This window comes from Myripristis murdjan, chromosome 5 (genome assembly GCF_902150065.1).
Source record: "Myripristis murdjan chromosome 5, fMyrMur1.1, whole genome shotgun sequence".
NCBI classification, from domain to species: domain Eukaryota; kingdom Metazoa; phylum Chordata; class Actinopteri; order Holocentriformes; family Holocentridae; genus Myripristis; species Myripristis murdjan.
Window position 1 is genome coordinate 909,839 of NC_043984.1, and position 61,911 is coordinate 971,749.

The following is a 61,911-nucleotide window of genomic DNA, read 5'->3' on the forward strand; positions in this document are numbered from 1 at the left end:
CCCAGTTTCCTGTCTTGCAGCAGCAGCAGCCCCAGTCTCCTATGTTGCAGCAGTCCCCTGCTGCTTATGCTGCTGACCCAGTCCTAGTTCCACAAGCCCATGATCCAACTCTGACCCCAGATCCCAGTGCTCAAGCCCCAGTCCCAGTTCCTCATGCGCGTGCTGCTGTCCTGGCCCCAATTCCTTGTGCCTCTGCAGCTGTCCCAGTCCCAGTTCCCAGAACCCAATCTACAGTCCCTGCCTCAGTTCTCCAAGGTGCAGCTCCACTGTGCCCTGCACCACTGTTATGGCTTCAGTCCCATTTCCAAGAGCCCGAGCAGCTGACCCAGTCCCTGTTCTGAGAGCCAGGACGGTACTGTCATGGTTCTGTTTTTGGACTCTTATATTTTGTTTCATGGACTTTTGTTTTGACATGGAGTTTTGTTGCTCCCACTGTTTTCCTTCACTTTAACCTTTAACTAACTTCAGTCAGGCTGAGTCCTGATCCCAGTGTCCTTGGTTCAAAACCGACCTCAGGCCATTTGCTGCATGTCATCCCCTCTCTCTCCCCTGCCTTTTCTGTCTGTCTCTTCTTTGACTGTCAAATAAAGCAGAAATGCCAAAAAACAATTTTGAATTAACTTCAGTTCTTACTGATTGTGCTTTTATGTGAAGATTTTTTAAAAAAAATGCATTTCAAACATTAAACAGATAAGTGTTTCTGGTTGATTTAGGGAGTATCCCTGTTGCTGAGGTTATGCACCATTTTGGGATGCCCATGCCCACCACCACACCCGCTTTGGCCAATTGTCATGAAAAGTTAATCTGCTCTTCCATGGCTCATGGCCAACCTTTCTGCAAAATGTTATGTGAATCCACTTGGAAGTTATGCACCTTATTATGATAGTCCATGCTTATGGTTTTGTCCCATTTCAGCTAATCAACATAATTAGCTCTTTCTTGTCCCCTTTCTTGACCAAACCTTCCACAAAATTTTGCCATGTTACATAAATCTATCCAGAAGTCATGTACCTTTCTGTGATCAGTGGCTCCCACTGCCATGCTCCCTTTTGACCAATCAGTATGAAAAGTTCATCAGGTTTCTCTTGGCTTGTGACTAAACTTTTCCACAAAGTTTTGTGCAAATCCATTCATAACTTAATGAGATATCCTGCTAACAAACAGCCAAACAGACAGATTAGAGCGGAAAAAAGGCCCCTTGATACTAATGAGTGTTCAATCTTTTATTTATTTTTTTTTTTTTTTCAGATAAGAACAAACAACTCAGCATGATGTCCAGTTACAACTGCACCTCTGAACTGAAGGGTGGCTGGAATTGTGCAGGGGCGAAATGTGGTAATGTGACCTCTAGCATGAATGGCAGCCACATCGGGCTGGATGATGCATGTTTGACTGAAGAAGAATATCTGGAGAAATATCTGGGACCTCGTCGCTCATCAGTGTTCCTCCCTGTCTGCCTCACCTACCTGCTCATCTTCATGGTGGGCGCAGTTGGTAATGTGCTGACATGCACTGTCATTGCACGCAACAAAGTGATGTGGACACCAACCAACTACTATTTGTTCAGCCTGGCTGTGTCAGACCTGCTGGTGCTGCTGCTTGGCATGCCACTAGAGCTCTATGAGATGTGGCAGAACTACCCTTTCCTACTGGGAAAAGGTGGCTGCTACTTTAAAACTTTTCTATTTGAGACAGTCTGCTTGGCTTCCATCCTCAATGTAACAGCACTGAGTGTGGAGCGCTACATTGCTGTGGTACACCCACTGCGTGCCAAGTATGTGGTGACACGCACTCATGCCAAGCGGATCATCCTTACAGTGTGGGGCTTATCAGTGTTGTGTGCAATGCCCAACACAAGTCTGCATGGGATCTCTATCTTGCCCAGTCGCTTCTCTGGTCCTGGTGGAAATGGCAACCCAGATGTTGGGATCCCTGACTCAGCCATCTGTATGTTAGTGAAACCACGTTGGATATACAACCTAACCATTCAGGTGACCACATTGCTATTTTTTGTTCTGCCCATGCTCACCATCAGTGTTCTCTACATGCTCATTGGCCTGCAGCTGAAGCAGGAGATGATGATTCAGGCGCTGGAGGAAAAGTCAGGCTTGGGACAACACAGCTTCTGTAACATCCGTACAAAGCAGCAGAAGGTCCGTCGTCAGCAGGTCACCAAAATGTTGTGTGAGTATCCAACTTCTACTATTTCTCTAAGCCATCAAGTCAAAAGTATCAGGTTTTGAATCACCTACATTCTTTGGCATGCAGTTAAAATATTTTTTGTCAGGATAGTGTCTCTCTCTCTCTCTCTCTCTCTCTCTCCCCTCTCTCTCTCTCTCTCTCTCTCTATGTTTAGATGGATTCATTAACAAATGTGATTGAAAATTATTAGCCGGTGTGTGTGTCAAATGCTGACAACTCATTATGTTCAGGGTCTGGATGAGACACACCAGGCCCAGTGTCATGCACTGCAGAAACTCAAAATCTTACCAAGATTATTTGTCTTATTTCAAGTCAAAAATGTCTTATTCCTAGTCAAAATATCTCATTACACTTAAAATAAGACATGATCACCTCAGAAGGAACTTGTTTTTAGACAATTGTCTCTCGTTTCAAGTGAAAATTTGCTTGAAACAAGTGAAAATTTGCTTGTTTCATTGGCAAAATTTGTTTCTTGTTTCTAGCTAATTTTCACTTATTTCAAGTGAATTTTCACTTTTTCCACTGGCAAATTTTGCCAATGAAACAAGCAAATTTTCACTTGAAACAAGTGAAAATTGTCTAGAAACAATTTACTTCTGAGGTGATCATGTCTTATTTTAAGTGTAATGAGATATTTTGACTTGAAATAAGACAAATAATCTTGGTAAGATTTTGCGTTTTTGCAGTGTGTGGTTGCGTTTAAATATTAGGTTATAAGGGGGGTTACGTTTAAACATACAAACAACTTGGTTATGGAAAGCTTAGGTTTATGCATAAAAAACACTTGGTCAGGGTTAGGGAAAGTTTAGGTTTAGGCACCTAAAAGTAAACTGAAATGTGTCATGTCAGTAGCTGCTGCTGCTTAGTTGTAACCAATCACATTTTGTAATAATAATAGCTCTTCTGTGGCTACTATCTACATATATCCAAAACTTAGATATTAAAAACTTTTGAAATCTGGATATTTCTGCAATAATTGCATTTTTTGGTGAGCACTTCTGTCTTGAAATTGCTCAGAAACTCCCCCATTCAAGGTATTATTGTCTCTATAACTGAAAAACCAGACATCCTCTTAGTCTAGTTTGTGGTTGTAGAGTTTCATGAGGCTGTGACCATCTATGAGCTCACAATAGGTCATTTTATATAGTAAAGTTAAAAACAACAACAACAACAACAAAAACGGTCTTACTACAATGAAATGGCTGTTACAGGAGCTATCATCATCACACATGAATACAGTTGGCTCACTGAATACACAAAAATCTAAGCTTTCTAGTCATACCAAATTTAGGCAACTCCAAGACTGTTATCCCATGCCACTGCTTACCTGTTACCCATAGAACATAGAATCCATTTTCATTCAGATATCTTGGAGCCAAAATCAAAATGCCTTTAGGACATCACATTTTCCAAAAGTAAACGCTGAGATTTTACACTTAACTTCATATTCATTGTATTAAGTAGATCTTAGGCTGTTAGAAATGCAGGCTGGTCAAGCTCCAGCTATTTTTATAAATTTACTTTAAGCAGACAATGTTTGAGCATACCACAAAATACAGTACAGGCCAAAAGTTTGGACACACCTTCTCATTCAATGCGTTTTCTTTATTTTCATGACTATTTACATTGTAGATTCTCACCAAAGGAATCAAAACTATGAATGAACACATGTGGAGTTATGTACTTAACAAAAAAAGGTGAAATAACTGAAAACATGTTTTATATTCTAGTTTCTTCAAAATAGCCAGAGGTATTTTTTAAGAGGTAGTCACCTGACTTCTGCACAACACAACTGATGGTCCCAACCCCATTGATAAAGCAAGAAATTCCACTAATTAACCCTGATAAGGCACACCTGTGAAGTGAAAACCATTTCAGGTGACTACCTCTTGAAGCTCATGGAGAGAATGCCAAGAGTGTGCAAAGCAGTAATCAGAGCAAAGGGTGGCTATTTTGAAGAAACTAGAATATATAACATGTTTTCAGTTATTTCACCTTTTTTTGTTAAGTACATAACTCCACATGTGTTCATGCATAGTTTTGATTCCTTCAGTTAGAATCTACAATGTAAATAGTCATGAAAATAAAGAAAACGCATTGAATGAGAAGGTGTGTCCAAACTTTTGGCCTGTACTGTATGTACTTCCGCCATAAAACTCAACAGAAGAAGAAGAAAAATACTTCCCGGAAGAAGAAGAAGAAGAAGAAGAAGAAAAAAACAAAACAAAACAAAACAACTATAACCTGCCTCCCACTCCCACTTGTTCACGCCACATTTTAGATTTCGAAGGAGATGTGTGCCACAGATGGGATAAAAGACGAAGAACAGAGAGGTTTTATGTTTATGGCATGAACATGCATGAATAAGGTGAGTGTTGTCAACTACATTTACTTTTGTAACAGCTAACGTTACAGCTTCTCTGTAGTTTCCTGTCGGTTAAAATCGAAGACGTGCTACATGACGTATTCAGTGAATCAGAAACTATCCATTTGTTTGCTAGCTCTGTATGTCGGAGCGCAACGGTCCACAGAACTGCCACCAGCCAGCTAGCTGCAGGGGGCGACTTCCCCGGGCTTTGACCTTAGTCTCTGGGGAAAACCGGTGTAAACTGATGACCCATACACCGGGTCGCAGTGGCCACACTGCCTACGTGTGTCGCACGGCTCTGGTGCGGCTCTCCTCTCCCCTCTAGCTTTCACGCGTGCCGCAGGCAGGAAAAACAGGGAGTAAGTTATTTTGATGTAGTTTTCCCCCAAACCGACTTATCGATCACTGGCTAACAGCAGCACACTGGCTTAGCTTGTCTATTCAGAGAAGAGGTATCACTTCGGCTTATTTTTCAATCTGTGTTATCACAGGCATACTACTGCTCATTCATTGGTAGCTGAATTGTTAGGTCTGTTTGATTACTAAATTGCAAGTTAACTCTGATGGATAACTAGACATTAACAGAAACAATAATATTGTCAGCAGGTATAATCTGCCAGCCATAAAATTGATAGTGTTATCAATTATTATATAATATACATAAAAAAAGATAAGACAAACAGAAAAATCTGTGATTGAATGAATATTGATCACAATACATTCTATGTATTTCAATTTGTCATGTACCCTTTTTTGAGTACAGTTTTAACTATTTTGTTGTTTTGATCTATTTTTAGGAGTTGAATGCAGGGTAAGGAGTGCAAGTTTTCACGCCCTGATCGAGAGGTCCTCTTCAAGCATTACAGACTTCGACATTGCCAAGGGGCGATTCTGGCCACTGCCGTGCCTCTACACAGACTGCGTCTGCACTTTCAAGACAGCTGGTGCACTGAAGTCCCATCTCACTAGAGCACACAAACAGGCCTCTAAACCTAAAGAGCATATCACTTTTTTCTGTGAACTGTGTGATTTCAAAGACCTTTGCACATCTGCTAAATATAGTAAATCTCTGTGACTGTAATGTTTAACCTTTAAAAGGAAATGTTGTTACATGAATGAAGTTGTTATAATTTGTGAGTTTTGGTGCTGGTTTGTCATGTTTTTTTTCCCCCTAAAGAGATAGAATATTTTAAATCATTGTGCAAAAAAGAAAGAGGTACTTGTACAATTATTGACAAAGCACTTTAAAAAAAAAAAAAAAAAAAAAGTAAAATTATTGAGTCAGTCACAGCAAATGTTTTTCATTGTTATTAAAAAACGAGTTATGTGTTCTTGAGTGTTCTTGTCTGTTACTGAGAAGGGTCCAGCAGCAGCTTTCAGACTTAAGGTGGAATGCTCATATACAGAAGTCAGTTCTGTTGTAGTTATCCCAACTTAAAAGCATGCTTTTTTGTGTAAACCTGTTTATGTAAGTAAATTAAGCTAACTTAAAAATGCAAGGCAACCAGCTGCACATCCTTTTTGAGTTTACTGAACTTCTGGGCACCCAAGTTGCATTAACTGCAAATCTTGAGTTTAAATAAAAGTTAGCTCAACAAGACATATACAGTCCAGTGTACCTGTAATTATAATTTTACTGAACAAACAACTTCAAGTTGGCTAAACTTAAGAAGTTAACTAAAGTTAACCTATGTATTTAGTACATCACAATAGTAATTTGGAGTTTTTTCAGCTTGACATAACAGTTTGAGTAAACAAGCAGTCTAACTCACAAATTTAAGTTGTTTAAACTTTACAACCCCAGAAGTTGAAGAAACTCTAAAAGGCTGTGCAGCTGGTTGCCTTACATTTTTAAGTTTTCTCAACTTCAGAATTTTTACAGTGTAGAAGAGAATACATCATTTATTCATTAAAGAAAATGAAACCCTTAAGCATTATAAGGAATGATTTCAGATAACTGAACAAATGTGAACAAATGTGTTAATACTGCATTAATGGCCCGTTGCTTAAAAAAAGTGTTCTCTCTCTCTCTCTCTCTCTCTCTCTCTCTCTCTCTCTCTCTCTCTCTCTCTCTCGTTATTTCCCTTTTTCCTGTGATTATTCCCATTTTCTCATCCTTCATGATATTTGCTGTCATCCACTGAGCCACTGAGATAAACAAATGTTCTTTTCCCCCCTGGTTTTCAGCATTAGATGACAAAGTGTGGTGGCATTCTCTGCAGTCACCATAAGCACACTCCCTGGCTTTGTGTTCACACATGGTGGCTTCAGACATTTCCTCAATATTTCAAAGGACAGAAACCCATGGTTCTGCATGGCACTGGCCATAAATTGCAAGTTTTCATGTTCTTTCAAAACATAATGTCCCAATTTTTTACTCTTGCCCATTTAAGTAAGGGGCAAGGCTTTGAATGAATTAAAATAGCAACACCTCTACTCCTCAATGTAAAGGAAGAATAAAAAAGTCTCTTTTTAGTTTTAGGTGTTGCACATTACTTAGGTGTGACTCCTGTAAGCTATTTGAACCTTTTCCTTCAAAAGATTAAGAATTTTCTTCCGTTTGATAAGATTCTGGATCCTGTACACATTCCATGAGCAAAGTTTAGCTGTAAAATGTAGTTAATCAAGTCAAGCCATCGTCAAGTGGTCATAGAATAGACAGACATATGCCTGAGACAACCGAAAGAATATACATATATCTACTATGTAGATATATGTATTAAAAAACTACAAACATTCAATGAAATAAATATATAACATGTAAAGATGCGATGGGGTTTGAGATAATATCCAGACTATGTTGTTGCAATTATGTTGTTGCAGCTGTTACAGTATTGTACTAACACTGAACTTGATGCCTCAGTCCCGCAACAAACCATGTAAGTCACGTTGCTTGTTCAGCTTGCTGTCTGTGTTGTTGAAATATGACTCAACACTGTGAAACTTCATGACTTTTTTTTTTTTAGTTTCAACTTGGAAGATATTTGTAAGAAGTGACCATTAGATACAGTAAAAGTTGACATTAGTTAACGTTTTAGGTAACATTTGCTCAGTACAGTCCCAAAGCAGTGAGTAGCAGAAACAGAAAGGTTTTGGAGAGTTAGCAGTGCTCTCTCCAGCATGGATTTCAAGAAAAACACCAATCTGTGCTGGGCATAAACACACTGCAACCTGTGAAAAGACATAAGTAGCCTATCTGTTGTGTTATCAGTCCAGATCAAAGTTGATCGGCAACTGCAGTCAATCTGTCCTGCACACAGCAATGAAAATTGGCTGTGTGACATCATGGAACATAATTAGACATTGCTGTAAATACTCTAAGTGTAAAACCAGAAGGCCCGCAAAAGGCCTTTTAAAAACTATAAAAACTAAAACAAATAAAACTACAGATTTTAAAATGGTAAAAAAAAAAAAAAAGGGTAACACTTTATTTTAACGTACACCTATTCGCCATTAATTAGTTGCTTATTAGCATGCAAATTAGTAACATATTGGCTCTTAATTAGTCATTATTAAGTACTTATTAATGCTTTATTCTGCAAGGCCTTATTATACAACCAGTAAGCCATTAACCAGTGGTAGCCATTAAGAGTTTTCCCCCAATAACCTCAGAATTATTGCTTATTGGTAGTAAGGAAGGAAGTTGTTGAATATGAATTACGATCTCATCATGCTTTGCTTAGTATGGACTTTATAAGGTGGTAGTACCATGAGAATAGTTATTCTCCCTTAATACCACTTAATGAATATGGTCTGTTCTTACATAAGGTCTGAATATGGTCTGTTCTTACTATGGCTCTGTGGCGGTGCCCCGCTGCAGCGCCGTGGGTCCTCTGCCTACCTGTGGCTTGGTGGGCCCCTGAGCTGTGGCATTCCGGCCTGGGCCATGGGCAGCCCCCAGCGCAGATGGCAGCGCTTCCTGACCTGGTTCCTCTGTACTCAGCCAAACAAACATTATGTGTGCGCGTGTGTGTGTGTGTGTGAGAGAGAATCGTGGGGTGGGGGTCTAGGGGTTGGGGTGGGGGTGGGGGGACAGGGGGTGTTTTTAACATGTAAAGCACTTTGTGCTACATCTCATGTATGAAAAGTGCTCTACAAATAAAGTTTTGATTTGATTTGATTAATAAAACACAAAACTACAAATGTTAACAGTGTCCAAATAACTCTAAATTAAGTCTTTGTTACTTAGGATATGTTCCCCATACTAAAGTGACATCTTTATCATTACTAATTCACTAATAGTTAAACACTTATTAACCAACACATGTTCCCTTATCTAAAGTTGCCTCCTTTTCACAACTAGTTAATATATTACAGCACATAACTACTACAATAAACAAGTGATGGGTTACACCTTTGAAAAAAAAATCTATCTATAGGTTCCCTCTCATTCAATGGTAGAATAACGAAGACAGGACATGTACAAATACCTCATTTATTAAATCACGGCTCGAACTTGCAGTGTCGTTTAACTTACAGATAATGGGGTATTCCTGAAATTTCAACACTTTATGTAAATATGTCATACAATATACTATTAAATATATAAGCAGGTCATACTGTTTCGTAATACTGTACAGGTCCTAGAAAAATACAAAACAAAACAAACAAAAAAAAATGCACAATATCAAAAAATATAAAACCTGCACAGCTCAACATGAACTTGCTCAAATTACACTCAAAGGTCAAAGGTTATAGCAAATGTACTGAACTGTACAAACATTGCACTTTTGATTTCACTTTTCTAATACAATGAAACAATTTTAACTGAACAAAGCAGCTCACTTAAAGGCCATTTCCAGTCAGTGTTTGTCATCAGTGTTTAATCAGTGTTTGTCTCATAAATCAGGTCACCTATGATCAGTTCATCTCATACTATCCATACAGCTAACTGCAGCGTGTGGACGTTTATTTTCAATTCAGTTCAAGAATACAGTGCTGAGTAAAAGTGCACGTATTAGCACTGGGACATATTTTAAAATCAAGTGACCTGATTTATGAGACAAATATTGATTATGACTGGAAATGGCCTTTATGTCTTAATATTTCATCTACAAGTGGAGGCGTTGACATTTGGCCTTCATGCTCTTCTTCTCAGAGGTAACAGTACATTTAATGTCTCAAAAACTCAAAATCTTACCGATAATATTTGTCTTATTTCTAGTCAAAACAGATGCCATTACACTTAAGATAAGACACATCATCTAAAAATCATCTTTTTAGATGATTTTCACTTGTTTCAAGCAAATTCTCACTTAAAATAAGTACAAATATCTGTCCATGGAGCTAGATATTTTTGCTTGTAATGAGGCAAAATACACTATATTACCAAAAGTATTCGCTCACCCATTCAAATGATCAGAATCAGGTGTCCTAATCACTTGGCCTGGCCACAGGTGTATAAAATCAAGCACTCAGGCATGCAGACTGTGAAACAAGACATTTGTGAAAGAATGGGCCGCTCTCAGGAGCTCAGTGAATTCCAGCGTGGAACTGTCATAGGATGCCACCTGTGCAACAAATCCAGTCGTGAAATTTCCTCGCTCCTAAATATTCCACAGTCAACTGTCAGCTCTATTATAACAAAATGGAAGCGTTTGGGAACAACAGCAACTCAGACACGAAGTGGTAGGCCACGTAAAGTGACGGAGAGGGGTCAGCGGATGCTGAAGCGCATAGTGCAAAGAGGTCGCCGACTTTCTGCACAGTCAATTGCTACAGAGCTACAAACTTCATGTGACCTTCAGATTAGCCCAAGTACAGTACGCAGAGAGCTTCATGGAATGGGTTTCCATGGCCGAGCAGCTGCAGCCAAGCCACACATCACCACGTGCAATGCAAAGCGTCGGATGCAATGGTGTAAAGCACGCCGCCACTGGCCTCTAGAGCAGTGGAGACGCGTTCTCTGGAGTGATGAATCACGCTTTTCCATCTGGCAATCTGATGGACGAGTCTGGGTTTGGAGGTTGCCAGGAGAACGGTACATTTCAGACTGCATTGTGCCGACTGTGAAATTTGGTGGAGGAGGAATTATGGTGTGGGGTTGTTTTTCAGGAGCTGGGCTTGGCCCCTTAGTTCCAGTGAAAGGAACTTTGAATGCTTCAGGATACCAAAACATTTTGGACAATTCCATGCTCCCAACCTTGTGGGAACAGTTTGGAGCGGGCCCCTTCCTCTTCCAACATGACTGTGCACCAGTGCACAAAGCAAGGTCCATAAAGACATGGATGACAGAGTCTGGTGTGGATGAACTTGACTGGCCTGCACAGAGTCCTGACCTGAACCCGATAGAACACCTTTGGGATGAATTAGAGCGGAGACTGAGAGCCAGGCCTTCTCGACCAACATCAGTGTGTGACCTCACCAATGCGCTTTTGGAAGAATGGTCAAAAATTCCTATAAACACTCTCCTCAACCTTGTGGACAGTCTTCCCAGAAGAGTTGAAGCTGTAATAGCTGCAAAAGGTGGACCGACATCATATTGAACTCTATGGGTTAGGAATTGGATGGCACTTCAGTTCATAGTATGAGTAAAGGCAGGTGAGCAAATACTTTTGGTAATATAGTGTATCTTGCTCCACAGACAGATATTTCTACTTATCTCAAGTGAGAATTTGCTTGAAACAAGTGAAAATTTGTCTAAAAACAAGTTAATTTTAGGCGATGTGTCTTATTTTAATTGTAATGATATTGGTTTAGACTAGAAAAGAGACAAATATTCTGTGTAAGATTTTGAGTTTTTGAGTGTATAAATATCAACTTGACATTTCAGACAGGTTTCATGCTGGATATTTTTTCCTAATGTCATGCAAAAGCATTCCAAGTGTCCCGTTACTGTGATGGTTTCCATGCCAATAAGTCCACTCAATTACATCTAAGTGATCCCTCAACAGTTTTTGTGTGCGGTTCCCTCTTTGTCTCCAGATAGTTGACTTGCAAATACCCCCAAATCTCTCAAGGTTTTGTGTATGTGCACCAGTAACAGGGTCAACAAAAACATCTTGATGGTTGACAGTCAGGTGATTGTAACCTTCATCCTGAAGACAACGGTAAAACCTCCACCCATCTGAAATGACGCAGCTTCCACGACTAACATGCTTCTTTATTAGAGGCAGGAGATGCCTGGTTGAACGGTGACGCACAATCTTAAGAATGGGTCTCCTCTTGTCATCCTTAATCCCTAGCATTCCGACCACCCAGGAACTCCTGTTGCTTGCCCGTCCTCTGTTGTACTGAAATTCACAGGAGCAAATATTTTAAAATGAGGACAATGATTCTGCAATAATGGTGGGAAATGGCAGAGAATAAATCATAAGTCAAAAATTAAAGTTATCTTTAGCTTTGGAGTGTTGGTGCATGTTTACAAATATTGAACTGTTCCGAGGTGTAGGAATAATGTAGTTCCTTAAAACCGACATTCCCCTTGATTGCACCAATGAACTACAATGTATCTTATTCCACAATGCAGTAGTTACTTCTCAAGATGCAGGAGATACACCTCCAGCGACCTCAGGCAAAAAGTTTTAAATGTATGTATATTGGCTCTACTGACAGTAGTTTATCACAGACTTAATCAAATACACATTTTAGTCACAAAATCATGTATCTGGCATCAAAGTAATACTCAAGTGTAATTTTCATACTTTCCTTTTATGGCCAAATTTACTTTCATCTATCATAACAATCTCTGCTTTTTGTCCAACAGTCTGCTTGCCTCTTCTTCTCATTCTTTTCATTCCTGATTTGCAAACTCTCCGCAGCTTGTCTGCAAGTTTACTCAGAGTTGCAGAACTCTGAGTAATTCCTTCCTGCAGCATGTCCACTTGCCTCAGTCGAAGGCCTTGGGCAAATCTGTAATAGATCAACCAGAATAATATTTCAATGACACAATTAGAAGTGGGTGGTTAAAACCAATTTCTTAAGTTGTCATTGGTCTTTTTATAACCATAATTTCTCATTTGCAGTCCTATTTGCAGACACAGCAGATACCCATAGCCTGAATATAAGAGTGTATTTAACCTGAAACAACAAATCTCAAAAGCAAAGTAGGGTATAGAACATTCCCTGTATGAGGGGAGGAATTGAATAAAACCCCAAAACAAATGAAATCTGCTGTATTTTTTAAGAGTTTTAAGAAAAAACAAAAAATGGATAATGTTGAAATTAGCACAGTAAAGTGTCTGTTTAGAAAAGTTAAGTTGTTTTGAGACAACCACCTAAAACCACCTAAAACCTAAAACTCTACAAGACCTTTGTACTACATTGGACTTATACAATTACACATACTTGATAAATTTGACCGATATTCAGAATTCTTCCCATATACTCTATATACTCATGCCTTGTAAGTGTTGGCTCTTATAGGACCCATCCCAACCAACAGTATAGTGAGCATATTGAAAGAAAACATTATGGTCCAAATTAGAGTTTGTCTTTGATCGCTTTTGTTATTATACAACGTTAAACCACGCACCTGTAGATGTAACGCATCCACGTTTGCAGTTGAATGTGCGATTTTTCAAATATGGAGCCACTTCGGATGGACCTTGAAACCGTTTTCCCTTTGTGACAGGAATCTTGGCAAATCCTGATTAAATCCAAAGATTAATTTATAAAAATAAAAACCTGATTTCACTCAATAAAAATGTAACGTAAATGAAGATGAAGAGGGGGACATAGATATTTACGCATAGGTGTTGAAACAGCTAAGATTGGGATTGGACAAGGTGCAGTTGTACTCATTTGAGTAAATTTAGCTGTGTCTACTCTACTCTACTTGTCACCACTTGTGCTTTTGTGCCACAGCATGAAAAAGGTGATAGCAATCAATTAATCCCTGATTATGTACAAGTTTAAAGCCAAGCTGATTGAGTGGCAGGAGTTGAGTGAACAATATGACCCAGAATGTGATCTAAAATTGTTTTTAAAAAAATGAAAGAAAATTTCAGATGTTATAATATAATGTTGTACACATGTCGAACTTCATGGAAACATGAGCACCAAATAAACAGTTGCTTACTTAAAAAAATAAATTTGCAGCTGTGTGTGATTTGTATTGTGACTGTAGATGTGACTTATATACACTACTCACAAAAAGTTAGGGATATTTGGCTTTTGGGTGAAATTTATGGAAAATATAAAAAGTTCACACTACAGTGATATTATATCATGAAAGTAGGGCATTTAAGTAGAAGCATACACTGGTGATTTCCTCATCTCAAACAATTTCTTGAAACAAAAGCCAACAACAGTGGTGGATATACCACAACAAAAAATGTCAGTGTCAATAACTTGTCATGTGCCCTTGAGCATCAATTACAGCTTGACTACGACGTCTCATGCTGTTCACAAGTCGACTTATTGTCTGCTGAGGCATGGCATCCCACTCTTCTTGAAGGGCGGCCCTCAGGACATTGAGGTTCTGGGGTACAGAGCTCCGAGCCTCTACACGGCGACTCAGCTGATCCCATAGGTTTTCTATGGGATTCAGGTCTGGAGAAAGTGCAGGCCACTCCATTTGAGGTAATGATAGGTAATGATATGACCTCGATGAGCTGGAGCATCAAACACCTGATGTGAATTTTGCCGTTAAACTCCTTGTTAGAGAACAGCAACTTGTGCAAAAAGTACTGAAACACTGAACAGTTGGACATGTGCATTCAAAAGTTTACAGAAGGTCACATTAAGTTCACCTGTAAAGGTTATAATGCATTTTAGGTTCATCCTGAAATTTCACCCGAAAGCCCAATATCCCTAACTTTTTGTGAGTAGTGTATATTGTGTATAATGTTACAGCACTCATAGCTTCTGTATTAAAAACATTGTCGTAAAATACAGGATTTGGCACTGAATTCTAGCAGATACAATTGGATGGCTGCATGCTGCACGCTTCCCTATGCTTACACACAGATAATTAATAAATAAGGCACATGTCTAGTTGTTCTACTCACCATGCTGCCTCCTTTTTGTCGTAGGTCCGTTTCAACTTCATAGCATGAGAGCAAGAGGGGCATTTCATCCATTTTCGAAGTAGGCCTTCTCTCATTAACCATCTGGTGAACTTGTAGTTTTCTTTTAGGGTACTGTCTAAAGTGTATTCAACTCAAAAACTTGTAAGCCAACATCTTCTCGTAATTTAAATTTTTTTCATCTCATAAGTAGTTGTAGAAGTTTTATTTTTTTTAAACTATGGAATGAGTTTATATTGTACAATAGTAGACAACCTGGCAGTCCTGCATCAAAAAAGGCGCAAATTGACCCACTTTGTAGAGTAATGACTGACATAACAATCTACCAATCCGGAGCCGTGCTCCTCCGATGTGTTACTCTCATCCAATCAATGACTGTTACTATGCCGTCATTTGACATCCTCATCTAATCATCCAAAGGGAGCCATTAGTCAAGACCTGGACGGAGAAGGCGGCTATTTGGTGTTTTGTCCACTGCTTGGAGAGTGAAGAGAGAAATTCATCTAACAAAAATGGTAAGTTTAGCGCTAGCCTGTTAATTGAAAGTCCCCCTGAGTTTTGAGTGCACATATAACACCCGTCCCCGGGCCGTTTACATAGTTAAACAGTAATAAACCCTCCAGTTTATCTAACCCTAACCCAGGGTTAATCCAGGGCTAACCCAATAAAATACTCGAGCCATGGGGCGCTATCCCAACAAGTCTTCTCTACTGTGGGCTTTCTGCGGACCTAGTGCCACGGCGTTGGCGTTGGCAAGATGCCCTGAGGAGAAAGGAGAATACAGGACGAGTATTTGTCCTTAGGACAACAGAGTGCGTGCAACTAGCTTTCAGGACTTCGTGCCGCCAACAAATACTCACGTATTTCCTGGGTCACAGTCATAAACTTACGACCCAGGCTGAAGTGAACTGGCGTTGGCGGATGCTACTGCAGCTCAGTCGCTGTCTTCCACTCGCTGCTCCTGGTCCAGGGAAACCCCTCGCGACTCTCGAGTTCCGCAACAGCTCTTGCCGCTCCTATCATTTGCTGCTCGCTACTGCATCTCTCGCTGTTCTGGCCGCTCCGGCCGCCACTCCCGCCTCTCCCTTGTCTCGTCACTCGGGCTCCCTTCATTCTCTCCTTCTGGTGCCTTTTCTCCTTGCTGCCCTGCAGGTGAGGCCCACCTCCCTGACACTGGTTGGTTGCGGGAGTCCTGTTCCCCTTCCCCAGTGGCTGTCTCAACTGTCCAACCAACCACATGTTCAGGTACTCTCCAATTATGTCCCAATTAAGGCCAGAAGTGTGCGTCAAACTCAATCTAGCTTGCAAATAAATTAATCAAAAGGTAAAAACTCAACAACAAGGGCATATAAAACCAAATTAAAATAAAATCATGCATCATTACCAAATTTACCCCCTGGGGACAAATAAAGTATGATTGATTGATTGATATAAAAACATAACAGCATGCATAGACACAACAAGATAAAACCATAAAACACACTTCTGCCTTATGACATAAGTACTAAATGTATTATGATTTCTAACTGCTAACTGCTACTGTTAATTAACTTGTGTCTGTCTCTCCTTATGTCACCACCACTTATGTCTCTGCACCAGGAGCGAGCGGTCATAATAAGCTATAAATGCAGTGCATGCCCAAGCCCTTCAATTAAAATCTTTAAAATGTTGGTCTCCTAGTGTGTCCTTTTATAATATACCTTATTTCTATCATTTTGGTTGCAAACCGCTGCCTATATACACGTATCTATCTCAATTTGCTAGCGAAATGCTGGCAGCTTGTTGACAGCTTGTCGCGTGCATGTGCTCTGTGATACCGAGTATTTACAGTAGTTTAGTAGCCGCTGTTTCTGTACGTGGGCGTTTTGAATGGAAAATAAGCTGTCTGCCAATCAGCTTTTCAGAAGACGCATGCGCAACACAAGTAGCTATGTAGCAGCTTGCTTGAAATGTTCAGCAGCAACTGCAAGTCATTCACTTGACAGCTAGCTACCGTTAACGTCGTTAGCTGGCTAGCTAGTACGGGAACGTTAACATTAGTTTGTTCTCTCATCTGCATCGTGCCAATCAAAATGGGTGAAAATACAACTTCAATTGAGTAACCTGGCATGTTTCATCGATTTAGGCTATTGCAGGTGTTCTGAAAAAGAGGTGTTCTCTGACGTTTATCACTTTGGTGTGTAGCCTGCCTGATGGGCAGTTGGAATCCGTGTATCATTCGTTCTTTCTATTTTCAATTGCCAATCAAAAATTAAAAAATGAAAAAGTGACTGGTTATTTTGTTATTTGTTTTTTAATCTAACACCAAAATCCAAAATATGCCTGGTTTTTCATAGTTCAATTTTAGGCTCGGATCAAAAATACGAAATGGAAAAACGGGAATCAGGACTGAATTTGATTTTATTATTTAACTGGTCCGGTTTATGTAACCTGAAGTTTGGTAATGAGCGGTAGCTCACAGCAGATCACAGCAGCCAGGAGCATTCAGTCCCGCCACCCTGAACACCGCCACCATGGATAGTTATTACGTGTTGTTTTGAGGACCAAAGCGTGTGACTCTAAAAGAAGAGGACATGACAACCGAAAAAATTTATTCACCCAACAGTGAATAAATGAATAAATCCCCAACAGTGTCACCAGCAAAGCACCCCCACACCATCACACCTCCTCCTCCATGCTTCACAGTGGGAACCAGGCATGTAGAGACCATCCATTCACCTTTAGGGATTTATTCAATTTTGAATAAATCCCTACCCCTGCCAAATCACCTGTTTACTTATTAGCATTCCCAAACATGTATACCTTCGCTCTGCAGTCCATCTCATCCCAAACTATCTCGATTGCGTTTAGGTCAGGTGACTGTGGAGGCCAGGTCATCTGCCGCAGCACTCCATCACTCTCCTTCTTGGTCAAATAGCCCTTACACAGCCTGGAGGTGTGTTTGGGCTCATTGTCCTGTTGAAAAATAAATGATGGTCCAACTAAACGCAAACCGGATGGGATGGCATGTCGCTGCAGGATGCTGTGGTAGCCATGCTGGTTCAGTGTGCCTTCAATTTTGAATAAATCCCCAACAGTGTCACCAGCAAAACACCCCCACACCATCACACCTCCTCCTCCATGCTTCACAGTGGGAACCAGGCATGTGGAATCCATCCGTTCACCTTTTCTGCGTCTCACAAAGACACGGCAGTTGGAACCAAAGATCTCAAATTTGGACTCATCAGACCAAAGCACAGATTTCCACTGGTCTAATGTCCATTCCTTGTGTTTCTTGGCCCAAACAAATCTCTTCTGCTTGTTGCCTCTCCTTAGCAGTGGTTTCCTAGCAGCTATTTGACCATGAAGGCCTGAATCACGTAGTCTCCTCTTAACAGTTGTTCTAGAGATGGGTCTGCTGCTAGAACTCTGTGTGGCATTTATCTGGTCTCTGATCTGAGCTGCTGTTAACTTGCCATTTCTGAGGCTGGTGACTCGGATGAACTTGTCCTCAGAAGCAGAGGTGACTCTTGGTCTTCCTTTCCTGGGTCGGTCCTCATGTGTGCCAGTTTTGTTGTAGCGCTTGATGGTTTTTGTGACTCCACTTGGGGACACATTTAAAGTTTTTGTAATTTTCCGGACTGACTGACCTTCATTTCTTAAAGTAATGATGGCCACTCGTTTTTCTTTAGTTAGCTGATTGGTTCTTGCCATAATATGAATTTTAACAGTTGTCCAATAGGGCTGTCGGCTGTGTAGTAACACAAAGGAAAAAGTACTTGTGCTGTGATTATGTCATGTTAAACGCTGTGAATGAAGACTCTGCTAACACCAACCCCATTGATAAAGCAAGAAATTCCACTAATTAACCCTGATAAGGCACACCTGTGAAGTGAAAACCATTTCAGGTGACTACCTCTTGAATCTCATGGAGAGAATGCCAAGAGTGTGCAAAGCAGTAATCAGAGCAAAGGGTGGCTATTTTGAAGAAACTAGAATATAAAACATGTTTTCAGGTATTTCACCTTTTTTTGTTAAGTACATAACTCCACATGTGTACATTCATAGTTTTGATGCCTTCAGTGAGAATCTACAATGTAAATAGTCATGAAAATAAAGAAAATGCATTGAATGAGAAGGTGTGTCCAAACTTTTAGCTACTGTATATATATATATATATATATATATATATATATATATATATATATATATATATATACAACAACTGTTTTATATATATATATATATATATATATATATATATATATATATGTGTGTGTGTGTATGTGTGTGTGTGTGTGTGTGTGTGTGTGTGTATACCAATCGTTTCAGACTTAAACAAGGATTTGTGTGCTATACTTTGTATACATATGTATATGTATTTGTATATATAATGTAGTTCAAATTCAGCTATCACTGAAATAGACTGTTTGGTCAGTAGTTTGGGACTCTCACCCCCCTGGAACAGAGGAGAAAATTTCTGGTGCATGCAGACTGAGTTACTGCTCTCAATACAATCAGAGAAATGTTTACATTTTCTGGAAATCAAAAGATTAAATTGCAATGACCATATAGCCTCATATACACTACTCACAAAAAGTTAGGGATATTGGGCTTTCGGGTGAAATTTCAGGATGAACCTAAAATGCATTATAACCTTTACAGGTGAACTTAATGTGACCTTCTGTAAACTTTTGAATGCACATGTCCAACTGTTCAGTGTTTCAGTACTTTTTGCACAAGTTGCTGTTCTCTAACAAGGAGTTTAACGGCAAAATTCACATCAGGTGTTTGATGCTCCAGCTCATCGAGGTCGTATCATTAGGGAACGGCTGCTGGAGACTGGGGTACCTCAAATGGAGTGGCCTGCACTTTCTCCCATAGAAAACCTATGGGATCAGCTGAGTTGCCGTGTAGAGGCTCGGAGCTCTGTACCTCAGAACCTCAATGTCCTGAGGGCCGCCCTTCAAGAAGAGTGGGATGCCATGCCTCAGCAGACAATAAGTCGACTTGTGAACAGCATGAGACGTCGTTGTCAAGCTGTAATTGATGCTCAAGGGCACATGACAAGTTATTGACACTGACATTTTTTGTTGTGGTATATCCACCACTGTTGTTGGCTTTTGTTTCAAGAAATTGTTTGAGATGAGGAAATCACCAGTGTATGCTTCTACTTAATTGCCCTACTTTCATGATATAATATCACTGTAGCGTGAACATTTTCCATTTTCCATAAATTTCACCCAAAAGCCAAATATCCCTAACTTTTTGTGAGTAGTGTATGTATTTTTTCACCCCAAATCCAATGCCACCACCTGTGAGTCTACAGTTTTGGAGATAAATTAGACCTGCATGCGGGACCACAAGGGAGACAGTGAGCAGTAACCAAGTAACTGTCATGTTGTTCTTTTCACAAATATGGGAATGATTGAAATGATTGAAATGATTTCACAAATATGGGATTGATGAAAATTTTCGCCGGCCTATTGGTCGGCTATACAAGGGCCCAATAAGATTTCTTTTCATGGGGCCCAAAATCCTTGGCGGAGCCCCTGCTAACAGGACAGGCCAGTGATGCCTCAAATTTAATAAGAAAATGATCTGACACAGCAGAGGTGGCTGACAAGACAGTCAGATCAGAAACAGCTATCCTTTTAGACAAGACCAGATCAAGGATATTACCATTGCAATGAGCTGCCTCTTGAACAGACTGAGTAAATCCAAATGTATCAATAAGATTTGAAAATGCTTTACTCAGTGGATCATCAGCCTTATTTATACGGATATTAAAATCTCCAAGAATCAAGATCTGTTCAGAATGGGTAACTAAGCCTGACAAAAATTCACCAAACTCATCTAAAAACTGAGAATAAGGACCAGGCGGTTGATAGATCACCACCATGTAAAATGGAGAAAGACTATTCATGGCTGAGGAAGATGAACTTAAGACAAGAGCCTCAAAAGATTTGAATTTATTTTCCAGATTAGGGGCCCTATCTTGCGTCAGAGTCCCTAAACCCATTATTTGGGGATTTAGCATTGCGCAAGAGCCGTTCCCCCGCAAAAGTTGCTATCTTGCGCACCTGCCGTTATCCGTATACACCTGCGCTACCCGCTATATTATGCATAGGTGTGGTTTGGGCGTTACACCAGTTAAACCAATCAGTGTGCCAGGTGCCACTGCCTTTAAGAGCAGGATGCGCTATCCCAAATCCGCAAACCAAAACCCGCGATGGAGAGAGGAAAGTTGCCATGCTTCACTGAACAGGAGGTTGAAGTGCTCGTACATGAGGTCAAAGCCAGACAGAGGAGGATCTACGGGTCCTCCTCGAGGCCTCCCAGGAGAGATGACGCAAGGCAGGCATGGGTCGAGGTAGCAGCGGCCGTTTCCGCGTTCTCTGGTATCAACCGTACAGTTGAAAAATGCAAATAACGATTTGATACAACGAAGAGAACGGGGAAACAAAAGGTAGGCTGGTCTATCTATCTATCTATCTATCTATCTATCTACCTACCTACCTATCTATCTATCTATCTATCTATCTATCTATCTATCTACCTACCTACCTATCTATCTATCTATCTATCTATCTATCTATCTATCTATCTATCTATCTATCTATATATCGGAAATAGGCTAAAGCCTTAATTTGTACTGGTGATTAATCCATTGGGATTTTCCCTTTATTTTATCATACTGCTGTACCTTGAAATTGTCAATAAAATATTTCTTCAATCAATCACTCCCAAGGCCGCCGCTAACAGACACGAACGGCTGGCCACAGGAGGTGGACAAGCTAAGGTGCAGGTTCTCACTCCATGCGAGGACCTCACCGCCTCCACTCTCTTCCCAGAGAGTATCCATGGCATCGGGGGACCAGTGGAGGTTGGCGGGGGAGAAGGAGGTAATTAAATAATTTTGCAAATTGCACCTGGTTTTGTTTAGGTCTATTTCTTGGACAGTACTATGTGCAATCTCTGTCATTTCTCATAATACATTAATCAGAGATAGGCCTAATTATTACCGCTATGTGTAGGTGTGGAGGTATTCTAAACATTAACACCGTGAGGGCCAGGTGTGTACACACACAATTCCAACGAAAAGCAAAATAACTAAGGCAGCACACTTGTAATCCAAATGAAAACATATCAAAGAATTGTTCAAGATAATAATCACATGCTAAAACTCCACAAATGAATGTTCATTAATTAAAAATGGTCAAAATAGGCACCCAATCAAGTCAGTCACAAGCTACAATTCTGAAAATAATGTGTAATCCAAGTTAATTAATTAATGTCAACGCAGAAAAAATCACCATATGAAATCCCATCAGATCAAAATCATTACATTAAACAATGAGGCATAGGCCTCTTTCAAAATTATATTTCAAACATGTGAAAGCGAGTGGCAAGTATGCTATAGTATCAATTACGAAGGGGAAAAAAATTAAGCACATGTACAAACTGAATTATAATTTATTCAAAATAAACAGATGAATAGACTTATTAATGATTAAGAATGATTTTCCATCATTCCCGCAGATGAACTACTCCACCATAGGCGGAGTTTGCGGGGGGGCAGGTGGGGCATTGCCCCCCCCAGCGTCTGAAATGTGTCACTACATTGAGTCAAAAATAGGTCCAATTTTTTTTTTTTCCTGTATACATATCTATAAACATTTAAGCAATGCAATAAAATAAGATTATTTTCAGAAATAAATCTGAATTACATTATGTTTGGTATTGTAATAAATAAAATAATAATAAAAAAAAATGTTTGCCCCCCCCCAGCGCAAATTTCAAACTCCGCCTATGCACTCCACCTAGCCACCGTAGCTTGTCCTGGCGACGAGGAGGAGACTGTGGACCAGGAAGGAACGGGGGGAGAGCGAGGCGAGGAGGATCCTGGCGGAGGGCCGTCGGGTGCTGCAGCAGCTACACAGAGACCCCGCCGATTCAGGAACGTGGTCCAACCTGAGGACCACCCAATTCTTGACATCCAGCAGGCGGGGTTCCGCATGCTGGAGCGGGAATTGGGTGGCCTACGGCGGGGTCTCTGCTGCATCAATCATGCCATGAGGCGACATGAGCAACTCCTGGGGCAAGGCGTCGCGGCACTCCAGAGAAGTGCTGCGGCACTTGCCGTCGGGAACCGCTGCACCTCAGGCTGCACCATCTCGCTCTCCTCCCAACACCAGAGCGAGCCACCAGCCTCCCAGCCTCTCCTCGTCATCCCTCCTGTGGACGGCCATCTCGTCGTGGCCCACGCCTGCGAGTGAGGAGAGGAAGAAGCATACCTGCCCAAAATAGTTTAAGGCCTGTTTCTGTTTAAGTTGATAATGAATTGTATTATCATCAGGGTACTATTATTTGATATTTACACATTGTTCAATGTTTGGTAGGCTATGTAATAAAATCAAAAAAATCAAGCCTATCCCTTGTGTGATGGAAACTTTTTTTTTTAAAAAAAGAAAAAATGCGTTTCACCATGCAGTTCCAAGTCCCTCTCCCGTCTGAAATGAAGCATACAACAAAATCCCATTTTAGAAAATACCCACAGCCAAATAAATGCATACATTGCCTGCAACCATTTACTCTTTTTTCTTTATAAAGCGACTTTGAGTATTTAATGAAACGCTATATGAATTACATGTGTTACATTGTTAGTAGCCTATATTGATTGCACAAATTACTTACCAGGCAGGCTGCATATGACATGACTAGCGGTGTCCCAGCTCCGCTGCCAGCTGGTCCCTCATTGCCCGTGCTACTGCTGGCACTATATCAGCATTTGGAGTCAGCACCTGCACTTCAGCTTGCCACCTTCTATAGTCCGGTAATAAGCTATCCTCAAACTCCAGCATCATTCCATGGCGAAGGGCAATGTTGTGCAGCACACAACATGCCACAAAGAAAGATGCTACTTTCTGAGGACTATACTGTGAGACCCCACCTGACCTGTCCAAGCAGTGGAACTGCATTTTGAGCAGGCCAAATGTTCGCTCAATGACAACTCGTGCACGTTAGTGTTTTCTATTGAAAGTGAAGTCACGCAGACTTGTTGGCGTCATGTATGGCACCATGCACCACGTCTTTAATGGATAGCCATTGTCACCCAACAGCCATCCATCCAGAGGGGGGTCCCTCTGGAAGACTGCAGGAATGACAGACTGTTCCATTATAAAAGCATCATGGCTACCTCCAGGATGATTTGTGTATACATTCAAGATGCATCGCAAATCACCTGGACGTTGATGGAATGGGTTCCCTTACGATTCACATAGGCGCCACTGTTCAGAGCCGGAGCCCGAATCAGAATATGTGTGCAGTCAACGGCACCCAGAACACTAGGGAACCCATATCTTGCCAAAAAATCCTGCTTTACCCTGCGTTGTGCCATGCCAGTGATACACCCACTGGCATGTCGGACTATGCTGGCAGTGACTGCAGTTATAGCCGAGCTTACGGCAGATTGGGTCATGCCTCCAATTGAGCTGAGTGGGTGTTGGAATGACCCACTAGCATAGAAAAATAGTGCCACAGTAACCCTAACAGCAACGGGCAAGGCATAGGGACAGCTGCCAGTGGTGTCTACATCATCTGCAACCAGGTGACATAATTCCGTCACTGCCTGACGGGAGAGGCGCAGTTTTGTGACGCATTCTCGTTCTGTGGGAAATAATACTTGTATTGTATTATTATAATTTCAGATTATTACAGTACAGGCCAAAAGTTTGGACACACCTTCTCATTCAATGCGTTTTCTTTATTTTCATGACTATTTACATTGTAGATTCTCACTGAAGGAATCAAAACTATGAATGAACACGCGGAGTTATGTACTTAACAAAAAAAGGTGAAATAACTGAAAACATGTTTTATATTCTAGTTTCTTCAAAATAGCCACCCTTTGCTCTGATTACTGCTTTGCACACTCTTGGCATTCTCTCCATGAGCTTCAAGAGGTAGTCACCTGAAATGGTTTTCCAACAGTCTTGAAGGAGTTCCCAGAGGTGTTTAGCACTTGTTGGCCCCTTTGCCTTCACTCTGCGCTCCAGCTCACCCCAAACCATCTGGATTGGGTTCAGGTCCGGTGACTGTGGAGGCCAGGTCATCTGCCGCAGCACTCCATCACTCTCCTTCTTGGTCAAATAGCCCTTACACAGCCTGGAGGTGTGTTTGGGGTCATTGTCCTGTTGAAAAATAAGTGATGGTCCAACTAAACGCAAACCGGATGGGATGGCATGTCGCTGCAGGATGCTGTGGTAGCCATGCTGGTTCAGTGTGCCTTCAATTTTGAATAAATCCCCAACAGTGTCACCAGCAAAACACCCCCACACCATCTCACCTCCTCCTCCATGCTTCACAGTGGGAACCAGGCATGTGGAATCCATCCGTTCACCTTTTCTGCATCTCACAAAGACACGGCGGTTGGAACCAAAGATCTCAAATTTGGACTCATCAGACCAAAGCACAGATTTCCACTGGTCTAATGTCCATTCCTTGTGTTTCTTGGACCGAACAAATCTCTTCTGCTTGTTGCCTCTCCTTAGCAGTGGTTTCCTAGCAGCTATTTGACCATGAAGGCCTGATTCGCGCAGTCTCCTTTTAACAGTTGTTCTAGAGATGGGTCTGCTGCTAGAACTCTGTGTGGTATTTATCTGGTCTCTGATCTGAGCTGCTGTTAACTTGCCATTTCTGAGGCTGGTGACTCGGATGAACTTGTCCTCAGAAGCAGAGGTGACTCTTGGTCTTCCTTTCCTGGGTCGGTCCTCATGTGTGCCAGTTTCGTTGTAGCGCTTGATGGTTTTTGCGACTCCACTTGGGGACACATTTAAAGTTTTTGCAATTTTCCGGACTGAATGACCTTCATTTCTTAAAGTAATGATGGCCACTGGTTTTTTTTTAGTTAGCTGATTGGTTCTTGCCATAATATGAATTTTAACAGTTGTCCAATAGGGCTGTCGGCTGTGTAGTAACCTGACTTCTGCACAACACAACTGATGGTCCCAACCCCATTGATAAAGCAAGAAATTCCACTAATTAACCCTGATAAGGCACACCTGTGAAGTGAAAACCATTTCAGGTGACTACCCCTTGAAGCTCATGGAGAGAATGCCAAGAGTGTTCAAAGCAGTAATCAGAGCAAAGGGTGGCTATTTTGAAGAAACTAGAATATAAAACACGTTTTCAGTTATTTCACCTTTTTTTGTTAAGTACATAACTCCACGTGTTCATTCATAGTTTTGATTCCTTCAGTGAGAATCTACAACGTAAATAGTCATGAAAATAAAGAAAACGCATTGAATGAGAAGGTGTGTCCAAACTTTTGGCCTGTACTGTATATCTATTGTATATCATTGATATCTATTATATATAATAATTATATCTTATTATAAAAGCAGAAAAATGATTGATACAAAATACAAACAATATAGACTTACCTGACAGGCCCAGGTAGCTGGTGCGCTGGCAGTACATGTGTTCTGGGCGTCTTCTGTCATTTACCTGACGATCAAGGTGATTTAGGATAATCTCTGCCATTTTCTCAGAGGTCCCCATGTGTCCAAGTGGACGCGCATTGAAACCGCCTTGGCGTGCTCTTGTAACAGCCCAAAGTTCCCTAAAGTGTGTGCGCAACATAGCAATTGTAGGGAAAGCGCATGAAACACGCCCACGGACACACCTCCAGGCGCAAATAACGGAGTCGGCATAATGTATAGTGGGTAGCCTGGGCACAAGATACGGTTTACGGATAGCGGAAGCTCCTAAATGCGCAATTCACGGGTAGTGGGTAGTGGCAGCGGGTAGCGGGTGGCACAAGATAGGGCCCCATATGTAAGATTAAAGATATCTTTGTGAATTAAGGCAACACCACCGCCTTGTTTATGAGCCCGGTCTACATGGGCATAGGAGTAATTAGGTGGAGTAGCCTCATTTAGGGGCAGGAAAACATTTGGTTTCAGACATGTCTCACACAGACCAATCATGTCCAATCCATGATCAAGAATTTCTGAGTAAAGCTTTTGTAGCCAGTGATCTAAAATTTATAAAACCAAATTTTAGGTTCTTGCTGCCGTGACCAGCAGTAAGCAGATCTGAAGACCCACCGCTAGATGAGGTATTAATAGGAACTATACATCTTGTGTGATTAGCTGACCGTCCTAAAACTTTATGCTTAGGACGATAAGTAACCACAGGCTTAATAACTTTAGGAGTGTGGTTTTGTAATTTATAAGGTGCTTTGTTACAGGATTCTACCACAGCAGTAGAAGGGGTGGTTTGTAGATACATATAATCCCCAGAGATTTGGGGACCAGGAGATTGTGAGCGGGCCGGTGGGGTAGGGAGACTGTCTCAATGTCATAAGCCAAGCAAGCAGTCTGATTATCTATGCTGCTAGAAATATCCTGACCAGTCACCATGGGCGTTTCTTGGATCTCAGGACATTGGGGGCTGAGCCCACTGCCTTGTAGAAGGGTTCGGGGGTATTGTCCCCCGGAAAAATTTTGATAAACAAGCTCTATTTTTATGCTTTCTCGTGCATTTTGGCACAGCCATTTATTTTCAGAATTAATGAACAATATACAAATGTCTCTCTAAACTTCTTCTCTCTCTTTTGCTCTCAATCTCACTCTCCATCTCCTCCTCTCCATCTTCTATGCACTCTCTCTCTCTCTCTCCATCTGCTGCTCACTCTCCCCGTCTTCTGCCAGAAAAACAAATATATACCAGGTGATAAATTGAGAGAATATCTAATAAATAAGTTATATTTTTTCTTTTTTCTTTCACTCATTCATAAAATTTTAAAATAAGGTTCATTCAATGTAGTGCTGTACCTTTCACCTTTCCATACTCAGCTGCTGTCACTCTCCATCACCTGCTCTCTCTCCTTCATGTGCTGCCAAAAAAAATTAAACATGTACTTATTACTTAGTGAACTGGAACAACATGTTTTACATTAAAAGAGGAAAAAAGAGTGAAATCCAGGCACTCAAGTGAATTAATACGTTTAAAAGGCCTTTAATTAATAGGGCTTAAACATTAAAACCACCGACATGTTTCAGCCATGCGGCCTTTCTCAAGGTGTTTGGCATCAAGAATGGGGAAGACAAAAGGAGGAAGTTATAGACATATGTCCACGCCCATAGGTGGGAGGGCTGAGTGGTGCAATGGCGCAGGTGTCCTCCGGGGGTGTAGAAACATAGAAGTGGAAGCAAATGAATGAAAAACAAATTCTAACATCTGTCCTACATAATATTCAGAAAATAATGGAAGCAAGTGAGTGAAAAAAACAAATGATATACTCTGACTAACATAAACAAAACATTCATTAGAGATAAGAAGAGAGATCAAAATCCTCATTAAGGCCTGGGTAACTGGTTGCCTTAAGGGCATGAATCCAGTAAGCCTCTCTTTGTTTGAGTCGCTTAATTTTGTCGCCTCCCCTGGCATCAAGAAGTATAACCTCTATACCAGTCACCTTAAGGGTAGCATCGCTGACATGGTTAGCTTCTTTGAAATGTTTGGCCATGGGGTAGTTGAGGTTCCCAGTACGAATGGCATAGCGATGTTCTGCAATCCTGTCACGGAGCCTCCTCTTGGTGAGGCCTACATAAAAGCAGCCACAGATACACTCAAGACGGTACACTACATGGGTTACATTACAATTGATGAAGCCATTGATCTGATACTTCTTATTAGTGAACACATCATAAAAATGATCAGTCTTCACCATGTTCTCACAATAATTGCAGTGACCACAGCGGAAGTTCTCCCTGGGTTGGCGTAGCCAAGTGTCATGTTTGGGACCTGGAAGGTAGCTCCTGACAAGTTTGTACCTGACTCTAGGAGCCCTTTTGAAACAGATGCCAGGAGGCTCTGTGAATATCTCCCGTAGTGAAGCATCACTCTCAATGATGGCCCAATTTTGTTGGATGATCCGTTTCACCTGGACAGCTTCTCTACTATAGCGTGTGACAAAGTATGGTTTTTGGGCCTGCTCCTGTTTGGGTTTGGGGCGGAGCAATTCAGATCGTTCAACGGACACTGCCCTGTTGTGGGCCTGAGTGAGGACCTTGGGATGGTAACCTCTCTGCTTGAAGCGCTGTTGCATGTCCTCAGACTGAGAGAGAAAGTCCTCATCATCGTCACAAATGCGTCTCAATCTCTGAATCTGTCCATAGGGGATATTGTCAATCAGCCATGGAGGGTGGAAACTGTCTGCATGGAGTAAGGTGTTTCTGTCTGTGGCTTTCCTGAAAATGGAAGTGTGCAGGTAACCCTGGTCATCCTTGGAGATACAGAGGTCTAAGAAGTTAATGGCATGTTTATCATATTCCAGGCTCAGTTTTAGACTGTCATTGGTTGTGTTGATATATGTATGAAAATCTAACAGCTCTTTCTCTGTGCCTGAAAAGAAGATGATAACATCATCCAAGTAACGGCCCCACCACACTATTTTGTCCTGAAAAAGGTTAACATTAGAAAAGATGAATTTTTCTTCCCACAAGATCAAAAACAAATGGGCATAGTTAGGAGCAAAACAGGCCACCATTGCCGTTCCAATTTCCTGTCTGTAAAGTTTGTCCTGAAACAGGAAGACATTGTTTCTGAGAGTCCACTCAGTTAGTTGCACAATAAAATCACTAGGGGGCATCTGATCCACAGGTCTAGACCTGAAAAAGTGTCTCAAAGCTTCCAGACCATCTTCATGTTTTATATTAGAACATGTTTTACATTGTTTGACTCAATTTTTTTCTGGTTAAGCTCAGACTGTGCTGTTTACCTCTCCATCTGCTCATCTCTTCTCTCTTTCCCTTTCACTTGCTGCTTTCCCTCTTTCACTTGCCACTTTCTTTCTTTCTTTCACTTGCTGCTTTCCCTCTTTCACTTGCCACTTTCCTTCTTTCTTTCACTTGCTGCTTTCCATCTTCCACTTACCGCTTTCCTTCTTTCACTTGCTGCTTTCCTTCTTTCACTTGCTGCTTTCCTTCTTTCATTTGCTGCTTTCCCTCTTTCACTTGCCGCTTTTCCTCTTTCACTTGCCACTTTCCTTCTTTCACTTGCTGCTTTCCCTCTTTCACTTGCTGCTTTCCCTCTTTCACTTGCTGCTTTCCCTTTCACTTGCCGCTTTCCTTCTTTCACTTGCCGCTTTCCATCTTTCACTTGACGCTTTCTGTAGCTGCGGTTAGAAGCAGTTATTAAAATAATGATTTAAGTTGGTAATATGTCAAATTAATTTTGTTTTGATTAAAATAAAACAATAAATAATGTTGACGATATTAAGATAAGATAAGATATTCCTTTATTAGTCCCACGGTGGGGAAATTTCACGCATCACAGCAGCAAAGTGGATAGCGAGATACGAAGCACAATTTACACAATAAACAGTATATACAGATAACAGTACCAAAGAGCAATGTAAACACTGTAAACAAGGAATGTAGAAAAATACTATGTGAACAATTTAAACCACAGAAGAAAAAAACCCAAAACCTGGGGGACAACACACTCCGGAGGTTCAGGGTTAGTGTGAACCCATGAGACCAAGTGGCAGAACCTGACTCCCGGACCTGGGTCTCAGGAACTGTCAGACTTGATCCAGCCTTATGGGATCACCCCTTCCCTTCCGTCTTTATGTGTGTGCAGTAGTGCAGTGTGTGTGTGTGTGTGTGTGTGTGTGTGGGGGGGGGGGGGGGGGGGGGGGGGGGGGGGGGGGTAGTTACATTTCTGTTAAAAGTATTACAGTTTTTCTCAGTTACTAAAACACTAAACCCTATTGTCTGAACCAAATGCTCCATTGCCTGAACCCACTGACTGAATCAGTCACTCTTTTGGCAAAACCATAAGCCCTTTTCACCTGTTTAGACACAACTTACCAACACATTTTCATTGGCATGCACCTGTGCTGCATAATGGTGAGCACTGGTGGCAAAAGTCAAACACAAGTAAAGCACTGGTGTCACTGGTTGAACACAACAACTCAAAATTGATCACACTTTTGGCTAATGATGTGAGGGAACATATACAGTTTTTTTTTCAATCGCTTTACCTCCTCTGTCAACTCAGAAACCCTGGTATCAAAACAGTTAATCCATAGGCCTAATGAGAGGCGCTCTTCCAAAATAACACATTTTGTTTGCAAAAGGCTCTTACCATGACAAAACATTTCAGACATGCAGCAAAAGCACATTTTGTCAACATCCAATACAACTTGCAGTCAAGCGACATAATCCAGCCACTCACTCACTTCATCCTCAACCTCAACACCAAAATGCAACACACCCTTTTCAGTCTGAGCAGGTTCAACCTTACTTTTTTCCTGTGTGTATTGCAGTCATATTTTTGACAATTTACATTGTTACATATTGTAAAGCAAGTAGCAAAATCCAATATTTCCCTCAAACAACTCAACTTCTGCCCAAATGAGTAGATTCCTTCAGTCAGCTCTACTATACACAGCTGACAGCAGAACACAAAATACAGCTGTCAGTTTGAACAAGGTTCTCCTGTGAGCTGCACATTCAAATGTGAACTTACAGTAAAGAACTGCATCCAAACTCAAAGACTTTGAGGTGAAATTTTACTGTATTGATGGCAAAAACTGAAATACGGTAAGTCACATACAGTATTACACAGAAAAACTCAAAGGAGCTGAGAAAAAAAAATACAGAATACAATTTATAGGCCCTTTTTTGTAGGTGCATACTGATTGATTGGTGAATGGTGATTTGTGGAAAGGGCAGTGATGCAGGTGCAGGTCATTTCTATCAGCTGTGAGCAGATGTTTTGCTTTTGACTACCACAGTGAAGTCAATGGAGTCAGGGCCATGGAAATGACACATGTGAGAAGTGTTGTGCAAAAGAGTGAGAAAAATGTGTGAATCCAATGAAAAGGTATGAACACATTTGCAAAAGAAAACTTCTGCTGTGGTTTGGAGGTGAAGATGACGACAAAGTGGACCCCAGTTCCTTTATACTGGAAAAAGCGACTGAAAAAAACTGTAAGCCAGTTCAGAGAGCACTGCTTTGGGAGGCCCTACAATGGATAGAAATCTGAGAGGAGGAGTTTGTGTGAGAGGAGGTCGAGGTGGTAGAGGTGGTTGAGGAGGTCAAACCCAGTACGGAGAAATGATGCTGTGGCTGAGTAATGCCCTTCTCATTTGTATATTTATGTACTTTATTTTTACGTAGGCTTACTGTATACAAGTGCTAAATGCACAAGATTTCTGTTTGTTTTTGTACTGTGCAAGTGCTACTTGTAAATACACAAGATTTCTGTTTTTTGTACTTTTTTTTTTTTACTATGTACAAGTGCTAAATGCACAGGTTTTTTGTTTTGCAACATGCATTTAGCCTACAGTGAACAATAAACATTTATTTCTACAGCTTCATGTCCTGAGCATTGTGTTTTCTATTTTTCTATGTAGTGTTTAGTGACTGCTCAGTAGTGTTTTTAATTTTGATTGACTCGGGGCACAATTTGACAACACAGTTCAGTTTTGAGCACAGATTGAACTGTTTTGAGGTGAAAGTTTGGTTTTGCAAGAGGAGTCTGAGGTTTTGTGAATGTAGCTTGAAAATTGGGTTTTGTGTTGACAGGTTAGAGAAAAGGAGAGCAACTTTCGAGAAATGTGTCTTAGCAATCGAGAAAAACTGTAAAACATGGTTCTAAGAGGGTCTAATTACAGGCGGAACTTATGTTAAGGCGCTGCGATGGTAGGACCTTTTTTATTGCTACACCGCTATTCACCTGAGAGAGCACAGCACACACACCTGTTGGAGCCACGGAGGAAGTTTTAAGTTTGTTGCTGTTTTTTGTTTGGTTTTTCCCGAAGATACGTTGTAAGCTGCCAACACAAGAATTGTAAAGGCGGAAGAAAGCTGAAGCTGATTTTTTGTTGTTCACTCCCACGAGTTAATGTGGCCAATGAGGTATGCTGTTAGCTCTATGCTCTCTGTTAACTTATTGTTTATGTATTCTGCTAACAAGCTAGCACGCCATGATCTGCTATGGTCGGTAATTGAATGATTTATGTTGCGGTGAACTTGTATATTATATGGGGACTAATTTAAGTTTGTATGTATTCATTTACTCAGTTCTCATGGCATTGGAAGTAAAGTGCATGCCTGTTAAAACCCAAAGAACGCCTTGGGTCCGTGAGTTAACTCCAGGGAGTAACACTTTCCCTCTTTCACTTGCTGCTTTCCCTCTTTCACTTGCTGCTTATGAGGGACGAAAAATGACAAAACAATAAATAAATGAATAAATAAATAAATACGCATATAAATATATAAATGCATAAATAATTAAATTAATAAATATTTCTACATTTATTTATTTATTTATTTCTGTTTTTATTCATGCATTTATTTATTTATTTGTGTATTTATACATTTATGCATGTATTTATTTATTTATTTTTACATTTATTTATTTATTTATTTATTCATTTCTACATTTATTTATTCATTTATTTATTTATATATTTATTTTTACATTTATTTATTTATACTTTTATTTATTTCTACATTTATTCATTTATTTATTCCTTCTTTTATTTCTACATTTATTTATTTATTTCTACATTTATTTATTTATTCCTACATTTATTTATTTATTCCTACATTTATTTCTGTATTTCTACATTTCCACATTTATTTATTTCTGTATTTCTGTGTCGTATGTTAATAAGGTGGGCGGTTCTTACATTAGTCTTAAGCACGATTGGTTTGTGGGTGTGATCCTATCCACTGCTACTGCCAGTCCAGGCAGTAGCAGTGGATAACAGTGGACTAGCTAGCTACTAGGGCATAAACAACGCCAGACTTTTCCACGTCGTCGACGTTACGTCGACCCGTCAACACCGGGAGATTTTTGGGGGGCTAGCGGGGCTCCAACCGGAGGGAGGGAGGGGTTGTAGTGGAGCGCCGACCGGGCGACCGGGGGGTGAGGAGGCTGTAGTGGAGCGCCGACCGTGTGTGTGGGGGTGTGTGTGTGTGGGTGTGTGGGTGTTTCTTCGACTTTCGACGGGTCGATGTTTACATTAATGCCCTACTAGCTACTGTGTAAAACGCAATGGAAAGCGTTTTGAGAGCCATCGTCAGTGATTTAAGGTCACTGGCGAATGATGTGGTAAATCATGCACCCACCGACTACTTCCAGTAGTCCGACTACACACATGGTCGGCGCTCCACTACAGCCTCCTCACCCCCCCGGTCGCCCGGTCGGCGCTCCACTACAACCCCTCCCTCCCTCCGGTTGGAGCCCCGCTAGCCCCCCAAAAATCTCCCGGTGTTGACGGGTCGACGTAACGTCGACGACGTGGAAAAGTCTGGCGTTGTTTATGCCCTAGTAGCTAGCTAGTCCACTGTTATCCACTGCTACTGCCAGTCCAGGCAGTAGCAGTGGATAGGATCACACCCACAAACCAATCGTGCTTAAGACTAATGTAAGAACCGCCCACCTTATTAACATACAACACAGAAATACAGAAATAAATAAATGTGGAAATGTAGAAATACAGAAATAAATGTAGGAATAAATAAATAAATGTAGGAATAAATAAATAAATGTAGAAATAAATAAATAAATGTAGAAATAAAAGAAGGAATAAATAAATGAATAAATGTAGAAATAAATAAAAGTATAAATAAATAAATGTAAAAATAAATATATAAATAAATAAATGAATAAATAAATGTAGAAATGAATAAATAAATAAATAAATAAATGTAAAAATAAATAAAACATGCATAAATGTATAAATACACAAATAAATAAATAAATAAATGTAGAAATATTTATTAATTTAATTATTTATGCATTTATATATTTATATGCGTATTTATTTATTTATTCATTTATTTATTGTTTTGTCATTTTTCGTCCCTCATAGCTGCTTTCCCTCTTTCACTTGCTGCTTTCCCTCTTTCACTTGCCGCTTTCCTTCTTTCACTTGCCGCTTTCCATCTTTCACTTGCCGCTTTCCATCTTTCATTTGCTGCTTTCCCTCTTTCACTTGCTGCTTTCCCTCTTTCACTTGCCACTTTCCCTCTTTCACTTGCCGCTTTCCTTCTTTCACTTGTCGCTTTCCTTCTTTCTTTCACTTGCTGCTTTCCTTCTTTCACTTGCCGCTTTCCCTCTTTCACTTGCCGCTTTCCTTCTTTCATTTGCCGCTTTCCTTCTTTCACTTGCCGCTTTCCTTCTTTGACTTGCCGCTTTCCATCTTTCACTTGCCGCTTTCCTTCTTTCGCTTGCCGCTTTCCTTCTTTCACTTGCCGCTTTCCTTCTTTCGCTTGCCGCTTTCCTTCTTTCACTTGCCGCTTTCCTTCTTTCTTTCACTTGCCGCTTTCCTTCTTTCACTTGCCGCTTTCCATCTTTCACTTGCCGCTTTGCATCTGTCACTTGCCGCTTTCCCTCTTTCACTTGCCGCTTTCCTTCTTTCATTTGCCGCTTTCCTTCTTTCACTTGCCGCTTTCCTTCTTTCACTTGCCGCTTTCCATCTTTCACTTGCCGCTTTCCTTCTTTCTTTCACTTGCCGCTTTCCTTCTTTCTTTCACTTGCCGCTTTCCCTCTTTCACTTGCCGCTTTCCTTCTTTCACTTGCCGCTTTCCATCTTTCATTTGCTGCTTTCCCTCTTTCACTTGCCGCTTTCCCTCTTTCACTTGCCGCTTTCCCTCTTTCACTTGCCACTTTCCTTCTTTCACTTGCCGCTTTCCTTCTTTCTTTCACTTGCTGCTTTCCTTCTTTCACTTGCCGCTTTCCCTCTTTCACTTGCCGCTTTCCCTCTTTCACTTGCCGCTTTCCCTCTTTCACTTTCCACTTTCCTTCTTTTACTTGCCGCTTTCCTTCTTTCTTTCACTTGCCACTTTCCCTCTTTCACTTGCTGCTTTCCCTCTTCCACTTGCTGCTTTCTCTTTCACTTGCCGCTTTCCCTCTTTCACTTGCCGCTTTCCTTCTTTCGCTTGCTGCTTTCCTGCTTTCGCTTGCTGCTTTCCTTTTTTCATTTGCCGCTTTCCCTCTTTCACTTGCCGCTTTCCTTCTTTCACTTGCCGCTTTCCATCTTTCACTTGCCGTTTTCCTTCTTTCTTTCACTTGCCGCTTTCCCTCTTTCACTTGCCGTTTTCCTTCTTTCTTTCACTTGCCGCTTTCCCTCTTTCACTTGCCGTTTTCCTTCTTTCTTTCACTTGCCGCTTTCCCTCTTTCACTTGCCGCTTTCCATCTTTCACTTGCCGCTTTCCTTCTTTCTTTCACTTGCCGCTTTCCCTCTTTCACTTGCCGCTTTCCTTCTTTCACTTGCCGCTTTCCCTCTTTCACTTGCCGCTTTCCCTCTTTCACTTGCTGCTTTCCCTCTTTCACTTGCCGCTTTCCCTCTTTCACTTGCCGCTTTCCTTCTTTCTTTCACTTGGTGCTTTCCTTCTTTCACTTGCCGCTTTCCCTCTTTCACTTGCCGCTTTCCCTCTTTCACTTGCCGCTTTCCTTCTTTCACTTGCCGCTTTCCTTTTCTTTCACTTGCCGCTTTCCATCTGTCACTTGCCGCTTTCCCTCTTTCACTTGCCGCTTTCCTTCTTTTATTTGTCGCTTTCCTTCTTTCACTTGCCGCTTTCCTTCTTTCACTTGCCGCTTTCCATCTTTCACTTGCCGCTTTCCTTCTTTCGCTTGCCGCTTTCCTTCTTTCTTTCACTTGCCGCTTTCCTTCTTTCTTTCACTTGCCGCTTTCCCTCTTTCACTTGTTACTTTCCCTCTTTCACTTGTTGCTTTCCCTCTGTCACTTGCCGCTTTCCCTCTTTCACTTTGCCGCTTTCCCTCTTTCACTTTGCCGCTTTCCCTCTTTCACTTTGCCGCTTTCCCTCTTTCACTTGCCGCTTTCCTTCTTTCACTTGCCGCTTTCCTTCTTTCTTTCACTTGCCGCTTTCCTTCTTTCTTTCACTTGCCGCTTTCCCTCTTTCACTTGTTACTTTCCCTCTTTCACTTGTTGCTTTCCCTCTTTCATTTGCCGCTTTCCTTCTTTCACTTGCCGCTTTCCTTCTTTCTTTCACTTGCCGCTTTCCCTCTTTCGCTTGCCGTTTCCCGCTTTCGCTTGCCGCTTTCCTTTTTTCATTTGCCGCTTTCCCTCTTTCACTTGCCGCTTTCCCTCTTTCACTTGCCGCTTTCCTTCTTTCTTTCACTTGCCGCTTTTCCTCTTTCACTTGTTGCTTTCCCTCTTTCACTTGTTGCTTTCCTTCTTTCACTTGCCGCTTTCCCTCTTTCACTTGCCGCTTTCCCTCTTTCACTTGCCGCTTTCCTTCTTTCATTTGCCGCTTTCCTTCTTTCATTTACCGCTTTCCATTTCACTTGCCGCTTTCCATCTTTCACTTGACGCTTTCCATCTTTCACTTGCCGCTTTCCCTCTTTCACTTGCCGCTTTCCTTCTTTCACTTGCCGCTTTCCATCTTTCACTTGCCGTTTTCCTTCTTTCTTTCACTTGCTGCTTTCCCTCTTTGACTTGCCGCTTTCCTTCTTTCACTTGCCGCTTTCCTTCTTTCTTTCACTTGCCGCTTTCCCTCTTTCACTTGCCGCTTTCCCTCTTTCACTTGTTGCTTTCCCTCTTTCACTTGTTGCTTTCCCTGTCACTTGTTGCTTTCCCTCTTTCACTTGCCGCTTTCCATCTTTCACTTGCCGCTTTCCCTCTTTCACTTGCCGCTTTCCTTCTTTCACTTGCCGCTTTCCCTCTTTCACTTGCCACCTTCCTTCTTTCACTTGCATCTTTCCTTCTTTCTTTCACTTGCTGCTTTCCCTCTTTCACTTGCCGCTTTCTCTCTTTCACTTGCCGCTTTCCCTCTTTCACTTGCCGCTTTCCTTCTTTCACTTGCCGCTTTCCCTCTTTCACTTGCCGCTTTCCCTTCTTTCACTTGCCGCTTTCCTTCTTTCACTTGCCGCTTTCCCTCTTTCACTTGCCACTTTCCCTCTTTCACTTGCCGCTTTCCTTCTTTCACTTGCCGCTTTCCTTCTTTCTTTCACTTGCTGCTTTCCATCTTCCACTTGCTGCTTTCCCTCTTTCACTTACCACTTTCCCTTTCACTTGCCACCTTCCTTCTTTCACTTGCATCTTTCCTTCTTTCTTTCACTTGCTGCTTTCCCTCTTTCACTTGCTGCTTTCCCTCTTTCACTTGCTGCTTTCTCTCTTTCACTTGCCGCATTCCCTCTTTCACTTGCCGCTTTCCCTCTTTCACTCGCCGCTTTCCCTTTCACTTGCCGCTTTCCCTCTTTCACTTGCCGCTTTCCCTCTTTCACTCGCCGCTTTCCCTTTCACTTGCCGCTTTCCCTCTTTCACTTGCCACGTCACAAGTTGTTTGAAAAAAAAAAAAAATCAGTAATATGCATCACAAGTTAAATGAGTATCTTTGAATGTGTCGAATATCCAATATCAAACAAATTTAACCGCAGTCTCTAACAGAAAGGCTGATGTAACTGGGGCTGATGTTACTGGCTAGCCTATATCATTTGCAGGAAAACTGGTGTACATAAGCCAATCATAAGCTGAAGAACAGCGGGTGCACTCCAAGGTTGGAGACGTACGTACGGACGCACCGACGTACTGACGGTGAGCGTATTGTTTTCCTTCCTGTTCTTGAGCTGTGGTCGACTAGTTTTTTGTTAGCAGATTTTAGCGTAATTTTCCACGTTTAAATAATCCCAATCTGCCTTACTTTGGGCCTGTAACTCATTAACTGCTGTACATTAATACGTCATCTCGTTTTTACCAAGCATACAACCTTTTCCTCCTCCCTAGCGCCTTTTCTCTGCTCGTCGCTTGACATGGGTTAACTGCTAGCGATGGCTTCCTCCTCTCCGCTTTCCTTCTTTCACTTGCCGCTTTCCCTCTTTCACTTGCCGCTTTCCCTCTTTCACTTGCCGCTTTCCTTCTTTCACTTGCCGCTTTCCTTTTCTTTCACTTGCCGCTTTCCCTCTTTCACTTGCCGCTTTCCCTCTTTCACTTGCCGCTTTCCCTCTTTCACTTGCCGCTTTCCTTCTTTTATTTGTCGCTTTCCTTCTTTCACTTGCCGCTTTCCTTCTTTCACTTGCCGCTTTCCATCTTTCACTTGCCGCTTTCCTTCTTTTACTTGCCGCTTTCCTTCTTTCTTTCACTTGCCACTTTCCCTCTTTCACTTGCTGCTTTCCCTCTTTCACTTGCTGCTTTCTCTTTGACTTGCCGCTTTCCCTCTTTCACTTGCCACTTTCCTTCTTTCGCTTGCTGCTTTCCTGCTTTCGCTTGCCGCTTTCCTTTTTTCATTTGCCGCTTTCCCTCTTTCACTTGCCGCTTTCCCTCTTTCACTTGCCGCTTTCCTTCTTTCTTTCACTTGCCGCTTTCCCTCTTTCACTTGTTGCTTTTCCTCTTTCACTTGTTGCTTTCCCTCTTTCACTTGTTGCTTTCCTTCTTTCACTTGCCGCTTTCCCTCTTTCACTTGCCGCTTTCCTTCTTTCATTTGCCGCTTTCCTTCTTTCATTTACCGCTTTCCATTTCACTTGCCGCTTTCCATCTTTCACTTGCCACTTTCCCTCTTTCACTTGCCGCTTTCCTTCTTTCACTTGTCGCTTTCCTTCTTTCTTTCACTTGCCGCTTTCCTTCTTTCATTTGCCGCTTTCCTTCTTTCACTTGCCGCTTTCCTTCTTTCACTTGCCGCTTTCCTTCTTTCACTTGCCGCTTTCCATCTTTCACTTGCCGCTTTCCTTTCTTTCACTTGCCGCTTTCCCTCTTTCACTTGCCGCTTTCCTTCTTTCACTTGCCGCTTTCCATCTTTCACTTGCCGCTTTCCCTCTTTCACTTGCTGCTTTCCATCTTTCACTTGCCGCTTTCCCTCTTTCACTTGCCGCTTTCCTTCTTTCACTTGCCGCTTTCCATCTTTCACTTGCCGCTTTCCCTCTTTCACTTGCCGCTTTCCATCTTTCACTTGCCGCTTTCCCTCTTTCATTTGCCGCTTTCCTTCTTTCACTTGCCGCTTTCCTTCTTTCTTTCACTTGCCGCTTTCCCTCTTTCGCTTGCCGCTTTCCCTCTTTCACTTGCCGCTTTCCCTCTTTCACTTGCCGCTTTCCTTCTTTCTTTCACTTGCCGCTTTTCCTCTTTCACTTGTTGCTTTCCCTCTTTCACTTGTTGCTTTCCTTCTTTCACTTGCCGCTTTCCCTCTTTCACTTGCCGCTTTCCCTCTTTCACTTGCCGCTTTCCTTCTTTCATTTGCCGCTTTCCTTCTTTCATTCACCGCTTTCCATTTCACTTGCCGCTTTCCATCTTTCACTTGACGCTTTCCATCTTTCACTTGCCGCTTTCCCTCTTTCACTTGCCGCTTTCCTTCTTTCACTTGCCGCTTTCCATCTTTCACTTGCCGTTTTCCTTCTTTCTTTCACTTGCTGCTTTCCCTCTTTCACTTGCCGCTTTCCTTCTTTCACTTGCCGCTTTCCTTCTTTCTTTCACTTGCCGCTTTCCCTCTTTCACTTGCCGCTTTCCCTCTTTCACTTGTTGCTTTCCCTCTTTCACTTGTTGCTTTCCCTCTGTCACTTGCCGCTTTCCCTCTTTCACTTGCCGCTTTCCATCTTTCACTTGCCGCTTTCCCTCTTTCACTTGCCGCTTTCCTTCTTTCACTTGCCGCTTTCCCTCTTTCACTTGCCGCTTCCTTCTTTCACTTGCCGCTTTCCTTCTTTCTTTCACTTGCCGCTTTCCATCTTCCACTTGCTGCTTTCCCTCTTTCACTTACCACTTTCCCTTTCACTTGCCACCTTCCTTCTTTCACTTGCATCTTTCCTTCTTTCTTTCACTTGCTGCTTTCCCTCTTTCACTTGCTGCTTTCCCTCTTTCACTTGCCGCTTTCTCTCTTTCACTTGCCGCTTTCCCTCTTTCACTTGCCGCTTTCTCTCTTTCACTTGCTGCTTTCCCTTCTTTCACTTGCCGCTTTCCTTCTTTCACTTGCCGCTTTCCCTCTTTCACTTGCCGCTTTCCCTCTTTCACTTGCCGCTTTCCTTCTTTCTTTCACTTGCTGCTTTCCATCTTCCACTTGCTGCTTTCCATCTTCCACTTGCTGCTTTCCATCTTCCACTTGCTGCTTTCCCTCTTTCGCTTACCACTTTCCCTTTCACTTGCCACCTTCCTTCTTTCACTTGCATCTTTCCTTCTTTCTTTCACTTGCTGCTTTCCCTCTTTCACTTGCTGCTTTCCCTCTTTCACTTGCCGCTTTCTCTCTTTCACTTGCCGCATTCCCTCTTTCACTTGCCGCTTTCCATCTTTCACTTGCCGCTTTCCATCTTTCACTTGCCGCTTTCCCTCTTTCACTCGCCGCTTTCCCTTTCACTTGCCGCTTTCCCTCTTTCACTTGCCGCTTTCCATCTTTCACTTGCCGCTTTCCTTCTTTCACTTACCGCTTTCCCTCTTTCACTTGCCGCTTTCCCTCTTTCACTTGCCGCTTTCCCTCTTTCACTTGCCGCTTTCCCTCTTTCACTTGCCGCTTTCCTTCTTTCATTTGCCACTTTCCTTCTTTCACTTGCCGCTTTCCCTCTTTCACTTGCTGCTTTCCATTTTTCACTTGCTGCTTTCCATTTTTCACTTGCTGCTTTCCTTCTTTCTTTACTTGCTGCTATTCAACTTCCTCTTCTCCGTCCCTCCATTTTATGCCATCTCATCTTTCTGTCAAGGAAACATTTTGCAACAAGAATTTCTTCAGGCTTCATTTGGATGCTGTAATGTTGAGCCAGATGTTTGAGTGCCTCTTCATTCAGGAAATGCTCTGAAGCAGGGTGACATGCCAGTCAAGATTTTTTCTCCAACTCCAGAAAACCTTTTCTGAAGCTCTTCCAGCATTCTGTCAAGAACAGGAAAGAAGACTCTCTCTCAGATCATCTCCATTAGACAGGACTGACCGTGTCTCACAAGGTGTCTCGACTACAAAGTCATGCGTTTTTTTCTCTTATTCCTGTATGATGAATCTCAAGATTGTCACACAAGGCCTTGGTCTTCTCATAGATTTCATGTGCTTTCTCATTGCTCTTGTAACAGCAGTGCCTGAAACATGACAAGCATGTAAATGGTACTGATTCTGCAAAGCTTGCTTTCCAGTCCCTTAGCTAGAGGTGCTGAAATGCTCCCTAAAGTCTGGAGCAAAGCGGGGAGGTTTTGTAGAATGGCATTCACACTCTCAATCTGACAGGCCCAGCGAGTCTGAGAAAACTGGACAAGTTGTCTGTCCCCCACCTCAAGTTGCTTCTGAAATTCTTGCAACTTCTGATGATGGATAAGAGATGTGGAGAAGAAAGAGTAGAGACACTCAAGGAGATCAAAGAAGTCACGTGCCTCTGGAATGGCTTTGCATGTGGAGCAAAGGATCAAGTTAAGTTCGTGGGCATAGCAGTGAATATATAGTGCCTCTGGATGTTTTTCTCTGAATCGCACTTGGACACCTCTCACTGCCCCACTCATGACAGAAGCACCATCATATGACTGAGCAACACATCTCAGGTGTCTTACACCATGCTTCTCAAGCTGCTGCTCTATGGTGTCAGTGATTGTTTTAGCGTCAAATGCATCAAGCTGGGAAAATCCAAGGAATCGTTCTTTCACCAGGTCTTGTGGACAAACATATCGGACACACAAAGCAAGCTGCTCTGTATGGTGATCCCTTGCTTCATCCACCATTATTGCATACATTTTTGTTTCTTTAATTTCAGAGGTGATTCTTGAAATTATCACATCCGAAGTACTTTGGATCATTTCGTTCTGGGATGAGGGTGAGAGGTATGTTGCACATGATGCTGGTTTGTGATTCTGAAGGAAAGGATCAAACAGAATAATGCACTCCATAAAGTTACCTTTATTGGTGCTGTCTGGTCCTTCATTGTGTCCTCTAAAAGCAATACCTTGCTTCCCCAGAAAGGCTGTCACTGCCGATATGCGTTTCAGATACTCCCTACGCTCCTCAATCTCATGGATATTTGCAGCTTGTAGCTGATCTGTAATATCCCCATGGATCCGTGTGGCTAGAAAGCTCTTCCATTGAATTACTGCGACTTTGTGCATTTGACATTTCTCGTGGTCTCTGAATGAGTCTAGTGCCCTCTTCCAGTTGGTGTACCCTGTGGTGGTGAGTGTGTCTTTTTTGATCTCTTGCTTGTTTTTGTTTGCCATATATCCTACAAACAAAGCAGAATGCTGCATTGGCAGCAACAGAGTACTCCAGCCACTCAAATGTACCAAACCAACTGGATTGGAATGCTCTTTTTTGCTTCCCAAACATGGAGGAAGGAAAGCAGTGATCTTTTACCTGCCGTGGGCCTGTATCTGCGGTCCCCAAATCCAGATTTTCAGTTAAGATGTCACTCTTGTCCATTCTCCTCGTCATCAGTGATCTGATCAGTGTTATCTGTTTTGTCTCTTACTTCAGTCTGCTTTACCTCTGCATCTTCTGCTCTTTCCTCTTCAGTGTCTGGAGGATCACCTGCAGTGACTGTAACAGTAAACACAAAAATCTTCTATGTCAGATAAATTAAGATTAAGATACATATGCATCCTTCATTAAATAGAATATCACATCACATAAGATAACATGATTTTTACATAATTTTTTTAATAATTACTGTCTTGTGATATACTCCCTAGATGATCATGAAGACGTCACAAGTTGTTTGAAAAAAAAAAAAAAAATCAGTAATATGCATCACAAGTTAAATGAGTATCTTTGAATGTGTCGAATATCCAATATCAAACAAATTTAACCGCAGTCTCTAACAGAAAGGCTGATGTAACTGGGGCTGATGTTACTGGCTAGCCTATATCATTTGCAGGAAAACTGGTGTACATAAGCCAATTATAAGCTGAAGAACAGCGGGTGCACTCCAAGGTTGGAGACGTACGTACGGACGCACCGACGTACTGGCGGTGAGCGTATTGTTTTCCTTCCTGTTCTTGAGCTGTGGTCGACTAGTTTTTTGTTAGCAGATTTTAGCGTAATTTTCCACGTTTAAATAATCCCAATCTGCCTTACTTTGGGCCTGTAACTCATTAACTGCTGTACATTAACACGTCATCTCGTTTTTACCAAGCATACAACCTTTTCCTCCTCCCTTGCGCCTTTTCTCTGCTCGTCGCTTGACATGGGTTAACTGCTAGCGATGGCTTCCTCCTCTCCCTCCCTCTCCCCTTCCCTTTCCTGCTCAGCGTGTGGTATGTTTAGCTATTCCTCTGCCTCCTTTAGCGACCATGCTACTGGTAAATGTAAGAACTGTGATAGAATAGAAGCGCTGGAGGTGAGGCTCAGTGAGTTAGAAGCCCTGCTTCGCACCAAAGATAGCCAGCCAGAGATAGCTAGCCAGTCCCCCCCCCCCCCCCCCATAGCCAGTGCGAGCAGGACAAGCGTAGCCGCTACTCCCCCGACAGTCCCCGAGCAGCCGGGGGCGCAGGGAGGGCACGGCTGGGTGACTGCTCAAACAAAGCATAGCCGCAAAACAAAGCACACAGGACTCCCCCAACCCCTTCACGTTTCAAACCGATTTTCCCCACTCAGCGACACGCCCGCTGAGAAACCATCTCTGATAATTGAAGACTCGATTATGAGAAATGTGAAGTTAGCGACACCAGCGACCATAGTCAAATGCATTTCAGGGGCCAGAGCGGGGAACGTCGAGTCAAATCTGAAGCTGCTGGCTAAGGCTAAACATAAATATGGTACGATTATTATCCACTGCGGCACAAATGACTCTCGGCAACGCCAGTCGGAGGTCACTAAAATTAGTATTGAATCGGTGTGTGCTTATGCCAAAACAATGGCGGACTCCGTAGTCTTCTCTGGACCCCTGCCCAATCTGACCTCGGATGAGATGTTTAGCCGCATGTCATCCTTTCGCCGCTGGCTGTCTAGGTGGTGTCCAGAAAATGATGTGGGCTTTATTGACAATTGGCATACATTCTGGGGAAAACCTGGTCTGATTAGGAGAGACGGCCTCCATCCCATTTTGGATGGGGCAGCTCTCATTTCTAGTAATATGGACAAGTTTATTAGAACCAAAGCCTGACAACCCAGAGATGAGACCAGGAGGCAGAGTTGCAGTCTTAGACGCTTCTCTGCGCTTCCATTTGAGCGGCTACCCACCCAAATGCCCATAGTGACTGTGTCTGCCCCCCGACCACTGAAGCCAAAAGCAAAAAGAGGAGGAGTTAATCACAAAAACATGATAAAAATCAACACCTCCTCTACTAACGTAAATAGAGACAACAAGATAATTAAATGTGGGCTCTTGAATATAAGATCACTGTCTCCTAAATCACTACTAGTAAATGAGCTGATATCTGATTTGAATATTGATTTACTCTCCTTGACTGAAACCTGGCTAAATGAAAATGACTATGTGGGTATTAATGAGTCAACCCCTCCTAGCCATATTAATATTCATGTTCCTCGGGATGGTCGAGGCGGTGGAGTTGCAGCTATTTTTAACTCAAAATTGGCTATAACACGAAAACCTAAATTTAAGTACAATTCATTTGAAAGCCTAATTCTTACTCTTTTTTATCCAGCTTGGAAGGCAGCTCAACCAATCTTATTTGTCATTATATACCATCCTCCTAACTCAGCGTATTCTGAATTTCTGTTAGAATTCCCAGATTTCTTATCAGATTTAGTTCTCAGCGCTGATAAAGTGATTATAGTTGGAGATTTTAACATCCATACTGACACGGAAAACTCTCTTAACACAGCGTTCATTTTGTTACTGGACTCAATTGGCTTCTCTCAGAGAGTAAATGAACCTACCCATAAAGATAATCACACTCTCGACCTTGTCCTTACTTATGGAATTGACATTGAACATTTGACAGTGTTTCCACAGAATCTTCTCTTATCTGACCATTATCTGATTACCTTTGAATTCCTTCTTCAGGATTACCGTCCGCTTGAAAAAAGCGTCTCTACTAGATGCTTATCTGATACTGCTGTTGCTAATTTTAAGGAGGAACTTCCATCAGCTCTGAGTTTATTACCAAGTCAAAATTTAACTGATGACTCTTATGCTTCCTTTAGTCCCTCGCAAATTGACAATCTCTGCGATAGTGTTGCAGCATCACTACGAACGACACTTGACGCCGTCGCTCCTCTTAAAAAGAAGAGTATAAAACAAAAGAGGTTAGCTCCATGGTATAACTCACATACTCGTGAGCTGAAACGAACTTCACAGAGACTCGAAAGGTTATGGCGCTCTTCCAAAACTGAAGAATCTCGCTTATCCTGGCAACATAGTCTAAAAATTTACAGAAAGGCCCTCCGCGTCGCTAAAACGGCCTACTACTCATCTCTGATAGAGGAAAACAAAAATAATCCCAGGTTTCTTTTTAGCACCTTAGCTAGACTTACAAAGAGTCATAACTCTACTGATCCTTGTATTCCTACAACTCTCAGTAGTAATGACTTTATGAATTTTTTTAATGATAAGATTCTAGCCATTACAGATAAAATTGATAACATCCTTCCCACAATTGGCATTAACCAAACACCTCTTGAGACATCTATCAAAGATAATAAGCTAGAGACCTTCTCCCAGATTAATCTACTGGAACTAACTTCAATTATCTCCTCAAATTCATCTACATGTCTCCTGGACCCAATTCCAACCAAGCTGCTTAAAAAAGTATTACCTTTAGTTAGCACATCTCTTCTTGCTATGACCAATATGTCCTTATCGACTGGTTACTTGCCACAGTCCTTTAAAGTAGCTGTAATTAAACCACTCCTCAAAAAACCTACTCTTGACTCAGTTGTCTTAGCCAACTATAGACCAATATCTAATCTTCCTTTTCTCTCAAAGATATTGGAGAAAGTAGTCGCTAATCAGCTCTGTAGCTACTTACAGCAAAATGAACTGTTTGAAAACTTTCAGTCAGGATTTAGAGCGCACCATAGTACAGAATCAGCTCTGGTGAGAGTTACAAACGACCTCCTAACCGCATCAGATAATGGACTTCTCTTATGGATCTTAGTGCAGCTTTTGATACCATCGACCATCACATTCTATTACAGAGATTAGAGCACCTAATTGGCATTAAAGGAACAGCTTTAAACTGGTTTAAGTCCTATTTATTAGACCGACATCAGTTTGTTCATGTAAATAACGAATCCTCCTCCTGTGGAAAAGTAAAATATGGTGTTCCGCAGGGCTCTGTGCTTGGCCCTATTTTATTCATCTCATATATGCTTCCCTTAGGTAATATTATCCGGAAATACTCTGTGAACTTCCATTGTTATGCGGACGATACTCAGTCGTAAAGCCAAATGAAACTCATCAGCTAAGTAAACTTGAAGCCTGCCTTAAGGAGATAAAGGCCTGGATGGCCACCAATTTTCTACTATTAAACTCAGAGAAAACAGAAGTTATCATGTTCGGCCCTAAATACCTTAGGGAATCAGTTTCTGATGACATAGCTACTCTGGATGGCATTACTTTGGCCCCCGGCTCCACGGTAACGAACCTCGGAGTCATTTTCTATGCGGATTTGTCCTTTACCTCCCATATTAAACAGATCTCTAAAACCGCCTTTTTTCACTTGCGTAATATCTCAAAAGTCCGACATATCTTGTCTCAGAGTGACGCAGAAAAATTAATCCACGCCTTCATTATCTCTAGGTTAGACTACTGTAACTCCTTATTATCAGGTTGTACCAGCAAGTCGTTAAAGACTCTCCAGCTGGTCCAAAACGCTGCACCACGTGTGCTGACTAGAACTAGGAGAAGAGATCATATTACTCCAATATTGGCTTCTTTACATTGGCTACCTGTAGAATGTAGAATAGAATTTAAAATTCTTCTCCTCACCTATAAAGCTCTTAATGGGCAGGCACCATCTTATCTGAAAGAGCTCATAGTTCCTTATTACCCTGCCAGAGCACTGTGCTCCCAAAATGCAGGTTTATTGGTGGTTCCCAAAATCTCTAAAACTAGATCGGGAGGCAGATCCTTCCAATTCCAGGCTCCACGTTTGTGGAACAATCTTCCTATCTCAGTACGGAGGGCAGATTCACTCTCTATCTTTAAGAGTAGACTTAAAACTTTCCTTTTTGACAAAGCTTATAGTTAGGGTTGGCCCAGGTTGCCCTGGACCAGCCCTTAGTTATGCTGCTATAGGCCTAGACTGTCGGGGGACTTCATATCATACTCTAAGCACTTTCCTCTCTTCTAATCTTCCTCTCCCCTCTTCCTTTCTTCTTCTTCCTGTCCCCCCCATACCCCTTTTTTTGTGCATGCTTGTTCCAGAGTCCACTGCCCTTTTGCTTTTGTTGTGCTTTTTGTGTCTTGTCTAGGTCAAACTGTCCTGCTCATCCTGGAAGGTCATCCAGCTGCAGATGAGATGGCTAGATGCTGCGTGTCACTTCCATCTAGATTACCTGTTCAGGATACCCTGCTGTTTCTGCTGTTGTCTGCTGTCCCAGTTTGTCCCTATCTCCCTGTCTCTGTCTCCTTCTCTCTCTCTCTCCCCTCCCACCCAACCGGTAGAGGTAGATGACCGTCCACCCTGAGTCTGGTTCTACCTGAGGGTTCTTCCTGTTAAAGGGGAGTTTTACCTTGCCACTGTCGCCAAGAGCATGCTCAGGAGGGAATCTGTTGGGTTTCTTGTTTCTCTACTATAATTTGTAGAGCGTGGTCTTTACCTGCTCTACCTGTAAAGCGTCATGAGATAACTTCTGTTGTGATTTGACGCTATATAAATAAAGTTTGATTGATTGATGTTTGATTGACTGCTGTAGTGGTAATCCGCAAAGCTAACGTCTGACCTAACTTAATTAGGCTAACGTTACGCGCTAGCTGTAACGATCTGCTTAAATGTAATAACTGTAATAATACAACTTGTAGGTCATACAGACATTGGCATCACTTATTTACCTGTTTCATGTGACGCCTCAGCGCTTGGTGTTTGAGCCAGATCTTTCTTTTTATTTCCTTTCTGCAAAAATCGGCGTATGTCCATTTTTAATGAGTCTGAGATTCATTCATTTCTGAGATTTCATTTATTCATTTGCCCCGTGAAGCCGTGTTACTACTGCGCGAGTTACTGCGCGTCGTGCCTTAGAACGCCCCTCCGCCGTTGTAAAATAATTGTAACTCACGGCTTCAAGGGGCTTATTGCTTTTATAAAACGATTACCCTACATATATGTTACACACTGAATGAGAGTCATGACATCCAGGTGCCAGATGATTTTATTCTTCTGCAATCACATCAAAAACACAGTTTTAGTAATGGCTTTCGTAGCTGTTGTCTTCACAGCCGTTTTTGTGATGACTAGTCTACTTCCGGCTTCTACCGAGACTCAGTTTAATCCAATAACCCATTATGACTAGGCTATTTCAGGCTTGTACCATAGATACGACTCAGATCCATTTAATAAACAACGTAAAGAAATAAAAATAAATTCGCCTGGCAAGGATAAGCAATAAAATGGGCACCTGTGTTCACTAGCATAGTATTAATCTAAGTTAAACACAATATTGTACTGGAATTCTGTATCATTACATCCTGTGAGCATGACATTCAAAACAGTAATGTCGCCATTCAAAACAATAACATCCCGCCACTAACGTGACTGTATGGCTACATTAGCGCCTGAGGCTAGCATCAGTTAGCTGCTTTATCGTCATTCATATAAATCATCAACACATATTTACAATCAAAAACATTGAAACTCACTGATCTGGTTCATTTTCATACGGCACAAATCATGTACAGAGCAATAAACAACCTACTCCCAGCAAATATTCAAAAACTGTTTTTTCATAGAGGAGGGGGATATAATTTGAGGGGGGAACTAAATTTAAAACATCTTTATGCTCGAACAACTTTAAAAACGTTTTGTATTTCGATATGTGGAGTGAAACTGTGGAACAGATTGACGGGGGAGCTAAGGCAATGTCCAAGCATGAGCAAGTTCAAACAGCGGTACAAACACATGGTATTCACAAGGTATAGGGAAGAGGAAGGGTGTGACGAACACTAGGGTTCTCACATATTGTTTATTTGTTATTTATTTTATTTATTTTTTTGTTGGCACCGGTAAATATGTTGTTATTTATGATTGTGAGTATGTGATCAGAAAAAAAAAAAAAACAGGACACACAGGAGGTAAACTGATTAATTACTAAGTGGAGAGGGGGTAGGATTCAATAAGCATTGTGCTTCTTCCTACTCGTTTTTGAACATGTTAAGTTAATATTGTTTTAAATTGTTCTTTTGCTGTTTTGCTGTTTTTCTTTTCTTTTTGGACAACTTGCACAGGTTCGAATTAAAGCCTTCATTCATTCATTCATATTAAACAACATAAAACACGTCACTGGGAGCAGAGAGGGGAATTTGACCTGACCCTATATGGTGCTTGTGTACTTATCTCACCTGCAATCACATCAAAAACACAGTTTTAGTAATGGCTTTCGTAGCTGTTGTCTTCACAGCCGTTTTTGTTATGACTAGTCTACTTCCGGCTTCTACGGAGACGATACGTCTCTAGCCACAACCTGGCAAAGCCGCTACTGCCACCTACTGGCGAAAACGAATATTGCCTAAATATTATGTACCGCGACATCAGGTCAGTTTCTCCTTGTTGCCAGTGACATAAAGCATCTGAAATTAGAAAAATCAGAAAAATAATTATGGGGGGAGGCAAGTCAGTAACACAAACTATGAACTTTTGCAATGAACATTTACCCCTAAAATGTCCAGGGTGCCACATATAGCCCATAAAATAAACACACAAGAAAAAAATCAATAATTTATTGGTAATAATGCAACAATAAAATTGAGAACTATTCATTCTTCCACCAAGCAAGATAGAGTGGACAGAACGGTTGCCAAGCAACACAGACGCTAAGATCGCTTTTTCATCTAGCGCCATCATCATGTCACATCAGGCTATTTGGGCTCGTTAATGTTGAATTGGATATTTCCATTAATAGTGCAATTGTTAAAACAGTGTTCAATTATGTTTGGACTCCTCTTTGCAGGGACGGTGGCGTGCATTTTGCGACAGGTGCGTTTTAGCGCAGCCGTATGCCTAACGTCGGTTGTAACAATAACAGTAATAATAAAAGTATACTGTTAATTTACCATACATCGGCGCTGTCACACTGTGTCCGCTTTGGGTGGAGATAAAAGGCAGGTGGATCAGGAGGCAGCAGGGAGAGGTAGGCTATTTCTCCAGGGAGGCCACCGGACACAGTGGGTTACCCGGCTGCTCATATATGAATCCCCGCAGGCTTTCTATGTTTTTTTTTTCGGCAGCATATTTGTGATTTTTTGTGCATTCATTGAAAGACAGGGTGACATATTTTAGGTCATTTTCGTCGTGGCGAATGCTGAAGGAGTCAGGCTTTAATTTGCGGTTGCCCTCGTTCGCCCTGCGTCCCATATGAAGCTGCACGTCAAACCAGACTTTACAGACAAGCCCCCAAGGTGTGTTTGAACTTGGTGCCTGAAAGTGCTTCATCTTCTGGCAGTCTGCCTCGGTTATGGCTTGGTGGTGGGAAGATTTGTCACGTCCTTCTCAGCGGAGTTTCTTTACCACACCGGTGAAAACATTGTTGCTGGTGGTGAATTCAGCATCCTTTAACAGACACCAAGCACCACCTCCAACCACTCATCCAGGCTCAGGCCACCCAGCAAATCAAAATTCACCACAAAGTCTGACATTTTGTTGACAAAAGTCTTGAAACAAATGCAACCTAATGAGGAAGTTGAGCGCAGAGTAGCTGGTTGCTAGGCAACGCTATGTCCGTTTACACTGGCGCAGGGATATTTTGTGCTGCGGTCTGCCAGTGGGTTACACAGATTTTACAACGGCATGGAACGCGGCTCAGCCAATCACATTTAAGGATGGGAAGCACCTGTTTTATAAATCACAGATAAGATACCTGCCAGCCAATAAAACACGGTGTTGCCACACAACTCCTCTCTCATTGGCCTGAGCGTCTCGTCGCTGTTGCGTTCACTGAAAACGAGAAAATAAAAAACTCTTCTTTAGTGTAATGCCGCCTGAATAGCGCACGGTGATATTATATTCCTACTCCATAGTAAACCGCAGAGGAGGAAAAATTATCCGGGGCTAAAGAAAAAACATCCGGGGCTAGAGCCCCGAATGCCCAGGCCAGGCGACGCCACTGCCAGTCACATTAACTACACCTTATGACTCCACACCCACACTAATTTTACACCTAGCAGGCTCTCTAATCAGCTGCCACCTGCCGAGTATAAAGTCTCTGGTGTCAAACAGAAGCTAAAGCTCTATCTATCTTGCTAGACAAAAGAGTGGCACCTTCTCCAGTAGGATGAAGGCCGTCCACTTTCAGCAGGTGAGGGCGGCCCCAGAAGGAAGGCCAATTATCCACAAAGCTAAAACCATGCTCAGCACAGTGACGGGCCAGCCAGCGGTTCAACGAGGTTAACCTACAGTACATCTCATCATTACCCCTCACCAGTAAGGGACCAGAGACAACTAATCGATATCGACACATCTTTCTAGCTAGCTCAAGTGTCCTAACTAAGCTAGCTTTTGTGATCTCTGACTGCTTCATCCTTCATTGGTGCCGACATGAATAACAATGTTCCTATAACTAGTGGTGTAGTGTGCCTGGGTTCCCTGTTTCTTCCTCGATGCTGCCAGCACCCTAAGATTATCCTTTATGTCGGAGACTCTGGCCCCAGGTAGGCAATGAACCACAGCTGGCAAAGCTAGTCTAACATTGCGGGTGATGGATTCTCCTACTCTGTCAACAGGAGTGGGAGAGGGATGCTGGCCCACGGGATTACCAACAGGGCTGGAGAGGGGCGTTTGCAGTCGGGAGGGGCGACTGCAAACCAGGCCACACAACCGGTGGCTTGCTCTTGCGAGCCTTCCCACGCCGGCGAACAGAGGCAAACTCATCTTAGCCGCATCTGCCGATGAGGCTAAGCTAGTGCTAGCGCTAGCGGGCCTGCTATCAGGCCCGCAACTGAGGCTATCTGGAGTGCCCTTGATGTCTAGCATATTCCTAGCTGAAAGTAGCTGCTCTAAATCACGGACACGTCTCTCTAGTAGAGACATCCTATCTGAGAAAGCGGAGCAGTCACTGCACACCATCGTTCGATTTACTGCAGCGACACAGAGCTAACTAATAGCTAGGCTAAAGCTAGAGCTAGTGTATAAGCCAATAAACAGAGTGTGAGTAGCTCCACTAGTCTATCAAGGCTGGAGGAAGTAGCAGAGTTATCACGTTAGCAGAGTAATCAAATTATAAAATTTACCAGCTACAGAAGATAAGTAATTTGTATGGCTAAAGATTAAATTTGAGAGAGAGAGAGAGAGAGACAGACATTCATTCTGGTTCATTTCAAATCAATATAAGCACCCAACACCAGACTTTTAAGTGAAAATACACACTCAATAAGTAGTGCTAGCCGCGGAGTTAATGGTCCCTTTGAAATATATGGAGACGGCTAGGCTAACGGCTACAAACATAACAAACACTCACCAGCTCGCTTTTCAGTTCCATTTTAACTGTCGACGTCAGGCACACTTGCGACGGAACACAGCGGTAAGCGGCTCTTAAAAGTTAAGGGTCGTCATGGTGAGTATAAAGCGATATATCAACAAATAAACTGTTAATGACTCCAAACCCACCGGCAGCAAACTCTGTCACAATCACGGCTCGGCAGCCACTAAGCTACTTCCTGAAACCAGGCAACAGGCTGCCGTTTGCACCTGGGTTACAATACAAATTCACAAAAAGAGCACAGAAATGAAAATTACAGAAACCATAAATGCCACTATGTGTTTCCTCTAGCCAATGACAGGCAGAATAATAAGAGTCACTTTATTGTCATTGTCAACAACAAAATTAGGTAATAAGGTATGGATGCCGCTTGTAGGGGTCGGGAATCAAACCCTTGGTATCGTGCATAGCAGGCAGAGACACTAACAACTGAACTGAGCTGAATTATATTATATTTAAGACATTTGGAGAATAGAAATCTCGTTTATGAAACTGAACTGATTATTAATGTGAACACTGAATTTTGAATATTTTGAATGTATGTATTTTGTTTTCTTTTAATGGGTTACTTCTGAAGAAAAACTGTTTAATGAAAAAACTCACAATAACAAAGAAATAAAGAGAGTTAACTCAAAAGAAAGAAACAGGTCAAACTAGGATTAAATAGCTGGAAATTAGATTAAACAATCTATACCAAATAAGTTACTAATAAGAGCATAAAAGACCGGTCTTACACACACACATACACACACACACACACGTATATATATATATATATATATATATATATATATATATATATACACACACATATACATATATACATATATATATGTGTGTGTGTGTGTGTGTGTATGTATATATATATATATATGTATGTATGTATGTGTGTGTGTGTGTGTATATATATATATATATATATATATGTGTGTGTGTGTGTGTGTGTGTATAAATATATATATATATATATATATATATATATATATATATATATATGTATAGTTAGACGGTGTTGGGTGTGCAGACTTTGACCACTCACTTCCTACTTCTCCCTTGTATGTATTTACATGGACAGAGCTTGTGTTGAGTGGGTTATATGGCAAGACTGCAGGACTATCGGTATGATGGTGTTAACGTGAATGCGTTTTTTCTGGTGGTTTAGCTAGGCCACTGAGTCTCGTAAAAAGGCTAATCACACCATAGTTGTGAATTTCATATGATGTAATGTTACTGTCACATTTATCATATTTTTGTGCTTGTTCCACCCCTAATTTTTCATTTTACATTAGTAATGCAACATTGTTTTTGAAAATTTGAATGAAGGAGTTTGGTACCTCTAGCCTGACATGCCTGTCTGCATCTTGAAGTGTGCAGTGAGTGATGGGAGGGAGGGGATACGGTAGAATAAAGGAGACTGGGGAAAACATGCAGCATTACCTATACCCTATTCTGGTCCAGGTCACTAGCTGGGTTTCCATCCAAATATATCGAAATTTTTGAGCGAATTTTGTCAAAATGCGCAAAAGAAAATGTGAATTTATGCCTGTTTCCATTAGTTTTGTTTTGCGATTATTGAGAGGAGAGTGTGCCGTGAGATGACGCCATAAGATAGCGTCTGTGTCCACTGAACAACAACAACAACAACAACACTGAACAACATTGAATTCCCTATAGAGGGAGTAGGGAGTAGTGAGTGAGTGAGTGATTTCGGACACAGCCAAACACTCAGCTGACACTCAACAGCTGATCATGGACAGATTCCTGCTGAACTTGTCGGCTCTTGGGATAAGTCTGGTGTACTATTTTGGTAGCGCTAACTTCGTACCGAACCATCCTAAATAAGGAATAAGAGACTAATAATAATAATAATAATGATAACTAATAATAAGACTGTAGAGTAGAAGTTTGACGTGGTATCCGGTCCAATCATCGTTTATTCGCAAAACCTGTTTCAACAGCAAAAAGTCGCATTTTCTTTTATCGATACTCTGAGAAATCCACCCCCTCCGAGCGTAAAAACTTTTTTTTTCGAATTTTCAGCCGTTTTTCGAATTTCTGGCGTTTCCATCCAAGTTTTTTTTTTCGCAATTTCTGAAAATGCGAATAAAAATACGTGGATGGAAACCCAGCTACTGATGCGTACAGGTGGACAGGTTTGCACATGTCATTTGTAACAAATTGTGGAATATAGCAGCTGCCATTGCCTGGCATATTAGTCCAGTCATTTTATGAAAAAACCTAGGACAAATTGCAAGAGAAACAAACTCAACTGATTTTGTATCCTCAGTTGTCCTGAGTGAGGGAAAAAAAAGTCCCAAGAAATCCCATTGGTGGAAAGTTTTGAAAATCACCTATATATGACCACATATTACCAAAAAACACTGTTTTTAACACACAGGGGAAAGGGGTTCAAAATTTTACTTTCAGATATCACTATATAAATTCACAAGTTGATTATTAATTGGACTAAATGCCAGAACAGTTATTTAAACAGTGAATTAAAAGGTTACTATATATAAAGTAATGTTTTAGTTCACTGTTTAAATATCTGTTCTGGCATTTATTCCTTACATTCCATATCAGATCAGATAGTCAGTTTAACCCTTTAAACCCAGGAGGCCACAGGCGACTCTCGAATCCACTTCACTGCTTCAAACCAAACCAGAGAGATTAAAAACTGATACTTTGGACTGTGAATATTTTTTTTTTTTTTAATGTTTTTTTTTTTTTTTTTTTGGGGGGGGGTTGGATAGTGTGTGTGGGAGTGGGCGGGTGGGAGTAGTGTGTGTGGGGGGTGGGGGGTTGTGGATGCTGTGTTTGGGGTGGGGGGTGATTGCAAAGGAGAATGGACTGACATGTAATGGATGTGTGTGTGTGTGTGTGTGGTGGGGTGCGGTGGGGTGGGGTTTTACTCCCTCCTCCTCCTTCGAGGAGTCAGGAACTTGATGACTCTTCCCACCCAGATGCGAAACTTGGACTTCTTTTTTTTGCGAGGCTTTTCCTCGTCTCTGTCTCCAGAGTCGACGCCCGACGCTTTGCTGCAGTGAAGGGTCTCCTGCTCCTCCTTCTCCTCCTCCTCCTCCTCCTCCTCCTTCTCCTCTGCGCTCAGCTCAGTCTTAATTTCTGCATCCTCATTCTGGAGCATTTCAAGCTGGCTGAGGACCTTCTTCTTCTCCTCCTCCTCTGCTCTCAGCTTTGTTTTCAGCTCCCCAATCTCTGAGTCCTTCTCCTTGATGACTGACTCCAGCTTCCCGATGGTCTGGAAAAGGCACTTCTCATCCTTCTTGGCCCTGATCAGCAGGTGCATGTCCCGCCGGGCCATGGTCTTTTGTTTGAGGATGATGTACCTTTGCCTCTCGATCTTCTCCTTGAGGCCTGAGTTCTGAGTCTCATAGAACTCCTTTGCTCTGGTCTCAGCCTCCAGTTTGCTGCAGAGCTCCTGGTTCTTCTGGATGGCCTCCTCCAATTTTTGAAGGAGAGCCTCCTCCTCCGGGTTCTGGAGGGCCGCCTCTCTGGGCTCCTTCAGCTCCTGCTGGCTGCTGGAGGTCTGGCAGGCGTCCTGCTGCTCCTCCCTGCAAGCCAAGCACTTTTCAGCCTCGGAGGTCTCAGGAGTCTCAAAGGTCTCAAGGATCTCAGGGATGCTGGAGGTCTTGGAGGTGTCAGTGCTGTGAGGAGTCTTCACAGGAGCCTTGCTGTTCTGGCAGGTGCCCTGCTCGTCCAGCCTACAAGCCCAGAAGTTTCTGGCTTGAGTGAAGGAGATTTTGGAGGTCTCAGATCTGTTTGGAGTCTCTGAGATCTCAAGGGTCTCTGAGGTCTCAGGGCTGTTGAAGCTCTTGAAGATCAGAGTGTTCTGGCAGGAGTCCTGCTGCTCCTGTATCCAAGTCCAGAAAATCTTAGTTTGTGCAAAGCGCATTGCGAAGGTCTCAGTGGTCTCGCAGGGCGGAGTGGTCTTGGAGATCACAGGGGTCTCGGGCTGTCCTTGCAGCCCCTCCATGTTTTAGCTAAAGCGAGGAAGAAAAACCTTGTTTATATTGCACATTTCATTTCATGTGGAAACACAATTTACTTCACAGAGCAAGAACTACCAAGGAAGCTGCAGCCATGAAGACTGTGGCTGCAGTCCAGAGTCAAACATCAGACAGACGGAAACACAATTCAAACAGACACATCAGATCTGTGAGGAAAAACAAGGGATGCACTGATCCAATATCAATACTGATATATATTGATATCAGATGTCGGTCCAATAGTGACTCAAACAGCTGGATCACCTGTCAGTGACAATAGGGCTGATCTGGGGCCAAATCATTAATTTCAGTTCTATGTTCACACGTCTACATGCGTGTACTGCGTCATGAATCAGCTGTTTTGCTCAGAGTCCAGCATACATAATAGTCCAGAATAAAATATTATAATAAATACACTGGTGAAAACACATGAATTAAACCCTTAAAAAGCACAGCTGGCAGAGTTTCCAGTACAGTTTGAAAAGACAAACACAAGTTAAACACTGAAATTTAAACCAGATGCTTTTCAGCTTTTCCTGTGAGCGGCACCTTGCAGTCGTCTAGCTGACTGGAAATACAAGCATGGACCACCTTTTCAGATTAAAAGCTCCTTACCTTCACAATAATATACAGCAGGTAGCTCAGCTAATTGTTCAACTGTGCTGCACGCAGCTCAGAGCAGGTTGGTGTGAGGCGTTCTGCAGCCCGTCTGCTCATTTTGTGGCTCCATCCTCTGATGACGTCATGTTCTTCATGACATCACAATCTCAAGTCACTTTAAAGAATGAAACCAGATCTCCATGTGATGTCACAAACGCTTTCAGTGACTCCACATTCTAATCAGCACATTCCAAACACTCAAACTTAGAAAGTCTAATGTAATGCTATATTTTATTTTTATAGCATTTCAGTTGAGATTGAGAATAAAATGCTGTGTCTTAAAACGCGTCATAATGTTTTGGAGAATTCCACAACACAGCACCGCCTCACCTCATGTTACACACTAAAACTCTGTTAACACCAATATAATATTATAATATTACTTTCATCGCTACCAGGACATTCCAGAGGACGCCGTTAGAACACCGGGGTCTCCGTGGATAGTTCTTCCCAGTGACAAGTCCAGGAGGAAACGTAAACAAGCAAAGGAAACAACAGTTATCAGGACCTTTTGAGCTTGGGATTGCGCTGCGGGATGCCAATTTCACCGGACTTTCATTGCTGCCAGGACATTCCGGAGGACGCCGAGGCTGCAGGGCCGGCGCGTTGACACGGCTGAAAGGACAGCCCTTTGGGCCACCGCCTCCCAGCATTTTCCAGCACCAGGTCCATGGCAAACACGGGATGACGAACTGTGCTTGCACATCCAACAAGTGTTTCCGTGACTGTTGCATTTTTTCTGATATCAGAGACATGGCTGCAGCCATCTATTACTGGACTTGGCTATTCAGCTAGCAAGATGCACAATGCTTTCTATCTCCCCTGCACCGAAAGGACTGAGCCCTAATTTCGTTGCATTATTATACGTATATGATTGTGCAATGACAATAAAAATCTATCTATCTATCTATCTATCTATCTGTCTATCTATATTATATATATTGTAAAATGTGATGTTATTGTCAGATAATGTGTGATATGCATGTGTAAACAGAATAATTCAAAGAACTTGTAATTGACTTTTTTTCTTGTCTTTGTGTGTGTAATCAACTTGTGAATTTTTATAGTGATATCTGAAAGTAAAATTTTGAACCCCTTTCACCGGTGTGTTAAAAATGTTGTTTTTTGGTATTATATGGTCATATATAGGTGATTTTCAAAACTTTCCACCAATGGGATTTCTTGGGACTTTTTTTCCCTCACTCAGGACAAACTGAGGATACAAAATCAGTTGAGTTTGCTTCTCTTGCAATTTGTCCTAGGTTGACCCCAATTTTGGCCTAAAATTACTGGACTATATCCTTGTCAGGCAACAATAATAAGCGGGACATGCTGTGTGGCGCTGAGGTAGAGCGGTCATCTGGCAATCAGAGGGTTCTTGGATTGGGCCCTGGCTCCTTCACAAAGCATATTGAAGTGTCCTTGAGCAAGACACTGAACGTCTAACCACCCCTGAAGGACAACTTGGCACCTTGCATGGCAGCCTCTGCTGTCAGTGTGTGAATGTGTGAATGTGAGGCAAACATTGTAAAGCGCTTTGAGTGGTCAGTAGACTAAAAAAGCGCTATAGAAATGCAGTCCACTTACAATTTACCATTTATTAATCAAGGCATGCTGCTAAACATGAGGACAAATATTTTCATTAATCCAAATCAATGACAATTTAATCAAATGCTGAGTGACTTTGTTCCCAAGGGAGATTTCATTGACACAGAACTACACAGAAGGATTTAAACTGAGAGCAGAGTCCATGCAGTCTGAGACAATAAATGCATCTTCATTAACAATCCCCCCACTGTTCCCTCATTTTCTCTCTCATTGTCTCTCCCTCTGTCTTCATAGTTGTTTTGGTAGTGGTCTTCGGTATCTGCTGGGCCCCATTTCACACTGACCGCCTCATGTGGAGCTTCATCTCTGACTGGACTGATGACTACCTGCAAATCTTCCAGTATGTCCACATCATCTCTGGGGTGTTTTTCTACCTCAGCTCGGCTGTCAACCCCATCCTGTACAACCTTATGTCCACCCGTTTTAGAGAAATGTTCAAAGATGTCATGTGTCATCGGCCACGGCGCCCAGTACCCAGGAAGCACTCACTCAGTGTTACCAGGGTGACTCTCCGCAGCACCCTGAGCGATGGCCCACCCAGCAACGGAAATGCTGTTCTTGAAGGCGAGGTGGAATATGGCCTCTGTAGAGAAAAGGAGGATGAAACCAATTTTGCATGTTGAAAAACTGATGATGGTATACCCATACGCAAATCTGATATATGGCCACATATGTAAACTACATATTAAGTATATATGTCCATGTATGTCTCATACATATATGATAATTATATAGGCACATATGACAAATATATTTTAAAATATAGCAAAAATGACCACTTTCAAATATGTTCCAGATATTTTTCCAGATATCCACATATATGGCAAATATATTTCTATTGCATAAATGTTAATATATGATTTAGTCATATACTGTTAATCATATTGAGGATCCAAATCATACTTGCCAACATTGGGTTGTGAAAAATAGGGAGATTTTTTTTTTCTTTGAATGTGCTTGCCACCCTTGTGACCACGTGGACATGTGTTAACCCACCAGCCCTATGCTGTTTGTAGGTTGTGTAGTGTTATTGCTCTTGGCCAGGTGGAGAGTTGAACCCTGGTCTCCTGCATGGCAGGCAGAGACACTGGGCCCTATCCGCTGCCACTACCCGCTACCCGCAAATTGCGGATTTAGGAACTTCTATCCCTAAACGGTATCTTGCGCCCACGCTACCCGCTATCCGTTAAGCCAACTCCGTCATTTGCGCCTGGAGGTGTGTCCGTGGGCGTGTTTCATGCGCTATCCCTAAAATTGCTATCTTGCGCACACACTTTAGGGATAGCGGATAGCGGGTGGTCCTGACCACCCGCTATCCGCTATCCCTGAAGTTTGGGCTGTTACAAGAGCGCGCCCAGGCGGCTTCAATGCGCGCCCCGACGGAGCTTCGCCACGCACACGGTCTGACTGATACCGGGACGCCGCCGGAATGGACTGAGTGTATTACTCATATAGACTGTTTAGAGGAAACACTGTTTTAATTGGACACTTACGCCAGCATGTTTTATTGTTTTATCATAAGCCAGCAGCTGTGCTATATTTTTATTTTTAATATTTTATTTGCCCAATCTACCTTGTCAATAAATTAGTTTACACATAGTTCCACCTCTGCCTCTTGTGTGTCTGTGGTGTGGCCCGGGGATTTTACTCAATCAGTACAACCTTGTGACACGTCCACTTGGACACATGTGGCTCCACCTCCCGAATTAACTCGCCTATAATATAATATATAATATGTATATAAAGCCAACTTACTTTAGCCTCAGTAGAAGCCCTGAGAAAATCTACCTCCCTCTCTCCATCGCGGGTTTAGGATTTAGGATTTAGGATAGCGCAGCCTGCCCTTAAAGGCAATGGCACCTGGCACACTGATTGGTTTATCTGGCGTAACGCCCAAAACACACCTATGCATAATATAGCAGGTAGCGGAGGTGTTTTGCGGATAGCGGGAGGTGCACAAGATAGCAACTTTTACGGGGGAACGCCTCTTCCTAAATCCTAAATCCGCAAATAGCGGGTTTAGGGAGTCTGGCGCAAGATAGGGCCCACTATCCACTGTGCCACTGGGGCTTGTGTGGGTGGAGCCAGAAATGAGGCTCTATAAAACACAAAGCATGAGTGACAGTGGTGCTTGGGAAAGAGTCACCTAAAAGTAGTGGTCAAACAAATGCTTTTATCTCAATGACAGTAAGTCCAAGCGGAAAATATAAGATGTCATGGGAAAGGTAAGGCTTTGGGCTTTCAAACTGTGTCAAATTATTTTCAAACTTCCAAAAATCCCTGAGATTCGGCGAGTTGAAAAAGTGTGTGTTTCTCCCTCTCTCCCCAGCTTGTGGGTTCCAGATATAATGAGAGTCTATGAGGGAGAGAGCTGGCACTCCTGCCTCGTTAAGTGTCGGCATTTAAAAAGCTGAAGCTACTTTGCTTTTGATTTTTCAAAGCAAAACTACCCTGCGTTCCAAATCGCATACTTATACTTTTTACTTTTAGTATGTACTGCAGCTGCCCTTACAAAGTATGTAGTTTAGTATGTATTGGGACATACTAATTCTTTTTTTCCCTACTAAATAGTATGGTAGTATGGGTATTGGAACGC

The 61,911-nt window shown here is 42.0% G+C and overlaps 1 protein-coding gene across 1 annotated transcript; it reads left to right on the forward strand.

Moving 5' to 3' along the window:
- The first annotated feature begins 1,271 nt into the window (after positions 1-1,271).
- On the forward strand, positions 1,272-59,938 carry LOC115359229 (neuromedin-U receptor 1-like). The gene is made up of 2 exons (XM_030051591.1): positions 1,272-2,184; positions 59,550-59,938. The coding sequence occupies exons 1-2, from the start codon at positions 1,272-1,274 to the stop codon at positions 59,936-59,938; spliced, it is 1,302 nt and encodes a 433-aa protein (XP_029907451.1).
- The last annotated feature ends 1,973 nt before the right edge of the window (positions 59,939-61,911 follow it).

Coding starts and splice junctions, on each gene's coding strand:
- LOC115359229 (XM_030051591.1), top strand. CDS start 1,272: ATGTCCAGTTACAACTGCACCTCTGAACTGAAGGGTGGCTGGAATTGT. Junction 2,185..59,549: donor GCAGGTCACCAAAATGTTGT/GTGAGTATCCAA, acceptor CTGTCTTCATAG/TTGTTTTGGTAGTGGTCTTC.